The 56093-nt window shown below is 35.5% G+C and overlaps 3 protein-coding genes across 3 annotated transcripts; all 3 read right to left on the bottom strand.

Moving 5' to 3' along the window:
- Positions 1-7968: 7968 nt before the first annotated feature.
- On the bottom strand, positions 7969-12224 carry DEFB114 (defensin beta 114). Its single transcript, XM_036494010.2, has 2 exons — positions 12102-12224; positions 7969-8200 (listed from the first exon to the last, which is right to left on the bottom strand). Exons 1-2 carry the CDS (start codon positions 12157-12159, stop codon positions 8055-8057), a joined length of 204 nt encoding a protein of 67 aa, XP_036349903.2. The 5' UTR covers positions 12160-12224; the 3' UTR covers positions 7969-8054.
- A 7101-nt stretch (positions 12225-19325) lies between these two features.
- DEFB113 (defensin beta 113) lies at positions 19326-20688 on the bottom strand. The gene is made up of 2 exons (XM_036494011.2): positions 20594-20688; positions 19326-19569 (listed from the first exon to the last, which is right to left on the bottom strand). Exons 1-2 carry the CDS (start codon positions 20655-20657, stop codon positions 19388-19390), a joined length of 246 nt encoding a protein of 81 aa, XP_036349904.1. The 5' UTR covers positions 20658-20688; the 3' UTR covers positions 19326-19387.
- Positions 20689-37496: 16808 nt separating this feature from the next.
- On the bottom strand, positions 37497-46880 carry LOC131481771 (beta-defensin 112-like). The gene is made up of 3 exons (XM_058671903.1): positions 46747-46880; positions 45512-45664; positions 37497-37820 (listed from the first exon to the last, which is right to left on the bottom strand). The coding sequence occupies exons 1-3, from the start codon at positions 46802-46804 to the stop codon at positions 37672-37674; spliced, it is 360 nt and encodes a 119-aa protein (XP_058527886.1). The 5' UTR covers positions 46805-46880; the 3' UTR covers positions 37497-37671.
- Positions 46881-56093: the final 9213 nt, after the last annotated feature.

Below are 56093 nucleotides of genomic sequence, written 5' to 3'. Positions count from 1 at the left end.
AAAGTATTCTTTCTTAGTTACTATCTAATTGAAAGCAGAACCAATATCATTGATACATTCAGTGATGCTTTCTTGAGCATTTATGATATGTCAGGCTCTGTTCTGATCACTTCCAGTTGTTAAACCAATTTATTCTTGTGACAAATTCTATAACATAGAAGGATCATGCAGTTACTGATGAACCTGAATGCTAGGTAGCATGTTGGCTCAATTTTCTGTATCCCACCTGCTAGCACCTGCATCCTGTTTGGACATGTGTTCTTTACCATGCTGTTTTACTTTCCATCCAGCTTTCTGCTTGTGGCCAGAAAGCAGCAGAACAAGGCATGATTCTGGGGACTCTTCATTGGTGTGGCAGACCTAGAGAATGCTCCCTGTCTCCTGGCTTCAGATCAGCTCAGCTCTGGCCATTGCAGCCACGTGGGAAGTGAACTAACAGATACAAAATCTTTCTCTCTGTCTCTCCTCTCTGTAAATCTAATTTTATAATAAGAATCTTATCTTTACATAAAAGTTAAAAACAAAAACTGAGAGTTAATCTTTGATCATATGACGGAGTTAATCATCTCAATCACCATTCTCTCCTTACCCAGAGCAGCCTAATGGGTTTCTATTGTATGAAGTAATTATCTATATATATATGAAATAAGTCAGATGTTGCTTCTGGTTGATTAACTCACTGCAATTGGAAACAACTCTATAGCAGAGTGCTTGTACTGTTGCATTAAATGTTATGATTGATAATGTAAGGAGTTATTCCAATAGCCTTCCGTGGACCCGGCGCCATTCCTTCTTCATCACAGCTCATGAAGTTCGCGCCGGTCCAGCCGTCCACCAATCAGATGTAACCTGGCATTCCACCTGAATCCCACCCCAATCTTCCAGCCCCCCCCCCCCCCCCCAGGTGTGGCTCGCTCTCTGATCTCTCTTATCCCTCCCTCTCAGGTCTCTCTGGTCTCTCCTCCTCTCTCTCTCTTCTCTCTCTCTCTTCTCTCCCCTTCTTTCCTGATCTTCACCACCTCTACCCTGTTCCTACCCCGTTGGAATAAATCTCCTAAGATACCTCGTTGCGTCTGGTGTGTTTCAGCTCACGGTAAAGAACCAGGTTGTGGGAATTAGCTGCGTGTAATAATATCGTAATATCCTATGAACTAGAACTCTGTCATCTTTTTAAATAACTAACAGGCCCTTTGCAATTCTTTTCCTTGCACATGCTGCAATTCCATAAGCTTGTTGGTTCATGTCCCTGCTGGTACACTTTTCATCCAGTTCCTTGCCTGTTTCCAAGAAGACAACAGAGAATGGCCATACATCATGGGACTCAGCACCTCTGTGGGAGACCCAGAAGCAATTCCTGGCTCCTGCCTTGGCATCAGATCACTCCAGTCATTGCCACTGCTTGGGTGTAAACCACTGGATAAGAGATTTTACTTTATGTCTCTTATCCACTCTGTAGATCTGGCTTTCCAATAAAAACACATTAAATATTTTAAAGAGCTATTTATTGTCACCCTATAATAGAAATTACTATCTGGGGGATGAGGTGGAAATGCTTTGGACAGCTAGTTTCTGCATCAGAGTCCTTGTATGAATTCTATTATACTTACGATCCAACTCCCTGCTATTGTGCCTGGGAAGACTATAGAATGTAACTCAAGTGGTTGTGTCCTGAGAAACACGTCAGAACCTGGAAGGATCTGATAATTTTTTTGATTCAGGACTGGCCATCTCCAGTGCTGCAGATTCGGGAAATGAACAAAATGTAGGGAGAGTTCTTTCTTCTACTTCTGTCTCTTCTTATTTCTATGTCACTCTGCTTTTCAAATTAATAAATAAACTTAATTTAAGGGACTAATTAACTCCATTCTTTACATTCCACATTATCAATCATGAGATTAAATCATTCGTAGCAGAAAAGCAGCGTATGTAAAGATAAATTACTTTTGATAGAGAAAATAAAATTTGATTAATCTTGGGATCTGAAACAAGAAAATTTAAGTAATGTTTATAAGCCAGTCACTTTAGTGATATATGGTGAAATGGGAACTAAACTAGACCATTGCAGAGTCTTCACTGTAAAACATTAGAATCACACACCAAAAACCTGGGACAGTTCTTGCAATACAAAGGAATCTATCATAATTATCCAAGATAAAAGATGTATTATATCTCACTTGTTCTCATATTTTGTTTTTGCAGCTAAAGAACACATCTAAAAATGTAGTCTTTAGTGGGAAACCACGGCTGAAAGTTTTGTGCTTATGAACACAACAGACAGCTTGTACCTTTGTAGCCCCTTGTTTTTATTTATTTGTTTCTTATTCATTCTAAAAGATGTATTTTCTTGAAAAAAACATGTATTCTTATTTGAAAGGCAGATGTATAGATATGAGACACAGAGATAGTTAGACAGGTAGATGGATAGATGGCTCTGCCATCACCCACCGGTTCACTCCTTAATGGCCTCAACAGCCCGAGCTGAGCTGAGCTGAAGCCAGGAGGCCGGAGCTTTTCCTTCTCCTTCCTTTTCTTTTTCATTTCTTCAGCAACATCAGTTCTTCATTCTCATGTTATTTTACTCTATGGTATTATAAATTTCTGTTTTTTTTTTCTTTTTTGCTATTGTATTTGTTTTGTGGCTTTTCATTTAAGGGGATGTATAGTAACTGTAGTAACTGTGTAATGGAGACTATCGCATCCAGATGTGAGGATACAATGCAGAATGCATCTCTATATCCAGATCAATGATAGACTCTTAATGAAACTGTTACATATATCTTGACAATAGAATGCTTGACTCTGCCATTGTACAAGTCCACAATGATGGACTTAAGACTGCTTATGAAGAACTATTTTATTGTAATAATATAGGGGAAATCAGCTTGTTTCAATTGGGATTTGGATATGGGGATATTGGAAATCCCAGAGTCTATGGAACTGTATCATAAACAATTTTTTTAAAGATTTTATTATTATTGGAAAGCTGGATATACAGAGAGGAGGAGAGACAGAGAGGAAGATCTTCCATCCAATGATTCACTCCCCAAGTGAGCCGCAACGGGCCGGTACGCACCGATCCGATGCTGGGACCAGGAACCTCTTCCGGGTCTCCCACACGGGTGCAGGGTCCCAAAGCTTTGGGCCATCCTCAACTGCTTTCCCAGGCCTCAAGCAGGGAGCTGGATGGGAAGTGGAGCTGCCAGGATTAGAACCAGCGCCCATATGGGATCCCGGGGCTTTCAAGGCGAGAACTTTAGCTGCTAGGCCACGCCGCCGGGCCCCATAAAACAATTTTTAAAAGAATTATTTATTTTAATTGTAAAGGCAAATCTACAGAAAGAAATGGATACTTAAAGAAGATTTTTCCCATCTGGTTGTTCACACCAATGCAGTCACAATGACCTGAGGTGAGCCAATCTGAAGCCAAGAGAAGGAACCTCCTCTGGTCTCCCACAAACGTGCAGGGATCCATGACTTAGGCTATGCTTTGCTGCTTTCCCTGAGCACAAGCAGGGAGCTGGGTGGATAGTGTACCAGCCTGATTGAACCTGCATTCATATGGTATCTCAGTACATGCAAGATAAGGATTTATCCAATGAGCCTCATGCCATATTGTGCTATAAGCTTCTCACAAGTGCCCCACTTAGGTGAAAGGGCTTAAGCCTTTGAACAATTTCTTCTGAATTCCCTGATAATAAGGAAGGGAGTAGATTGGAAGAGTAGCAACAAGGATATAAAGGATGAATGATCCATATAGGAGAGTAATGTATTTGTTTTCTTATGGTCAATGCATTTATTTTAAGATTGAGTGAGTGATACAGAGAGAAAGAGGAGAGAGAGAGAAAGAGAGGTAAGAGAGAGGGATGTTGCATTCATTGGTTCAGTTCTTGAGTGTTTGCAATTACTGGGACATGTCAGGGACAAAGTTAGGAGGAGACCGCTTCATCCAAATCCTTACATGGGTGACAGGGTCCCAAGGCCTTTAATCATTCTCTGCTCCACAGACATTGCCATAGAGCCCAATAGGAAGCACAATCGCTAGTACTCCAATTGGTGTTCCATTGTGGAATGTCAGTATTGTGTTTGGCAGACTTATTTGTTATGCTGTTACACTGCTTGTAACATAAGCTCTTTTCTAATCTTGTATAAATTTTCCATGATATTTCACAAGAAATGAAGGAAATAACTGCATATTATGTATTTTTATTGAGGATAAGTAAAAAAAATTCATGAAAAATTCTGGTGAGACCAGTAGTTCACTGTCATTGAAAAGCAGACATTTGGCTGTAGGGTGGCACCTTGGCACAGTATGCCAAATTTCTACCTGTGGCACTGACATCCCATATGGGCACCTGTTCATGTCCTGACACTGGCAGCCCATATGGGCACCATTTCATGTTCTGGCTGCTCCACTTCCCATTTCAGCTCCCATTTATGGCTTGGGAAATCAGAGGACATTGCTTGAGCTGTGGTGGGAAGAGGAAGGCGGCATAAAGGAGAGAGGCTTTGAGATACACAAATTAATGTATGGTTTGAGAGAATATAAAAGAAGTTGCAGCTAAGTAGAAAAGACATACCTATTTTAATCTATAGACACTTAGTGTGCATATTTAGTAAAATTATTTTACACATGGTTGCTGATATTTCCTAGTATTTGTGCTAAATCATAACGTTGTGATTTGAAGGGAGATATCTTGTAAATGTCAGAGTATGTTTATCACTTTTTGATATTATGTACTGAGTGAGCATTCTCAAGGTAAAATAATATAATGATCATAGCTTACAATTTTAATTTTTAAAATAGTGTATGTTTGAAAATGGAGAATTATTTACTATGATATTTATGTCCTCCTTAAATCTGACTGAATTTTATAGTTAGAATTAAAACTGTCATTAAGCACCTAGTTTATGTATTTTGCTTACAATCCCCCTCTGTGTCAATTTAGCTTTTGTAAAAAGAAGTTATATTCTTATTGAAGGAGAGAGAGCACACTTCTGTTTACTCATTCATCCCCTAAATGTCTGCAATACTTGAAGCTTGTGTATTCACACTGTGAAAACCTATTACCACCTAACAAAACAAAGAAAACAGACACTCTCATTTGAGATTCTCCACTGGATTCCAATGAATAGAATTAAAAAGAAAAGCAGTGAGAATAAATGTTTGAGAATGGCTTTACAAGAAAAGTTACACGTAGAAGCAATGAGAAATAAGACAGAGAAAAGGAGAGTGAAGAGGTAGATTGATTAGTGGAGGCAGTTCTGATGTCTTAGTTAAAAAACAAAAACAAAAAACAAAAGCTTCCTAAAGTCTGTTGTGAATGGGAATCAGTCTTCTTTGGAATATGAATGTTAAAAAGTTCAGGTTTCAATCTAATACTTGTGGATAAAATTGAGGTGATCCGCCTCCTTCAAGTTCCCTGATGGTGCACCAGAGCACGTTCCTCGTTTGTGAAGCACACTGCATGGCAGAGCCAGGGTTCGCTGTCTCAGTAGGCTGTGCTGACAACAATATAAAAGGGGCAGTGTGGCAGTGACTATTGTTGTTTCATCAGTCTTCCCTATCTGCGTTTACTGTGGTTGAACTTGGGAAAAAATGCAGGGATACATGAAGAGCATTTTACAGAGGAGACAGATGTAGGAGGAGAAGCAGTTCTCTTCAGGTATGTTCCCAGCAAAATGGGAACAAAATGCTGAATAAGAGAATGTAATACAGAAATATAACTGTTGGTATTGATAAAGCTGAGTGATTTCCATTCAACACTGTATTTGACGTTATAGATAAAAATAGAGGTTCAAGGATTAGCATTTTTCTTAATCATTTCTTTTTGAATCATTCTTTATTGGTATTATTATTAACATGTTATGATACAGTTCCACTGATCCTGCTATTTTCCTTATCCCACCTGAATGCTCTCTCCCCTCACTGGGTTCCCATATATATTTACTATGGTATAGTTCTTCATAAACAGTCATATGTCCATCATTGCCAGCATGGACAATGCCAGAGAATCCAGCATCATATTGTCAAGATATTGTCAAGAATTTTCTCTTAATCTTTTTTTTTAAAGATTTATTTTATTTTTTTATTACAAAGTCAGATATACTGAGAGGAGGAGAGATAGAGAGGAAGTGGAGCTGCCGGGATTAGAACCAGCGGCCATATGGGATCAAGGCGAGGACCTTAGCCACTAGGCCACGCTGCTGAGCCCATTTTCTCTTAATCTTAAATCCATCTATTACTGCTTGTAATATTTCTTAATCTTAATGTTCCTAGTTCCAACTAAGGCAATATTCTACTGACTTAATCATGTTTTCCATGATGCTAGTTTATTAGCTCTTTATTTGCATCATGCATGGTAACCCAAAAAGAACTACATGGGTCTCCTTTATATAACATCTAAGGAAAATTCCAATTCATGTGTTAAAATTACTTGAAGAAATAAGACAAATGTCAGAAATATGGATTTTCATGGCAGGTGGAGTTTCATAAAATGAAAAACAATGGTATTGTAAGCATGAAGCTCTGCAGAATTCAGGATATATTCATACATTGCCTTCAGCCTGGTTTTCCAGATCTTAGAACTCCATTGAAACTACATGTTACTGAAAAGAATTGTTAATTGTTGACTTCTTTATTATGCTACTTTAAATAGTAAAGAATATTGCATGCCATTATACAAGGTTGGTTAGTTTTCAACAACATTAAGTGAACGATTCCCATGAAGTACATTCTGAATCTCCAGGTTTCATTTAGCAAATGTTATTAATGTGCTGAATGAAGTTGAAATAATAGACATCTCCATTCCATTCAGAAATAGATAAGAAAATGTAGGAATAGTTATTATAAGTTTGTCCTTTAGCATAAGTAAAGAATTTATATAATTCAGTTCCTATAAGATAGAGTTTTGTTACTGTTCCTTTCTAAGTGAGTGTATCCATAGGAAGGAGCAAAGACTATATTCAATCTCCACCATAACCTATGTTCAGCTCTCACTTGGCTTATGTTTGTTTATCATGACTGCAATAAAATGATGATATTCTTTAAACAATTAATACATTCATGAATATTTTCGTCAACGAAATTTCTAATGGTGTGGCCTGCACCATGGCTCAACAGGCTAATCAACCACCACCTTCAAGCCAGGGTAACCCATAAATGCAAGGGTTCAAGTCCCCATTGTTCCACTTTGGACCCTTGCTAATGCAGCGTTAAAGCAGCGGAGGTTTGTACAATGCCTTGGAAGCTGGCACCCACATGGAAGACTTAGAAGAGATTCTTAGCTCCTGCCTGACATTGTATCAGCTCAACTGCAGCGGTTGGGGCCGTTTGGGTAGTGAACCAGTGGATGGGTGATCCTTCTGTCTCTCCTTGTCTGTGTAAAATCTGCATTTCTAATAAAAAAAATCTATAGAAAATGTTCTAATGAAATCATTAATGGGAGGTAGCCTAGCACGCTGTAGACTAGCAGCTAAAGTCTTTGACTTGCATGCACCAGGATGCTATATGGATACTGGTTTGTGCCCCATTAGCCCCGTTTCTCATCCAGCTCCCTGCTAGCGAAGTTGAAAAGAAGTAGATGATGGCCCAAAGCTTTGGGACCCTGCACCTGTGTGGGAGACCTCAAGAGGCTCCAGACTCTTGACTTTGGTTTGGCTCAGCTCCAGCCATTGTGGACACTTGGGGAGTGAATCAATGGACGGAAGATCTTCCATTCCGTCTCTCCTCCTCTATGCATATCTGACTTTATAATACAAAATGCAATAAATCTTTTAAAAATTGTAATTTATTTGAGAAATACATGATTTTGTAAGCTTAAGTTGAACCTTAATCATGTTGGGAATATTTAGTGCAGACATATATCTGAAAAAAAAAGTCAGCTTTAATTCCTACTTTTTTTCACTGTATATGTGACTAAATTGACATCTTTAAAGAAAGATAGCCCTATTGGTTTACATGTTTGCTTGTTTATTTCATAGACTTTTAAAATAATCTCAAAATTTCTGTATAGGTGCACAATTTCTTTATTCAAAAGAATATCTTCTTTTCAATATTAAACCTCAAAAAATGACCTTCCAACACAGCAAATCTTGCTTCGTGTGGGACATATGTCAACATGCTTTTCACTCAAGAGACATTTTCTCCTACACGAACCTTTCCATCTTGTGCAACGATCAGCTTCCACAAAAGAACATGAGGCTACAGTAAAAAAGAACAATTGAAATTACTTATCTTTTATTTGAGCATATATAACTTTTGATAATATATATATATATATATATATATATATATATATATATATATACGTCATACTACATTTAAAAGCTACCGTAAGATATGAACACACCATAAACATTCTAGAATCGGAGGTATTTGTAAGATTGAAACATTTTAAATTAATATTTGATAAAAAGTTGGCAAGACATTTTTCTTTCCAAGAAGATTCAAGATTACTTTTGAGTTACATTGTATTTCCTTGGAATTACATAATTTGTTTATTCTTTCAGATATTTTTGGATAATCAGTTCCTATTCAATATTATATTAGTTTAGATATGACTAATATGAATTGTATTAATACATCTTAATGATGGCTTAAGCATGTTGGATTCTAGGAATGTAACTTATTCTGCCACTGAAAGACCATACAATTTTCACTCAAATAAAATGATTTCATTGTTTCATTGTTATTTTGATTTTTATGTTTTCAGTTACTTATCTTTGATAGCTCTTTCCTCAATTGTTCATAAATTTGTTGATTATTTTGGCGATGCTTTTTGAGTGTTGATAATTGTAATATATTTATATATTATTCCATCTATTATATTTGACACAAACCTTTTTTATAAATTGATGTTTTTGTTAGTCATAGTTTTTAGCCAATAGTAGTTTTATTTAAGACAGATATATATTTAAGTTCCAAAATGTAAAAGTTCTTGTAGTTTAGACATAGAGAAATACACAAGATAGTTTCCAAGTTGTTCAAATTATTCCACATTCACAGTATGATATTCTATCACAAACTCTTTTGCCGTAATCTTTACTGACTAAAATTTTTCTCTGGAAATTAATTGTTATGTTCAGAACATAGCTGACTTCAAGCTTCATTTACCCGGAACAAGTTAATAATTGTCCCACACTACTGAAAATTTGCTCTCATTCTTGGAAATGACTTTATACTATCGAATAATGCTGCTACATCTTGTTTGTACAAATTCTAGATCTTCTTGAGCTCTCTATATTATGTTTTTAAAATACATTTAAATTTTAAAAATAGAACCAGCTTAGATTATACAAATGTATCATAGAAAAAGTATGTGACTTATTGCTTCAACTTCTATTATTTATATACTTAATAAACACAGCAAACAGGTGAAAATTGTTTCCAAGTAAATGTTGAGCCAAGTGTGAAATAAAAACTAAAACACTTATATTTACTCTAGTTAGATAAAGAAATAGAACATGGCCAGCATGGCTTTGACGCTTCATCATGGCGACAATGAAATTCTAATTTCCAAGAATCATCACCAAATCAATTTATAACATTGTGGCTATTTTCTTATAAAACACTTCTAACTTAATTATTTTAGCTCTTTGGAAATCAATATAATTTAAAGGAAAACTTGATTTTTAGCACACATAAGCATAACATGAAATTGTGGGGCAGATATATTGCTGTGCTTCTGTCTTTTGGTTAGATACCCAGTAGCGGGGTTGCTGGATCGTAAGAAGTGCCATTTCCAGCATTTGAAGATATCTCCATATTGTTTTCCAGAGATGGCTTCACTAGTTTAAATCCTCGCAGTGCATAATGGCTTCCATTTCTTTGTATTCTACATTCATTATTTTACAATGTTTTTATAACAAATCTTTACACACGCATAGAGTGATTAAAAATGCTGGGATTTTGGTCTGCATTTCTCTAGTGATTACTGATAATAAGCATTTTTTTTATATTGGTCATTTTTGTTCCCTTCCTATTTCTTCTCCTTCTTCTATTTTTTTTAAATAAACAGTTTTATATTCTTTTCTCAATTTACAGGTAGGACTCTATCAAAATGTTAGCTGTAATGAATTATACAAGGCACTTTGGGTACTGATCTCAAAGGGAAATTTTCAAGTGAATTTTCATTTACTATACTTATTGCAGAATTATTTTTAAACTAATCAGTTTTGTAAGTGCAAGTGCTTCATATCTAAGTGAAATTTGAATTTGAAAAATCACTTTTGTACCAAAGTTTACTGAAACGAGCTTTTGTTATTGACTCATGTTTATGACACTTTTCCTTTTATCTGAAATTCAGAAAATATTCTGAAGCCTTTAGATTTTGATTCTTACTTTTAAGTTTCTTTTTATTACTTTTAAAAGTAAATCTTAAAGTTGCTTTATTTTTAATTAAAAGATAAAGTTATAAAGAGACGGAGAGAGAAAATTAGAGAGAAAAAATGTTTTTCATCTGCTAGTTCTTTCCCCCAAATAGTCACAACAGTCAGAGCTGAACTGATTTAAAGCCAGAAGGTTTTTCTGGATCTCCTACATGTATGTTTGAACCAAACTATTTAGACCATCCTCCACTGCTTCTCAAGATGTAAGATTTAGGTTTAGGATTTAGAAATAGAGTAGCCAGGCCATGAACAGTTGACCATATAGTATGCTAGCACTACATTAGGAAGCACCAACTATACCACAGCACTACATGAGAATCTGGCATTGCAGGTAATAGTTTAATTGGTTATACCACAGTAGTGGTTCCTCTTCAATATTCTTAATTCAGACTCCCATGTACCTTGAAATACATTGTCAAGCTACCAAAGACGTCATGCATTCTGTTTTTTAAGATTCATCACCTGTTCTTTTTTTAAATATATATTTTTCATTTTATTTAAAGAAAAGAGAGGGAACATGTCTTCCGTTTGCTGTTCCACTTCATCCTCATCAACTATCCACTTAGAATGGACTTGTTCATAGCTTTATTTTAACTTTCAGGTTTTAATGATAACCAAAGACACTATTGTACAACTCATATGTAATATTTGGTGGATGGCATTAAAGCAATCCACTCTGATACCTTGTATTTTCCTCTTCATTTCATTGGACTGATGATAGTAACAAAAAAACATTTTTGTTTGAATTCCCCAGTGAATTTGTTGGATAGTAAAAAGACAATGTAAAGCTTGGGACAGTAGAATCAATTATATATCAAATTTAAATTCTAACTTTATTTCTAATTATTGTACTTTCTTCAGTTGCTGTCACATATGCTGTCAAATCTATAAAAACTTTTAAGTAGCAAAGTTCTTCAAAGTATTGTTAGATGAAGAGCTAAATCTTTCCAGTTGATTCCAGCTTCTCTTTTGATAGATGATATACTCGTTAAGCTCCTAACTTTTCTAGAGTTGAGTGGACTGTATATGAACTTAAAACTGTAACTCCTTTACTAAAGTTCAGATTATGTAAGTGCCTTGTATCAAGAAAGATTACAATGACTATCAGGAGCTTCATAGTTAAAAATACTGGAAATACTTTATTATTTCTTTTAAATTAGTTCATGGGTCATAGCTGTATTCTTCTGTGATGCATTAACTAATTTTAAAAATATGTTTGAGATACTACATCTTATGTTTCTATTTAATTTCCAATGAGTTCCTCATGGCTCAACATATTCTAAGGTACATCCAGGATCATTTTATAGATTATATTATTTAAATCCCAAAGGACATATCCTGTTGCTCTTCATTCATTTTCCATGGGTCCTTCTTACTCTAACGCCAAAGTTCTGAGTTTTCAAAATGAATTTAATGCATTACAGTTTTCCTAACTATTTCAATACCTAAACATCAAAGCCAGGATCCAAAGAAGTCAAAGGGTCATGTTTAGTTCTCAAAAATACCTGCAGATTAAATTTGAAAATTATATTTGTAAAAAACTCCAATACTATCACAAATTTGGAAACCAAGATAGTTTAATCCTCATTAAGATACATAAACGTAGGCACTTTAATTGATATGACTTTGTTAAGAACTCAGATCTTCCAAATAATCCAATATTTCTATTTGTAGTTACGGGTTGTATGTTTGGAAAAATACTAAGTATATCTTACCTGGTAGAATAAAGGCCATAAAACTCAAAAAATGAAGCAGATAGTACAACATCTTCATTCTGTAGAAAAGATTAACTGAAAAATATAAAGGAGAATCTAGAACTTTTAAATTAACCTAGGAAGTTTTTGCTATTTATAGTTTTTTCTAGTAAAAAGGACCCACTATTAGCCGGAAATTGTGTTGCTCTGTGTACCTGTCTCTGTCTGCTCCACTGACTACAGCTGTGGGTAGAATTATTAAAATTATTGAAATTTAAACCATCTCAAAATAATTGAGCTTTAGTGGATTCTAGAGAGATTTCATCGTGCTTGGAATGGCAAGATTGGCAGTAATTCAGAACTGTTGAACTACCAAAACAACTTGAGCAGTGCCTTTGGAGCATGCCAAATGTCGCGGGACCCTGGGATGGGTGGGAGGCTGGGTGTGGCTTCTCCTTTGTCTATCCCCGTATTGTAGATACAGAGGAAAAAGAGAGACAGAGACAGGCAGACAGAGAGACAGAGAGATTGTGGGAACAATGATCTTACCTACTTTCCTGTAGCCCTTGACACTTTGTGCCCTAATCAACTATGTAAAGATTGTCAGAATAAAGTTATAATTTAAACAAAAGCATTTTAAAAGTTTACAAGGTTTACTGGTAACAAGGTCTATAGCATGGTTTCCAAATGATGGGACTTCAGTGTAATGTGTATTGCAATCAATTTAGTGGGTCTGACTAGTATCTTTTTTTTCCCTCTCTTCTGAAGAATAAAAATGTATGAGAATGCACAATACCTACCAAAAGAAAAAGAGCTTTTATACAAGAAAAAGAAATGAAAGAAATTCACATTGGAGTACAGAAAGTCAAGCTATCTGTTTGCAGATGACAGGATTCTATACATAGAAGAAACAAAAGATTAAATAAATAGATAGCTAGAGCTTATATCAGAGTGTTGTAAAGTGGCAGGGCACAAAATAAATCAACAGAAATCAAAAGCCTTAGAGTATGAAAATAACTCAAAGGCTGAAAAAGGATAATTAGTATGCTAACTTTCAAAATAACAGAAAAATACCAACCGTATCAGGATACACATAAATAGCAGAATGATGGAGTTATCACCCTATATGGCGGAATATATTATTGTAATACTCTAGGAGTATCGTAAGAAGTGTTAGGAAATTTGGAGAGGGAGTAAGGGAAATCTCAGAGCCTGTAGAATTGTATCATAAAATAATATAAAATCAGAAAAAAACTGTTAAAAAAGAACCCCATTAAATGATCACATACTCCTATAGTCTGCTAATTTTTGACAACAGGAGTGAAATTAGTCCAGGGTGAATGGCTAGTCTCTTCAAGAAATGATGCTTAGAAAATAGAATGTAAACCTACATGAATATGTAACCTTACACCTTGTACAAAATCAACTCAAAATGGATCAAAGATCTGAATCTATGTCCTAATCTATGTTTCCCTCCTTATCAGAAGAATACATTGGAAAAGCACTGCAAGATATAGTTATGGGCAAAGACTTCTTGGAAAAATAAAACAAAATGAGCAACAACAACAACACACAAGCACAAGCAATTAAAGAGAAAATAAACAAATGGGACTATGTCAAGCTTTTGAATTGCAAAGGAAAACACCAGCAAAGTGAAGAGGTTGCCAACAGAATGAGAAAAAATACTTCGAACTGTGCAACTGATAGATGATAATTATCACATTTACAAAAAGCTCAAGTAAGTCAACAGTGGTGAAACAGAAATCCATTTAAGAAATGGGCATAGGATATGAACAGATATGTTTCAAGGGAAGAAATTCAACAGGCCTACAGGTATACAAAAAAAAACCCTCATCTTCACTAGCCATCAGGAAAATTAAAATAAAATTTATTAAAATTTATTAAAATTTATTATATTAAATTTTAACCTCAGATGGCTATCACAGAGAGATAAAAAACAATCAATGCTGGTGAGGATGTTGGAAATAAGGTACCCTAACCTGCTGTTGATGGGAAAGTAAATTATTATGGAATATAGAGATCACTAAGAAATCTGATAATAGATTCACCAAATGACCCAGCCATCCCACTCTTGGTAATTTTCTCACCCGCCCCCACACACGCAAAAAATAAAAATCAGCATATTGGACAGTTTATAACAATGTTTATAACAGCTCAATTCGCTAGAGCTAAAATGCAGAATCATTTGAGGCACTCATCAACTGAGGACTGGATAAGGAAATATATGTATATAACGTATATAAAATATATGCACATATGTATAATATAACATATACCATGCACTACTCAGCCATAAAAAAGTAATAATAATAACAATAACAATAATAAATCTTGTCTTGTGCTATTGAATAGACCCAACTGGGCCCTGTTATTTTTAGTAAACTTTAAGCCAGTTCCAAAAAGAAGAAAAACTGTGTGCTTTTCTCTGGTATGTGGTAACACACAGAGTACAAAACAATGTAATCTGTAGGAGAGAGATTGAGAGATTGACATTCTGAGATTTGATTATTCCTTATACCTTTGATTTTAGTACTGAGGAGTAGTAGGAGATTTTTAATTATTCTTTTTTGTTGGTATTTTCTACTTGCTAAGTGTTGATATCTTTATCTAATAGAATGTTCAAACTGTGATTTGAAAGTGCAGTGAAAGTATGCTATTATTAAAAACAATGATACGAGGAAAGAGGAAATTGGTTGGGGAATACAGGAGGGAGGGAGGGTGTGGTAGAAGTCTCACTGAGCTCCTAAATGTGCATTGAGATAAATGTGAAATGTGTTTATGTTATAGAAATAGAAACAAAGAAGATTGTAGAATCAAAGGAAGTAGAAAAACAAAAATTACAATGAAGAAAATTCACTTTGCTTGTGATTGGAAAGACGGGTTTATTGCAGCACTATTCATAACAACTAAACTGTAGAAGTAACACAAAACTATTAAATAATAAATGGATAAAATATGATAAATACACACTGGGTAGATGCTAAGCTATAATAGTGATAAGGGATAAGATGCCATTATTTGTGAAAACATGTTAAGTAAAATAAGAGAAGCATAACAATCGAAGAACCTTAATTCTATGGTTTCCATTCATAAGCAGAATTTGAAATAACAATATGTCCACACATGTTCAGAGTGGAATGGCCATTACTAGAGCTCAAAACCATTAAAGATATAGTTAGAAGAAAGAAATTCTTATTTTCTGTTTGACAGTAGCATCCTCAAAAATATAAATGGTAACCTATATATATTTAAACCTCAAAAAGTAGTTTGTATCTTTTTATCAATAAGATTTTAAAATTTTGTTATAGATATTTCCCCTAAACTGAAAATTACACTATGTATGTACAATTGAAGACACTGAATGATAAAACATAAACATGAATCTTATGTAAAACTTTTATTTAAGATAAAGCACTTGGATTTATTTCTAAGTCTGATTAATTTGCAGAGATCTTAAACAATTGAGTTGGAAAATTTTATTGCAATATTGAGTTACAACAGGTTTTCAAGAATTTCAAATACAAACATTCTGAAAATATAATTTCTGTAAGAAAAAAAAAATCTCAGTTTTCCAACAACTTTTTTAAGTTTTATATTTCTTTACTAGAAACTTTGAGGTTTTTTTTTTTCTGTTTGTTTGCTTTTGCTTTTATTGCAACATCAGATATACAGAGAGAAGGAGAGACAGAGAAGAAAATCTTCTGTCCGATGACTCAGTCCCCAAGTACTGCAATGGTCAGAGCTGAGCTGATCCAAAGCCAGGAGCCAGGATCCTCTTCCGGGTCTCCCACATGGGTGCAGAGTCCTAAGGCCACAAGCAGGGAGATGGATGGGAAGCTGGGCCAAGATTAGAACTGGTCCCATATGAAATCCTGGTGCATGCAAGGCGAAGACTTTAGCTGCTAGACCACCGTGCCAGGCCTGATATACTTTGAATTAAAAAAAATACATATATATATTTGTATAAAAATACATACATATATTCATACATATATATGCACAAAATACACACATATATATTACATATATATCATATGTATATCTTATTATGTTCAAGGTTGTGTGGAGCAAAAAGCATTACACAAATAATAGGATGGGTTATGTATTTCCTGGTATGTGTGACAGTAACTTTGGGAAATATGAATCTTCAGTTAAATTCCCCTGGTTATCTTCTTTTCATACTATTTGTAGGACTTTTTTTTTAAATTGTTGATATAGTTGATAACAGTTGGATGAATCAAGGGTTACTGAAAAATAGGTGTGATTATTTTTTCCAAATTTTCTATTTCTCCTTCCTGTTTCTTGGGTGGGGTGGGGGAATAAAGGGAGATGTCGTACCCAACCTCCCAACCGTCCTAATACACAGGGATGAGGAATAGCCACCTAATATCAACCTACGGTCCCAATGTGATGTACACTCCGGGTATTCTGCCCTGCTGGTTTCAATAGTTTTAAAATGTTCATCTAACCAATCCAATGATGAAGAACCCTTTCAATTTTCATTGGCTGATATTGTCAACCTCAGACTCTCCATTCGCCGATATTTGCTGTCATCATTTGGCTACAATAGTTGTCCAATTTGTTCTGTACTCCTACCTCTGCTATTGTATCAGATTTAAGTTGCAGGGCTAAGTGAGCTGCTAGATTCTCCATGTGGATCTGGGCTTTCTGCTCACTAATCCATCTTGTCCACTGAGGAGGACCGTTTTTTGCAGGTGGAGCAATGACTTGGCAAGGCGACCCAGACCCCTCTGGAGCACCAAAACCTGGGGCCTCACAGACACAGCACCCACCTTGCAGGTGGGCCAAAGGACCCAGGCCAGGTGACCCAGGCCCCAGAGTGCTAATGTGTCCCTGCTGCAAGGTTCAGGGGTACCCATCACACTGGCTGGCATGGGACCCAGGCCAGAAAACCAGGTTATGCTGGACCCCATGTCGCAGTAAAAGGCATACCTGGCACCCACCTTGCAGGTGAGGCAAGCAATTGTTTTTCTGAAAGTGATGGTTGCTTAGGGTATGTATTTAATTATTCTAAAACTACAAAGGGTTTTCAAAAATTTAATGAATTACAAACATTCTGAAAAATATAACTTTTACACAAAAATCCAATTTTGCATGGGCTTTTTAGTATTTTGTTTCTCTTAAAAAAACTTACTTTGAATTGTGTTGAATTACAAAACACAAAAATATTTCATTATGTTCAAGGATTGTGTTGCAAAAATAAAAAGTCAAGCAAAAATGGTGAAATGGGTTATCTGTTTCCTGGTATGTGTGATGGTTAATTCAGGAAATTTTAATCTTCAGGTAATACTGCTGGTTACCAGGTTCTCAACTTGTTTGTGGCTTTCATTTTTTCCTCATGTACGTTAAATGTGATTCCTTAGGATTTTAGACATTTTCTTCTTTGTCTTTGTGACTTCTTTGGGTATGTTTGTCTCATTGTTTTAGATAATACCTCCACATTGTGCATATTTTTATTTTCTGTACTTCACACAACAATATCAAATCTTAACATGCACAGATGTTACTTTGTAAATCTAAACTTAATACATTTTTCCTGTTAGTGATCACATTGTTAAGTATCAAAAAAATGCCTCATAGACCTTCAATTCACTGAATTTATTTAATTTCTCATAAGCCATAATTCTATTCTAAATTTTTATATTGTCCAGAACAGTATAATACAATGTAAGGAAGAAACATACTTGGTGGCTACATTTAAATATTATGAGTCACACTTTTACTGAGACTTTGTAATGTGTGGAAATGTTTGTTAAGATTAATTCATGATTATGATAAAAGTTGGCATAGAATGTGAAAGTTTGGAAACACAAGTTTACTGAATACAAGGAAAAAGAAAGAAACATTGAATATTGAATTATATAATATTAGACATTAAATAAAATCCTTGAGAATAGATCTTTGGATTCTCACCATGTGTTTACGTACGATTGCTCTGGATGCAAAATTAAAAGACTTTTTTGTTTCTTTGGGTATTTCCAATATTGTATTATTTTAGATTTAAAAAAGAGATGTAGTCTTAAATGTTTTTTACATAATCTTTATTTTGTTTGCACAAAAATATCTTATTATAAAAATAAAAAAATAATATAATCATGAATCCATCACTTTAAAATACTCATTCTTAGTTCCAGTATTGTGGTGTAATGAGTAAAGCCACTGTTGGGCATTTATTCATGTCCTAGTTGTCCCCACTTCTTTTCGTTCGTTCTTATTTTATTGTTATCATTTTCATACTTGTAGATATAAGAATCCATCACTCCTCCCTTCTCCCTTCCCCATTTCTTTTCCCTCCATTTGCCCTCACACTGTCTCTTGTGATCCAGCTCCCTGATGATGGCCTGGAGAAAAGAATTCAAAGACGGCTTCAGCACCTGGTCTCCCATCACCCACATAGGAATCCTGGATGAATTTCCTGGCTTAGATTTCAGCATGACCCAGCTCTGGCAATTGTGGCCACTTGGGAAGCAAACCGGAATGTGGAAAATTTTCTCTTTTTTTCTTTCCTCTCTCTGTAACTCTGCCTTTCAAATAAATGAATACATCATTTTAAAAATTAACAACCATGCCTGAATTTTAGAGTATTTTCTCTTTCTATTTTCTTGTTGTACTTTTACATAGGTGAGATTGTTAATGTCTGTCACTTCTTCAGTTTTGCTTATTGTTTAATGTAACTATTTTAGAACATTGTCTTCTTATGATTAAGATACATATATACATATATGAATATCTGTATACTTTATGTTTACATATGTTCACAAGCTAAACAATTATGTTAAACTATGGAAATATAGCATTAGCTGTGACTGACTATTCATAACCAAAAGAGCTTCTCCACAAGGTGAATAAATAGATCCCAAATGAAGACAAATATAAAGGGTGGTGGCCCTTTCTCACATCAGTGCAGGAACACTGCTGCCATCTTAGAGACTACCATGCTTTCTTCTTTATTTCCCTCACCCTAAATCAATAGTGAATTTACTACTGGTAATACAGATGTATAAGACAGACTCACTCATTTGCAAGCAAATCGATAAAGAGTAAAAAAAATCATTTTTATTGAAGCACCTTTAGTAAAAGAAAGATGAACATTGGTTTTTACAGCCTTCTCAGGGTGATTATGATTCTGAATACTGCCTTCTGAAGTTGCACATATATTTATTTGTGAAAAAGTAACTGGTAAGTATGACGGAAGACTTACAATCCCAAATAGGACAATCATACTGTTAAGTGTTACTAAGTACTGGAATTTAATTTGCATCTTCTTAATTTGTAGTGATTTTATTGAATTGTGGAGGCTTTATATATTCCCGTACCACACAGCAGGGCGTTGATTCACAATAATTAAATACATATTCCCAGTTGTTGCAAACTTTCTTGCACATACCACGAACAAGGTAACATTCTCGCTTTCTGTATATAGCTTCCTTTGTTTCTTTATGTTGGTCTGAGGAAAACAAATTATGATCATAAATCCAACCATATGCTGATGATTGATAAAGCTTTCACTTGACATAATCTAATTCATACAATTGCACCCAGGCTAATATTTTAAGTAACTATGACCTATAAGTTGATCTAATACAGATAATATTTGCTTCGCAGTATTTGATTTGTCACAGCATTTTAAATTTTTAATTGCTTTAAGAAGTAAAATATCCTCAAATATCTCATTTACAATGTTTCTCAAGAATAAATATTATGGGCCCGGCGGCGTGGCCTAGTGGCTAAAGTCCTCGCCTTGAAGGCCCCGGGATCCCATATGGACGCCGGTTCTAATCCCGGCAGCTCCACTTCCCGTCCAGCTCCCTGCTTGTGACCTGGGAAAGCAGTTGAGGACGGCCCAAAGCTTTGGGACCCTGCACCCGCGTGGGAGACCCGGAAGAGGTTCCTGGTTCCTGGCATTGGATCCGTGTGCACCGGTCCGTTGCGGCTCACTTGGGGAGTGAACCATCGGATGGAAGATCTTCCTCTCTGTCTCTCCTCCTCTCTGTATATCCGGCTTTCCAATAATAATAAAATCTTAAAAAAAAAAAAGAATAAATATTATATGGAAGAGTCAGTGTAAATGCTTTGTGCCCTAAATAAATGTTCACCTCCAATTGGTTTCTTTCCAATTCTCCTACTGCTGGGTAAGTTTTGTGAAAGCTTGATTTTGACAACAAGTTTCAATTCAATTTTTCACAACAGCTATCAGCTCACAACATTGTAATTTGAAAGAGAAAGTGATAGGGAACTCATGGCTCACAGCTTAATCAAATCAATGAATGTCTTAAATGCTACATCTTGAGGGGAATAGTTCCACTGTTTTATCAACTGTCAGTTCTTTCCACTTCTTCCATGAGACAGAGAGATGTATCTCATGGGATTTTCCTATCACGTCTCCTTAAAAATGATTAAATTTATTTCAGAATAAAATAGCTACAAAAACATTTTGACCTTAACACAATTCCCATATCGTTAAGTATTACCTGCAGGACCACAAGATACAGTGAAGGTGAAGACGAAGATCATAAAAATGCAAAGTATCTTCATTGTTGGTGGAAATACTGGAACAGAGTTGGAACAAAGCTCTAAATGTCTTCAATAGAAAGCGAACTCTAGTTTTTATAGCCTTTTCAGGGTGATTATGATTCTGCAGAATGCTGCCTTTCCAGATTGAGCACATATTCCTCTTAGGATTGTGAAACAAAAGTATAATAGAAGGACTAGTCACATTGCGGTTTCCATGAGTTATACATGAACTCATTGTCATTTCCAGGAAGAAATGGACTGAAAGTATTCTTAGTTACTATCTAATTGAAAGCACAATCATTGATACATTCAGTGATGCTTTCTTGAGCATTTATGATATGTCAGGCTCTGTTCTGATCACTTCCAGTTGTTAAACCAATTTATTCTTGTGACAAATTCTGTAACATAGAAGGATCATGCAGTTACTGATGAACCTGAATGCTAGGTAGTATGTTGGCTCAATTTTCTGTATCCCACCTGCTAGCACCTGCATCCTGTATGGACATGTGTTCTTTACCATGTGTTCTTTACCATGCTGTTTTACTTTCCATCCAGCTTTCTGCTTGTGGCCAGAAAGCAGCAGAACAAGGCATGATTCTGGGGACTCTTCATTGGTGTGGCAGACCTAGAGAATGCTCCCTGTCTCCTGGCTTCAGATCAGCTCAGCTCTGGCCATTGCAGCCACGTGGGAAGTGAACTAACAGATACAAAATCTTTCTCTCTGTCTCTCCTCTCTGTAACTCTGCCTTTACAATAAAAATAAAACTAAAAAACAAAAGCAAAAGCTGAGAGCGAATCCTTGATAATATGGTGATGGAATTAATCACCATTCTCACCACTCTTCACACCGACAGCTATCTAATGAGTTTCCATTGTTTCAAGTCATTCTCCACACTTAGGAAATAAGTCAGATATTGCCTCTTGTGGTTTAATTTTCTGTAAATAGAAATACTGCATGATAGAGACCTGTATTGTCTCATTATTAATTAGCATTTTGGGGCTGGTACAATAGCTCAATGGCTAAATGCTCTCCTATCAAGTACTGGGAGCCCACTGGGCACTAGTTTGTGTCTTGGCTGGTCCATGTCCCATCCAGCTACCTGACTGTGAACAGGGAAAGTAACGGTGGATGGCTTAAAGCTGGAGGAGGTTCCTGGCTCCTGGCTTCACATCTGCTCACTCAAGTCATTGTCGTTTGTTGGTTGTGAACCATCCATTGGAAGATTTTACTTTATGTCTCTTCTCCACTCTGTAGATATGGCTTTCCAATAAAAATACATAAAACAGTTTTTTAAAATGCTAGCATTTTCACTTTATAATAGAAATTATAATCTGTGGGATGAGGTGGGAATGCTTTGGACACCTAGTTTCTGTGTCAGAGATCCAGTTTGAGTCCTATTATGCTTACGATCCAACTCCCTGCTATTGTGCCTGGGAAGGCTGTAGAATGTCATGCAAGCACTTGTGACCCTGTGAATCACGTCAGAGACCTGGAAGGATCTGATATTTTTTGATTCAGGACTGGCCATCTCCAGTGCTGCAGATTTGGGAAATGAACAAAATGTAGGGAGAGTTCTTTCTTCTACTTCTGTCTTTTCTTACTTCTATGTCACTCTGCTTTTCAAATTAATAAATAAACTGAATTTAAGGGACTAATTAACTCCATTCTTTACATTCCATATTACCAATCATGAGATTAAATCATTCCTAGCAGAAAAGCATCATATGTAAAGACAAATTACTTTTCATAGAGAAAATAAAATTTGATTGATCTTGGGATCTGAAGCAAGAAAATTTAAGTAATGTTTATAAGCCAGTAACTTTAGTGATATACGATGAGATGGGAACTAAACTAGACCATTGCAGAGCCTTCACTGTAAAACACTAGAATTACACACCAAAAATAAATAAATAAATGAATGAATAAATAAATAAGTAAATAAACTGGGACAGTTCTTGCAAAACCCAAATGAATCTCTATGATAAAGAAAACATGGTTTCCCAAATAAATATATATTATAACTCACTTGTTCTCATGTTTTATTTTTGCAGCTAAAGAACACTTTTGAAAATGTGGTTTCCAGCGGGAAACCACAGCTGAGAGTTTTTGTGTTTGTGAACACGACAGACAGCTTGTACCTTTGTAGCCCCATGTTTTTTTTATTCACCTTAAAAGACATAATTTCTTTAAAAAATCATGTAGTCTTATTTGAAAGGCAGATGTATAGATATGAGACACAGAGATAGTTAGACAGGTAGATGGATAGATAGCTCTGCCATCACCCACCAGTTCACTCCTGAATGGCCCCAACAACCTGAGCTGAGCTGAGTTGAAGCCAGAAGGCTGGAGCTTTTCCTGCTCCTTCTTTTTCTTTTTCATTTCTTCAGCAACACATCAGTCCTTCATTAGCATGTTATTTTACTCTATGCCATTGTAAATCGCTATTTTTCTTTGTTATTACTACATTTTTTAAAAAGCATATGAAACAAACATCTTATGCACTGCAAGTGATTATTGGATAAGAATAATGTTGATAAATTTGTCAATTCTAGTAAGATATTATCACTACTGAAGGACAAATTTACCAACATTATTCTTTTTAAAAAATCTATCTATCTAATATATACAACATATAACATAATATATATAATATATAACACATAATATATAATATAATATATAACATAATATAATATAATATAAATGATATAATATAAAACATATAATATAATATAACATATAAATTATTTTATATTATAAGATATAATATATTATATAAATTACTTCATATTATAATATAATATATAATATAAATTATTTTATATTATACTATAATATATATAAGATAATAATATATAATAGATAGATATATTATTTGAAAGGTAGAGTTGTAGACAGAATAAAAGACACACAAAGTGAGGTTTTCTATTAGCTGCTTCATTCTCCGAGTGGCCATAATATTCAATGCTGTGCCAGTTCAAAGCCTAGATCCAGGAACGTTCTCTAGGTCTTCCTCACGAGAACAGGGGCCCAAAGACCTGAGCCATCTTCTGATGTTTTCCCTGGCAATTAACAGGGAGCAGGATTGGCAGTGAAACAGTCATCACACAAAAGAGCAGCCATTTGGATGTGGGCAGGGCAAGCAGTGTTTCTGTGATTTTAAGAAGATCCATGAGTTATACATTTGGGGTGTCAGTGGAGAGCTATGATGGAAAGAGGAAGGCAGCATAATGGAGAGAGGCTTTGAGATACACAAACTAATGTGTTACTTGAGAGAATATAAAAGAAAAAATTAGATAAGTAGGGAAGACACACCTATTTTAACTTGTAGGCCTTTAGCAATGCTTATATAAAGAAAATATTTTACGAATTGTTACTGATATTTCCTAGTATTTGTGCTAAGTCTTAACTTTGTTATTTGAAAGGACATGGTATCTCATAAACATCAGAGTGTGTTTGCCACTTTTTGATGGTATATACTGAGTAAGCCATCCTAAGGTAAATTATTATAATGAGCATCATTTAAAACTTTAATTTTGTAAATAGTGTATAGTTGAAAATAGAATACATTGTCATGACATGTATGTCCTCCTTAAATCTGGTTGAATAAAAGTTTTAGGAAATAATGTTGACAAGAAAATGTACATGAAAAAGCAATAAGAAAGAAGACAGAGAAAAAAGGAGAGTGAGACAAGAGGTAGATTGGAGAGTACAGTTCTGACGTCTCATTTTTAAAAGAAAAGAAGAAGAAAAAGCTTCCTAAAGTCTGTTGTGAATGTGAATTAGTCTTCTTTGGAATACGAATGTTAAAAAGTTCAGGTTTCAATCTAATACTTATGGATAAAATTGAGGTGATCCGCCTCCTTCAAGTTCCCTGATGGTGCACCAGAGCACATTCCTCATTTGTGAAGCGCACTGCACGGCAGTAGGCTGTGCTGACAACAACGTAAAAGGGGCAGTGTGGCAGTGACTATTGTTTCATCAGTCTTCCCTATCTGCGTTTGCTGTGGTTGAACTTGGGAAAAAATGCAGGGATACATGAAGAACATTTTACAGAGGAGATAGACTTAGGAAGAGAAGCAATTCTCTTCAGGTATGTTCCCAGCAAAATGGGAACAAAATGCTGAATAAGAGAATGTAATATAGAAGCATAACTGCTGCTATTGATAAAACTGAGAGACTTCCATTCAACGTTGTAGTTGACTTAATAGATAAAAGATAAAGTTTCAAGGATTAGCATTTTCCCTTAATGGTAAGCCATCAATTATTGCTTAAAATATCGTTTGCTCTTAATGTTCATAGTTCCGAGTAAGGTAATATTCTGCTGACATATTCTCATTTTTCATGATGCCAGTTTACTGGCTCTTTATTTTGTTAAAAAAGACTTACTTTATTTTCATAAAAAAGTGAGATATACAGAGAGGAGGAGAAACAGAGAGGAAGATCTTCCGTCCATTGATTCTATACCTAAGTGACTATAACATTCAGAACTGTGCTGGTTTGAAGCTGGGAGCCAGGAGCTTGTTCAGGTCTGCCATGGGGGTACAGGATCCCAAGGTTTTGGGCTGTCATTGACTGCTTTCCCAGGCCACAAGCAGGGAGCTGGATGGAAAGCACGGTCACTGGGATTAGAAATGATGTCCATATGGGATCCTGGCGCATTCAAGATGAGGACTTTAGCCACAAGGCTACTGCTCCAGATCAGTTCTTTATTCACTTACATTATGCATACCAACCCAAAAGAAACCTTTTTAATTTTTGTGAGATATTTTTTTAATTTTATTTATTATTATTGTTATCATCATCATCATTTTATGACACAATTCATAGGCCCTGAGATTTCTCTTATACCCTTCCAAATTATCCCCCTCAGTGTGTTCCCCATATAATTACTATAGTATTGTTCTTCATAGTCATATGTTCATCATTGTGGGCATGGACAATGGCACAGTCCATTACCGTATTGTCAAGATATAGTAAACAGTTTCATTGGGAGTTCATCTTTGATCTGGAAGTAGAGATGCATACTGCATTGTATCTTCACGCATGGATATGCTAGTCTCCATTACACAGTTACTATATTTTCCCTTAAGTGAAAAGCCACACTATAAAATCAACAAGAAGAAGAAAAATAGAAAGTTACAATGCCATGAAGTTAAAAAACTTGCTGCTAGACATGATACTCTCCATTTCCCAGTTACTATATATCCCCTTAAATGAAAAGCCAGAAAAAAAATCAACAACAGGAAGAAAAAAGTAATTAACAACACCATGAAGTTAAATAACATTGTACTGATTAACTAATGTGTCTCTGAGGAAATGAAAAAGGAAATCAAGAACCTTCTTGAAAGAAAATGATTCTACTGTATGATATATGAATCACTGAAGTATGTAATGAGAAAGTGTTTTGAAAACATGAAACTAACAAAAAATTAAAATCCATGATATAGTTTCCGCTGATTTTGTTGGTGAAATGTGTCTCCTGTAGGTGACAAATAGATTGTTTTTTTTTTAAATCCAGTCTACTAATCTATGACGTTTAATTGAATTACATTCAGAGTTAATATGAAAGTGTGATAACTTGGTCCTATCATTTTAGCAATGTATTATGCATTGATTTAGTCTTCTGTTGTTATTTTACTAGGATGTTCTCCACATTTGCTTTTGGTTTTGGTGGGTGCTATTCCTCTTCTCTGTTAAGAGGACATTTTTAAGTATCATTTGTAGGGCAGGTTTGAAAGAAGCAAATTCTTTTAAATTTTCTTTACTGTGGAAGAATTTTATGTCATTTTCAATGACAAAGGAAAGCTTTGCTGGGTACATTATCTTGGTCCAATCATTTTTTGCTAATAGAATCTGGAATGTATTAGCTCCATTCTTTTCTGGCCTATGGAGTTTCCTGTGAGATCTACTGTGTTGGCATTCCTTTATATGTTAATCGATTTTTTTCATATACACATTTAAGGATCTTTTTCTTATGTTCGGTAGAAGAGAGCTTGATTATCATGTGTCGTGGTGAAAATTAGATTGTGTCAACCCTGTTGGGAGTTCTGTGCCGTTCATGGATGTTGTTTGCCAAATTTTTCTCTAGTTTAGGGAAATTTTCCCTTATTATTTCATTGAACTCACTTTTAATCCCACTTTTTTGCACCTTCTGGGACTCCTTTAACTTTTATAATTGGCCTTTTAATAGTGTCTTTCAAATCTTGAATACTTTTTTAGCTTGAACCAGCTCTGCTTCCTGCTTTTGGTTTGTTTCCTCCTGCTGACAAAAAATACCTTCCAGTTTTGATGTTATTTCTTCTGCCTCCTTCAATCTATTTTGGTGACTCTCCATTGTACTTTTAATTTGCTCCACTGTGTTCTTGATTTATGTACATCAGCTTTCATTTGATTGTTTACTGCTATTTCCTGTGTGACATATTCCTTGAATTCCTTGAACTCCTGTTTTAGGTGCTTGTCGTTGCTAAGAAGTTTTATAATAAGTGTTTTGAATCCTGTATCCCCTGATTTCTTGATGTCTTCCTCAATTAACTCTGAAATTGGCAAAAAGTTTTGTTCCTTGGTAGGGGAATCTTCAGCAATATTCATTGTGCCTTTGTCTCTTTGTTTTTTCTTGGTCATTGTTAGCTTCATCGTTTCTAAACACTTTCTTTCTCATTAAATTCTTCCTATCAGATTCTTCTTCTTGGGGCAGGTTTCTAAGCTCTGTTTTGCCACACATTTACAGTTGAATTTTACTTATTGTAGTTGGTATATGGTTCTTTGTTTGCAGTCACTTATTCCACTGTCTCCAGCGAGTTCCAGTTCTGGGGTCTTATGTTAGATGTTCACCATGGTCTTCATTGCCCCAGCTCCTGGCTCACCAGCCTCCACCTCCTGTGACACTGTGCTGAGGCTGCACCATTTTCTATACAACCTTTTTCCCACTTCTGGTTGGAGTAGGTCCCAGGATTAGGGAGACACCAGGTGTCCTATATAGCTATGTTGTTGGTGGTGCTGATCTTGCTGGAACCTGTTGGCCGTTAGGTTTGAGGGCTACATGGACCTATTTTGACCCATACGATGCTGTAGTAGGTATTATTTTCCTGTGGGACCAATGCAAAACACTGAGCTCAGTGGTTTCCCGCTGAGTTCAGTGCATGTGCAGCTCACTGTTATCCCCTGCAGTCTTAAATTCTTTGCCACACTGTACAAAATGTCACCTGGTGTGCCACTACTAGAGTTATAGATTTGCTGACCATAAGACCTGAGGACTACCCCGACCTGTGTAGGTGGAATCTGTATATTTACTAGTATATCTTGTAATTCTTAGTGTGTCCTGACTACTGAAACATGGTGCCAAGCAAATTTTTACTAACTGTTAAGAGCATTTCTAAGTAACTAATACCTAGCAATTTGGTTCAATAAAACCAAATAGAAGGCAAGTTAAGTAAAGATTATAGGCCACAATACACAATTTTTTCTTCAGTGATTCTGAGCCCTATCAATCAACATGTCTAGCAAATTCTCAAGTAATGCTAAGATTGTTGCTTTAAGGACCTTTTTCTGTATTCTGGAAGCTTTGAGTATATTTTTCTATGTTGAGTTTGACAAATGTTCTCTGTTAAGGACAGTTTCTCAGGCTTTGCTCTCCAAGATGAAAAGCTGAGGATATTCTGTAGCTATTTAAGTAAGAGAGGATGTGAAGCACATTGTGGCACTGTGGGTGAGGTTGCTACTTTGATTGTGTTTCCCATATGGAAGTTTTATATTCAGAAGGCTAACATGCTTTAGCTGTATACACATACACACAAATAGTTCTGTTGTATGTTACCTTTCTAGTTAAGTGAAACTCTCTCTTTCTCTTTCTCTCTCTCTCTTTCTCTCTCTCTCTCTCACCCTTTCCCATTGTATCTATCTCCCATTCTCTAAAGGCAGAAGTCTTATCTGTTCAGAAGCCAGTACTCTTATATTGGTAGGACAAGAATAGCTGCTATTGAGTTTCCTCTGCGAGTTCCTTTAAATCACATATTCCATGTGTCAAACTTCATTTAACTTTTGCTGTGTTGTGAATTTGAATAGTATCTAATTATTTTGTTGGAAAAACATCATTAAAATTATGTCATCTCAATAGGTTCCTGGACTTTTTACTGTTACTATACATTCAAGGCTGTGATAAATTTCAGTCACAGAATGTTGGGTTTATAACTATTGCTAAGGCAATATACCATCATAATAATATCAAGGAAAATGATAGAGGTAAAATGAAAAATGGAAATTTCTTGTATCTATGGAACCTCATCATGAAAATTTATTTTAAAAATCTAAAAATTATATATCTGGAAAAGTGTAATTATCTAAGTCTTTGCCACAATTCAGCAGATAAACCAAGTTTTGGAAGAAAGGACATGAGCATTTTTCTGTAAAGGAAGGTGATTTACAGGGAACAGAATAATTTCTGTGAGGAATCAAAAGCGTGTGAAGATAACTATGATCCTTAAAATAAAACTGGCAATAGAATCATATATAAATATTTAGAGAGGGAACAGAGTATCCTAAATAGCCACAGGAAACACTGGGTGGCTAAAAAATCCCCAGTGAACATAATAGACTAAGTGTCTTTATACATAAGTAGACATATTTATGATTTAACATCGTATTACCATTAAAGCTTATAAGCACTTTGTTTTTATCTAATCTTGAGTAAGATGCACCTCTGTTCCAGGTTTGATGCTCAATATGACTTCCGTATTCCAGAGTTTATACACAGCACTGGTTTCTCCATTTAATGCAGTATCCATAATCATACTCAACATCGTCACAAAATGGTTTGCATATTCCTTTCAATTTTGGCATCTTTCAAATCTGTACTTTGGTGATAAATTATTTCCGGCTGTAATCAAGAGTGATAGCTTAAGTTATTAGTCTATTATCCATCAGGATGCCATTTTCCTAAGAAGAGACAAAATCTATTCTGAATGGGAGATAACTTGCATGCAAACTGGCGAGCCTAGAACATCTGGTTACATTGAAGCACCATTTACTGGCTAAGAAAGTAACAATGCTAAAAAGTCTTTTACAAGCACAAAATATGTTTTTCCAGTAGTTCACATTAAAAGTGCACCTCAGCACGCTTCTGGGTGAGGGCTCTTAACATGCTCTTCTTTATCAATCTAAGGAGGTCAGTCTTATTTTCTCTTTTTATTAAAGAAATGTTTATAGTTCTCTAAAATCCTTCAATGTCATTTTTATTGTTTTTTATTTTTAGACTTCATCTTGCTGCATGTTAAACGTATCCTTTACCAAATGATTCGTTCTCCATTCTAGACTTACTCTTAATCCTTTCTTTCAGTCTGGTAAAACACATAAAGATCTCTTTCACCCAATATGTAACTTTTGATAATTGATTGGTTTAGTTAGGTTTTGGATTCAAAATATAAATCTCTGTATATTTACTAGTATATCTTGTAATTCTTAGTGTGTCCTGACTACTGAAACATGGTGCCAAGCAAATTTTTACTAACGAAGTTTTATATTCAGAAGGCTAACATGCTTTAGCTGTATACACATACACACAAATACTTCTGTTGTATGTTACCTTTCTAGTTAAGTGAAACTCATTATAAATCTTCTAGCATTTTGTGAGTAATCAAAGACTTTGAAAAGATGTTCTGAGGTTCAAAATAACGTTTCTATATTCATTAATAAACCAAAAGTAACTGATAAGAAAGAGTTATTATAGGATTTTATTGTGTCATGATTCAAGTGTGCTTAAGTATACCTTTAGGATAGGAAACAAACATTGAGGTTAGACATTTCTATTTTCCAAATTTGATCAATACATGTAATTTATCTTGGGGACATCATTCCACCTATCCGTCTGACATAACACAAAAAACATAATTATCGAAAGCACTTGAATAGTTAATGATGTAATTGGGTATGCAGAGAAGCTTCACTGAAAATTTTATAATAAATTACAACAAATACGGCTTCAAATCATAATAGGTCTACTGTTAGAATTGCACAGAACAGAATTAATTGATTTTCATAAAGAGTATTTATTTCAGCTTAGAGTGGCAGGCATTTGTGTACAGAATAGTCTCTGAGAGTTAGGTTCAAAATTACATAGAAACTAGAGAAATCTGGCGTTTCAAATTTATAGTATTTAATAAAGTGGATAGTAAAGTGTCTTTTACATGTTTAACTACGGGGCTGCCCTTGTGGCATAGAGGATAAAACTACCTCCCATATTCCACAATCCCAAAACAGAGTCTTGACTCCCTGCAGCAGACTCCAATGAAAATATTGAAAACACCTTTATAGAAGTAGAATAATTTTAACAAAGAAGAAAATATGCTTACAGAAAAATGGCTTGATCAGTGAGCAGTGTGTTCCTGTAGATTATAGTCTTTGTGGCTATTGAAAGGAGACTGTGTACTCCTCGTTTATCTGATATCAGGAACTCTCAGAAGTGGATCTTTCACTGCCCCAAGTGATTTTGTTCTGATTTCCTAACACTGTAATTACCATTGCTGATGTGGGGCCCTTGAATTAATTTCAGCATTAATAATATGTAAGCCAGCAGAATTTTATAAAGCATGTAAGAATAAGAAACAGGTGTCCTTGTCTATAGATCCAGCCCTGTTACTATGTACTATTGAAACAAACAAAAAAACATGTCTTCATCTCTTTTTGTTTAATTTTTCCCAGAAAAAAACTTGGATGGAATAACAGTAAAATCTTTTTTGATCAAAATTCTTCTGACTTTATTGTAGTGGGAAATATGTAATTGATCTCATAGCAGTATTGCTGACAGCCAGTCAATTAGTCAATATGTGGTGTTGGCCAATCTTATCCTTGATATCATTTGGAATTCATGAGTGAAAGTTAGTATGAAGAAATTATTTAGGTCTTAGTCTGTTTTCTATTGCTGTAATGAAATATATGAGCTAGAAGGTTCATAAAGAAAATCTAAAAAAAAAAATGAGGCCCAGAGTGGTAACTCAGTGGCTAAAGTCCTCTCTTTACACGCACTGGAATCCCATGTGGAAACAGGTTTTCATGTCCCAGACGCCCCATTTCTCACCCAGCTCCCTGCTTGTGAACTGGGAAAGGAGTCCAGGACCTCCATAAACGTTGGGGCCCTGCACCTGCTTAGGAGAACCAGAAGAGGCTCTGGACTCCTGGCCTGGGATTGGTCAGCTCCGACCGTTGCAGCCACTTGCAGAGTTAATCAATAGATGGAAAATATTCCTATCTTTTTCTCCTTTTTGTAAATCTGACTTTCCAATAAAAATAAATGAATCTTTAAAAAGGAAAATATTCATTATATTGTTCTGAAGTTTCAAGAGAATAGTACTGGTATCCACCAGGTTCTGAAGAACTCCCCTGAGGATGGCATCACATGGTGAAGTGTATGCAGGGAAGCAAGTGAGCAGATGTATGAGCTCAGAGGTAAAGCACTGAGGGGAGGTTCTGTGTTCATTTAACTCAATTTACTCAATTCAGTCCTCTGAGAGAGAGTGGTACCTCCCTTAACAAGTATTAATTCCTTTTAAAATAAATGTATATTTTAATGTTTTATGATACAGTCCTATAGACTATGGGATTTCCCTTCTCCCTCTTTAAACACCCCCACACAACCACACATTGATTTCTCCTATATTGTTACAATAGTCGAGTCCTTGATAAATAGTCAGACACACATCATTTTTCTATGTAGGTATATCCTTACGTGGTAGGTTTGGACAATGGCAGAGTCCAGCTTCCTGTTGTCAAACTATATTTAACAGTTTTATCGGGAGTCCATCTTTGATTTGTAAATAGAAGTATACTGCACTGAATCTTCACATCTAGATATGTCTTTGTTACAAAGTTACTATACATTTCCTTAAATGAAAAGCTATAAAACAAAATCAGCAACAGGAAGAAAATATAAAAAAGCAACAAAAATATAATATTAAATGAAAGCTACTAAATGACAAATGTCTCATTGAAGAAATGATAAAAGAAAATGAAAAACCTTCTTGAAGCAAACAATGCTACCTTGTGACCTTGAGTCAGTGAGGAAATTAATAAAAGAAAAAATTCTGAATAAATAAAAACAAAAATATTAAAATCCCTGAGATACAGCACAAACAGTATTCTTGAAAATGCTATTGATCTTGAATTTTACATAAAGTTGGCCTAATGTCAGAGAGAACATATAACATTTGAACTTAGGGTATTGACTTATTTCATTGAGCATAATCATCTCTAGCTGGGAATATTTGGTTGCAATGGTAGACTTTCACCCTCTTTTTTTTAAGATTTTATTTATTTTATTACAGAGTCAGATATACAGAGAGGAGGAGAGGCAGAGAGGAAGATCTTCCATCCGATGATTCACTCCCCAAGTGAGCCGCAGCGGCTGGTACACGTCGATCCGAAGACGGGAACCAGGAACTTCCTCCGGGTCTCCCACGTGGGTGCAGGGTCCCAAGGCTTTGGGCCGTCCTCAACTGCTTTCCCAGGCCACAAGCAGGGAGCTGGATGGGAAGTGGAGCTGCCTGGATTAGAACCGGCGCCCATATGGGATCCCGGGACGTTCAAGGCAAGGACTTTAGCTAATAGGCCACGCCACCGGGCCCGACTTTCACCCTTTTAATGGCTGAGTAGTATTGCACAGTTTCGATGTACCACAGTTTCTTTATCCACTCTTCTTTGATGGGCATCTGGGTTGTTTCCGTAACTTTGTTAGTGTAAATTGTGCTGCTATAAATATAGGATTACAGATCCATGTCTCATATGCAAACGTCCTTTCCTTCAGAAATATTCCCAATAGTGGGGTAACTGAATCGTTTGGCAGGTCAGTTTTCAGGGCAAAAAAGGAATATTCTGTAACATAGCCAAAGCAATACATGAAAAAGCCAAGCCAACTGGAGAAAGACTGGAATCTTCTCCACAAAGATCTGGGACTAGCCAAGAATGTACACTTTCACCACTGTTGTTCAACATAATATTAGAATTCCTTGCCGGAGCTGTTCAGCAAGAACAGTACTTCCAGGGAGTTCTTGGAACTCCAAAATGGGAAGGTAGAGCAGAATCACTTGAGATTGTGTGATTAAGAGATGGAAAAGAATGTGTGACTTTTTAGACTATTTGACTTTTATGCATGCAATTCCTGAGTTGTAATCATAATTCCCCACAAAACTGTAAGTGGTAAACTATTTTTCTCTGATTGTGTTTATTCAGAATTGCTCCCATTGCTTTGAACAATGGGAAATGCTTTGTGGGATTCTGCAACCATGCTTATTTGACCTTTTAAATAGGCCAATGTTCAATGCTATTGGATCCTTTCCTTTATTAACTAAAGCATTAACATCAAGTAATAGCTTCATTTGTATTTAGAGCTTACCAACTACGGCCTTTGCCATAATATGAAACTCTTCTCATTTGAAAGGTCATGTGGAGATCCGTGCTTTCTGTTGTAGGAATATGCCCTTGCCCATGTGAGTCACTTAGCCTGAAACTGTGTTACCATCTTTATCACATGGGTTATTTCATTCCATCCTTAAAAATCTAGAATTTTTACAACCTTTGTCACTAGAAAACTTGATTTACTCAGTTCAATTTGTGCCATATCACAAACTTACCTATTTTTCCTACTCCAAATGCACACAGAAAATCTTTTGGAAATAATGTGTTTTTCATCTTGATTTGTTTTAAAGTTGCTTCTTGATTCTAGATATTCAAAAACAAAAATATTAGTGCTATCTTTCTGCTACTACTTAATTATGAACTTTTTTTCTCTCAAGTCATGTTTAGGTAGAGTAAACATAATAGTTTTAACAACTATGAGCAAATAGTATAACTCCAGTAAATGAGTTTTTATATAATTCAGTGCTTTTGAGAATTCAATTCTGTTGAAATCAACAAATAAGCCCTAATTATAGCTTACATTTAGTTTCAGGTTAAAATGACTTTTTAAGGAACACATGTCTTTCTAATATTCTCATTTATTTCTCAGGATGTTGGAGAATTTTCAATTTGTTTTGCTTCCAGGTTTATCTCCACACTGATGGCAATTAAACTGTATGACTAAATGTGATGATTTCAAATTGGATTTTATTAAAATAAGACATAATTTTGAGGTAGTGAGTTGAAAATTTCTATGAAATTCTGCTATAATTTTAAGGGAACTTGAAGCAAGAGCCAGTGGATATTTGTCAGAATTCCTTGTTTCTCACTTATCTCTGAATGGAATAATTTCTGTCTCAAGAAGCCAAGTTAATGTGCATGGATTTTTGCTTTTTGGGAACATGGCTAATTCCTTGTATCTTAATCTTTATTGCATTGCTGTGTTGCTTAAATTTCACTTTTTCTTCTTTGCTGTGTGTATGTCTCAAAAAATGGTAAGTGAATATGCAGTTTGTATCCTATGTAATTCCCCTTGTTTTTTATTTCTCTTGTTTTTATTATTGGTCACTCATGAGACGAAGCTTATTTTTTTTCCTGAAAGGGCCAAACTTCTAGAACATACAATCTTTTATTTTGTAGTTTATTTTTTTTCCTAAAACTAATATAAGCAAGTTTATGTACTGAAGGTCTGAAGTCAAAAAGGTTTACTCACGTAAAATTTTTCAAATACTTGTGGTTTACCATTATCTGTTTGGATCTATTAACTCCATGAAAATAATGGCACAGATTATTAGAACTAGGTTGCCAAAGAATTGCCGCTTTCTGAGGTTGTATATGAAATAATCCATGAGCTGTTCTACTGCAAATGTATCTACTGCAAATGTATACCACACAGATGGTTAATTTTGGTTTGCTTTGGCTTCAACATTAAGTTTTCTTTGTTTTTAGTCATCACTCAGGATGCATGAACAGATGTTCTCACCTCTGTATGATTAATTCAACCCCTTATTTCCATAAATTTCTTTGTTTCATTCTGTTACCATTGATTACAATAACACAAAGTCCCAATGTGAAAATTAAACATTTCTTGTTTATTACAGACACTATTTTTTTGTGATTTATACTAATGACTACATTTCTGTGGCAGCTTTTTTTCTAACTTTATGAGATACAAGGAAAGATTATAAGATATTGATACTGCAGCAATGGCTTATGAAAGATGCCCCAAATGTTGTGGGTTCAGACTAGGGCCTAGGAAATAGATGTACAATAATATCTGATCCACTACGAGGCTTTGCATAACGCCCATGGGTGCTTCTTTTCATAGCAGAGCTGAGTAATTGCAGCAGAGGTAGTAGTTTCCTGCAAAACCTAAAATAGTTACTGACACTTTTTGAAATGCAGCCTCTGGTTTAGGTTTTCATGTTAGATGTACTATAGAGCATTTTAAAGAGAGGAAATTACACCACACCCCAGGATATAGCATTTCTTCTATCCCTTCTGGATACTTTCCTGAATTCCTCTTAAATATTCCTACACCGTTAATTCAGCAATACTTATTAAGAACCCACGAAATCTTCGTTTCAGCTTAGATGGAAGACAGATGGATTGGAAGACTTATTTTCACCCTTTGTGAAATTTCCTAGAACACTGTCACAAACCTAGTTATCTTCCTTTTGCAACCCTAGTTCACTCAGCTGGATTTGATACCATCTACTTTGATTGGGGTTGCAATAAAATAATCTCCCACATTTTAATTGAAAACAATATTTTAATGCGAAAATTACTATACTGTTTGATTATTTTGTTTAAAAATGCATCTGGTTTTATGCTTACCCCTACTCCCCTATACACACATACATACACAGAAATGTAAATATGTCTTCCATCAACTGGTCTCCCCGCCAAAACTCTCAGGATCAAGGACTAGTTTTAGGCCAAATCTGGTAACAGTAACTTCCAAGTTCCTGTCAGGGACCCAACACCAGATTCCCCACAGGGTGCACCTTAACTAAACGTGAGAATCAAACTTGGAGTCGTGGAACTGAAAGTCGTATGCATTTTCATCTTAATGCTGCACTGAATGGCTGCCCATAAAACCAATCACTTTTATGTTTTTGTCATTCATATGTTGTCTTTCAGGTTTAATAATTATGTTGTCCTTACATCGGATGAAAAAGTTTGGACAGTCTTCTCAATCTAATTATATCTTGTCATAATTCAGTTTACCAATGATACACGAAACTGTGATGGATACATAAGTTCTGTAAAATGACAAGGAAAATGAAATAAAATTCCACTTCTAAACAAATCACATAATACAAATATTTCAATTTTGATCAGCATGCATTTATTAATTGCATCCATAAAATATATTGTGCATTTTCCCTCTGGTTTGCTTAATGCCTTTCCAAATTTTCTGGGAGACATAGGTAAGATTATATATTATCTGTGCTATGGGCCCGGCGGCATGGCCTAGCGGCTAAAGTCCTCACCCTGAACACGCGGCATCCCATATGGGCGCTGTTTCTAATCCCGGCAGCTCCACTTCCCATCCAGCTCCCTGCTTGAGGCCTGGGAAAGCAGCTGAGGATGGCCCAAATCCTTGGGACCCTGCACCCACGTGGGAGACCTGGAGGAAGTTCCTGGCTCCTGGCTTCAGATCGGCACAACTCCGGCTGTTGCACTCACTTGGGGAGTGAATCATCGGATGGAAGATCTTCCTCTCTGTCTCTCCTCCTCTCTGTATATCTGACTTTGCAATAAAAATAAATAAATCTTTTTTTAAAAAAGATTAAAAATAACATATTATCTGTGCTAGCTAGCAAGGATTTGACTGAGGCAAAAGGAGAGTAAGAGCTCTTGGAAACCTTGGAAATGCATTGATAAAAAGGGCAATTGCTTATTTTCACAAAAATTTAGAGTGCTTGAGAAATTAACTTCAAAAGGAGCAGGATTCTAGAACAACTGATTAAGCTGGTGCAATGTTCATGAATGATTCAGGCTGGAAAATATTGTGTAGTTTTTTATTCATTATGCACATTCATGTGCAGAAATATCAGGCCATGAATGAAGTAATATGATTATGGGAAGGCTTAACTACAATATGTCTGCTTTTTCCATCTAGGTGTTGAATAATATTTTGCTTGGCTAACATTCTCTTAAACAGCAAGGAACTCCAGGGTGTTCACAGAATGAAAATCCAAATTCTTTATGACCACATCTGTGTCTGCATCGGCCCCCAATATATAAACAAGCTTTCCACCAGTCAATTTTTGTCAGGGGCCATGGCACTGTGACTGAAAGAAAGCAAGAATGATTGAAATTAACACTCAATTTAGGAAATGTGGAGACTTTTTTTTTTTAAGCACAAAGAAGCACAGAAAAAAACGAAAAGCAATTTTCTACAATGGAAGTTATATCTTTTCGTATATAGCAAAGCAAATCAAGGAAATCAGCACATATTTATTTCCGAAGGTAAAAGTTTCACCACAACAGATTGCAATAAATTATATGGTAACTATAGTAACTAACATGGGAAAGCCAAGTAGTTTACTAATACTTTCCTTTGTCTGGTCCACTCAGATCCTAGAACATAAGTGAACTAATCTTCATCCTATCTCTCCTTTCCCATTCGTGCTTAATCTTACTCTGCAGTGAATGTTTCCTCCTCCACAATGTGCTATTACTCATTGCAACTGAACTTCCAAACTTTGAAAGTATTGAAAGCTACCATCTTACTTTTCTTCCATACCTTACCTCCTTTGGGATCAATATCCCACAGACTCTTCTGAGTGAAGTTCTGCTTAAAAACAGATGCTTTGGGAAGAGTAATGTTTTAAAAATATAGTAAGTCATCACAAATGTGGACATAGCACTGCAATTTTTTTTTCATTTTGTAACCTCAACGATCATGAATGAGATAGTGAGCTGGACAAGAGGTGTGTGTGTCACTAACAGATGTTAAAAGTCTTTCCTCTACTCCATGAATTTCCACAGTACAAAAAAAAAAAAGTACAAAAAGTGACACAGATCATCAGAGACCAAAACGTGGATGAAAACTATAAATAATGCTTTAACAATTGAAGCTTTAAAAAAAATATGGACTATGATGCTTTATGAAGTACACAATTTTTATTCTACACAAATCTAAATCCAATTGGATGTATTTTAAAAGTGTTCCCAACAGCAGAGCCATTGCCACAATGCTTAAACTCTATACTGTATCAAATATTTATTCTTCCTTCTTTAAAAAATATTTATTTATTTATTTATTTGTATTTATTTATTTATTTACTGGAAAGTCAGATTTACAGAGTGAAACAGAGGCAGAGAGAAAGTTGTTCTCTCCACTGCAGTCACAAAGTCAGAGATGAGCTGATCCAAAGCCAGGAACAAGGAGATTCTTCCTGGTCTCCCACATTGGTGCAGCGTCCCAAGGTTTTGGGTCATCCACTACAGCTTTTCCAGGCCACAAGTAGGGAAACAGAAAGGAAGTATAGCAGCTGTGATAAGAACCAGTGTCCATATGGGATCCTGGCATATGCAAAGTGAGGACTTCAGCCACTAGCCTATTACTCTGGGTTTGCCATTTCTCTAACAATAAATTTTTTAGAGTATTTAAATTGATATTCATATCATTTTGGATAAAGTCGCAGTAGTACTTACAAAATCTTTCACTTATAAAATGTCCAATAACTTTCAAGTTATTGGGAATTTTGAAAGTATGAATCACTAGATAAACTTTTACCACAGCCTGGGTTTCCAATGATATGAACGCAAATACCTAGGAGCTAACATTTTAGGTAGTTGTTTGCTAGTTGTGTAATAATTATAAATAACAATTGTAATAATTATAATAATACAGGTCCAATATTTCACTGTACATGTAGTAAGTTCATTTCATGGCAAATAACCTTAGAATAACTCATTCAGATAACAACACTGAGAAAAGAAAACATTAGCTGAAGTAATTTATCTTTTCTTTGATATTTTTCTTACATTGTGAAATAAAGTATAAAATACAAATGCATAAACATTTAAATACATATAAATGTGTGTATGTGCATATGTATAATGAGATATGTGTATAAGTATCTTTCAAAATGTATTTATATGTCTATATGCAAATATACATAATACGTATAGTTACATACATAATATGTTATAGGCATAACACATGCCTAAATGGAACACAACATTTGTGTAGTAACACAAAGGAAATTAAAATGGTATTATGCTTGATGACCCTGAAGAAACTCAATGAGATACAAGATATCAAAATGTACACTGTTTAATATGAAAGAGAAGTTCACACCAAGACATCCTAAAAAGAACCAAATAGAATACTAAACAAGAAAAACTCATTAAGTCAAATAAAAATACAGTTACAATCTCAGCAACAGACTCTATAAAATATTTGAAGAAAAATCTTCTGAAATATAGATAAAAAACAAAAGGAATATAAGAATGAATACATCAGAACTATCATTTTTCCATTTTTCTTCTAAAGACTTGTATTTGACTCTTCTTATTTTAATCATTATGATCATGTGCTGAAATATCCTAATTTAATTTGCAAATGAGACAGAGCACTTTAAACAGGCTTCATGTAGTCTAAGTCTTTTCCTAATATTTCTGTTGAAGTCTCTCTATCATTTTATTACTGATTCACTAGAATAGTCTATATAGTATAGATATAAATCTTCACTAGTTACATATTTATACTTTTGGTAGTCTGTCAGTTTGCTAAACTGGCATACAGGAACTGAAGAAGATTTTGCACAATGAGGTTATTGGTTAAGTAGAATTTTGGCCTTAAATGGTTGTGATTCTGAAGACTAAGTTTGGAATGAAAGTGATCTGATTTAGCAGTTCTACATCTTTATACATTAAAGGAATTCTGTAATTAATCAAAAGTTATCAACAATTTAAAAAACAATTAAAATAATTTAATTCAAGTTTATATATAAATAGGAAAACACTAATATCTAAAAAGATATATATATACAATATATTTATTGCATATATTATAGGAGATATTTAATTTATATATTACATGATTGATTTTGTTTCAAAATCATACAACTGTAGATTTCAAACCAAAACCAATTTTCTATTAAGTCTTACATAAAAGCTGTGATGAGAAAATGTGAATTTTTCAACTGTTTTGCACCATATCTACAGACTTTTCCATTGCTAACAACATCTCATAGCCAGAAAACAGATGTTAATAGTGCTTATTTTATTTAAATTACTCGAAACAAAACCTTTTATTAAATATATTAACTCTTACAAATTATGTAACTTCTTTGATGTTGACATTCTTCTTTTCATAGCTGAAAAACCTTAATATAATCACAAAAGAATATTTTTCCCTCTCTATTGCAGACACTCAGTGTTGCCTGCCAATGTGAGTGAATTCTTGATGCATCCTGAAATTGAATCAAATTTTCATATTAGGATAATAAATCTGAGCAGAGTCATGTGTGTCTGAAAGCATTGCGCCCTCAGGGACTCTTCCTCAACATTTGACTTTATGGAGCAACCAATCAGTCATATTTTACATACTTCAGTCCTTATCTCTTATTCTCAACATATATTTGTCCTTATTTCCATTTAATAATTTTATCTTCTACTTACTCGAGAGACTGATGTGGATGATGAGCACCCTGATAAACTGTTGCACTCCCCCAAATGCCCACAATACCCAGGCCTGGGGGAGGCTGCAGTCAGAGCCTAGAGCCCATTCTAGGTCCCCCAGGCAGTCTGCTGCATCACAGAGGCGCCTTCTCAGTAAGCCAGATGGGACGCACAGCTAGGACATGAGCCCAAAGACTCTGAAATGGAATGTGGTACACCAAATATACAAACATCATCCACTTCCTACTTTTTCTTATTTTTCTTCATTTAACATCTTCCTCTTTTTAAATCGCAACCATAGTCCATTTATATTCAACAATTATTTATGTTTAATAACTTATTATAATCAGTTCTCTATTTGCACTCCCTAATTTACAGATTTAGTCAGCTATGAATTAAAAATATTCAAGGGAGTATGCAGCCAGTGGTTGATACAAAATTTTTCCCACAGAGCCCGGCAAGATAGCCTAGCAGCTAAAGTCCCCCATTTGCACGCCCCAGGATTTTATATGGGCTCCGGTTCTAATCCCAGCAGCCCCGCTTCCCATCCAGCTCCCTACTTGTGGCCTGGGAAAGCAGTCGAGGACAGCCCAAAGCCTTGGGACCCTACACTCACAAGACAGATGTGGAAGTTCCTGACCCCTGGCTTCTGGCTTCAGATCAGCACTTCTGGCCATTGCAGTCACTTGGGGAGTGAATCATCACATGGAAGATCTTCCTCTCTGTCCTCCTCTCTGTCTATCTGACCTTCCAATAAAAATGAATAAATCTTTAAAAATGGTTATTTTCACAATGGGGTACCTCTTTTGCTCCTTTATTACCTGCTGTGCTTCCTCACTCCAGTTCTTGACTCTGTTTTCTTGTTGCTGTAGAGCCTGGAAGGCAGCAGTATCACAACTAACTGAATTCCTGACAGCCATAGAGATTGTGTTCTGACTTTGGCCCTATCTGGTCCCAGTTGTTGCATGCATTTGGGAAATAAAACAAGTAGGTTCTTTTTTTCCTTTTCTCTCAAATGCATAGAACATTAAAAAAAAAAATGTTTAAGAGCAGGATGTTTTCTGCATCTAAACTGAACAAATATAGGCTTTTTTCTTGCTGTTATTCCATAAGCAATTGTATTTACACTTTAAGTATTATAAGAGAATATTTAAAATATACATTGAATTTAACAGGTTTTCTGCAAATATTATTTTATAGGGAAAGTATGCATTTGGAATTCCAGTATTACCAATCTGATGACAGAATTAGTAAATATTGAGAGAATATTATACCATATCATATCAAGAGATGATTGTACTGTACCTCTGGTCATTATTTTGTCATTTTTTCTGATCTTTTGTTTTCCTTAGATTGTTCTTCTATGCTAACATTTCATAATTTAATGTCCTACTTTTTATCTCTAAAACTACTATTATTTTGTGCTCTGTGATTACCAAGACTGTTACATAAACATGATAGACAATTTCAATCTGACAACAACTTAACTTTGGTGAGGAAAAAGACTAAACTTTTACCTAACCTTGCACTTTATATTTTTGATGTAATGTTTTCCATCTTTTTTTTTACAATATACCTCTTCACAGATTATTTTAGCTGCTATTATTTGTAATAGTTTTGTCACTTGTGTCAACCTTTGTACTAACAATAGAAGTGATTTAAACATCATTATTTTGTTATTATGACATTTTAATAGTTTGAATAGAATATGTACTTTCTATGCTGGTGAGCTCTAACCTTTTATGTGTTTCTTAATACTGATTAGCATCCTTGTTTCAGCTTTAAAAACTCTAGCTGACTATGTTAGCCAATTACCTTTTGTTTCATAAAATTTCTGCTGAGAATTCTTCTGCCAAATCTATTGTAGTCCATTTACATGTAATTATGATTGTGATTTTGTTCTTTTCTCTTACTGCTTCCATAATCCCGTTTTTGGTTTTGTTTTGTTAAATTTATTTCTTTTCCTTGGAAAGGCTGATTTATTGAGAGAAGAATTGATAGTAATATCTTCCATCCATTGATACATTCCTCAAATGGTAGCAATGGCCAGAGCTGAGCCAATCTGAAGCTAGGGTCTCTGGCCAAAGCTTCTTCTGGGTCTCCCATGTGGGTACAGGGTCCCAAGGTTTGGGATCACCCTCCACTGCTTTCCTAAGATACAAGCATGGAGCTGGATGGGAAATGGAGCAGCCTGGACAAAAATTGGCACTCATATGGGATCTCTACACTTGGAGGTGGAGGATTAGTCAGTTCAGCAGTGCCAGCATCCCATGATCCTGTTTTTGGGTAGTTTTATTCTGCTTAGTGTAACCTTGCAATGATTCAATCCGATTTGAAACTTCTGACTTTGGTATATCTGGACACTTACATATTTAACAAGATTTAGAGAGTTTACTATTTGACAAGAAAAGAACATATTTGTAAGCAAATCTTCTATCTTGTCTCCCTGTCTCCTCTTCAACTCCTATAATTCAGAAAAATTTAATATTGTTTTCCTTAGTTCTTTTTATTCTTTCTCTTCTGATTGTGCACTTTAAAATAACCTACATCTGATGTCACAGATTCACTGTGTTGCTGAATTAAATCTGCTGTAAATGTATTCTACAGAGAGAGAGCGAGAGAGAGAGAGAGAGAGAGAAAGAGTTGTCTATTGCTGCATTTCATTTTACTGTGTTTTCAACTCCAGGGATTTTATAAATTGTTTCTTTGTGTTTTGTTGAAATGACTGTGTTGAGAGTTCATTCTAGGGGAGTTTGCAGAGCTCTATTTCTTTAAACTTATTCACTAGTGCTTCCTTTTGTTTGGTTGTGGGATACTTCTCTCATTGTTTTTGATCCAACTCTGTGTCATCGCCTGTGCAGTTGAAGATGTAGAGCATAATTCTGGTCTCTGGAGACTAGTGTTTTCTGGGAAATTCTTGCATCTATTTGTCCCCCCAGAGGCTTAAGGCTGGTTTCTTGCCATGGAGTGCAGCTGATCATGTTTTGGAGTACTTAGACTAGTCTCGTACCTTTGTCAGTAGATGTGCACATCTGGTACTAAATCAACTTTGCTGTGTCTGGAGCCTGGCCCTGCCAAAATAGAGCATGACAAGGTCTGCAGATGTTCATGTGAAGCTCATATCCACTTCAAGCCTAAAGCCTGTAGAAGCAGAAGGTTGGCAGAAGCCCCCGTCCACAGGGTTGAATTTGTGGGTAGTGGGTTTTGAGCCTTAATGTACAGGAGCCACTCAGCTGCTGGAATGGATCTAGTTAGGATGTGGTTAACAGAAAAGAATCCTGCCTGTTGAGGCTAGCCTGCCACCAGATTGCTGTTGTAATCCTGGATGCTGTGCCTGCAGAAACAAATCCAGAATTTAACTCCACTAATGCTTTGGGCCATTGTGGCTAGCTTGAGCCTTGGCATTCTTTATGTCAACCTGATACAGAATTCACAGGACCTGGCTTGTAGAGTTGACTATGAGCTCCAAGCTGTAATTTAAGCCCACAGAGATTGTCTGGAACTTAAATCACCAAACGCCAGACAGGACTGATGTCTACTGGAGTGGGCCTGGATCCTAGGTTTCCTGTGCAGGGTATGACCCTAGGAACCTGTAGGACATTAGAAAAGCTGAGCCTTTGTCTGTGATTGCTAGCCTGATTCCTTTACTTGAGGTGAATCTATCTCCACATTGTTAACACCTGGGGCTGGAAGGGGCTAAAGCTAGTAACCTACAGATACCCTTCCTACCCATTGCAATGTCTTTTTAAAATTTCTGGGACCAGCGTTATGGAGCAGCCCATTAAACTACCACCTGCAATGCTGGCACTTCATATAATTACTGGTTCAATTGGCATGTTCCACTTCCGATCCACTTGCCTGTTAATATGCTTGGGAAAGCAGCTTAGGATGGCCTATTTTTGTGCCTCAGCGCCCATGGATGCAACTTTTTGTTCCTAGCTTCAACCTGGCTCAGTTCTTTGAGGCTACTTGGGGAGTGAATAGTGAGATAAAACATTTCACACCACCACCCCTGCCCCACCATCTCTCTCCCTCTCTCTTACTTTTTCAAATACATAAATCTAAAAAAAAAAATCTGAAAATAAAAACAAAAATCACCTTTGCACTAAACAGAAGTCGTAGTATCGCTTGGTTACCATAGCTATTATGAGTGTATTTTCATACTTGCTAGTCTTTCATGCTAATACTTTTGTAACAGGGAGGAACATTTGAAAGTGTTGTTCTTTTGTCTTGCTGGTGACAAAAGCAGTTAAATAGATGAGGATTGTGATGTAGACCACACTTAGAAAGCATAATTCATTTTATCTATCAGACATCGACTGTGCAAGGCAACATTTGTATATTTCACCTGTGTTGAAAATTCCTCCCCCTAATTTCCTTTCTTTAGGTGTTGGAGCAGATTCTGATGTCTTTACGAATAACGCTGGAAGATTTGGTCTACATATTGTTGTCAATCCTGCGGGAGTGCTGCCAAGAAGCTTTAAAGGAATCCTAGAATCCACTGGAAGAGAAATAAGACCCAGTGTCAAAATAGAAAAAAAAATGTCTTTATTAGTGAGGACTAATAATTAATAATTTGTTCTTATTTTATGGCCCTACATATTGTAAGACTTTTTTTTAAATGACAAATATAATTATAGTGCATGTGTCTAAAATGTAGTTGAATAAATAAATGAGTGGCGTGACTATTATTACAAGGCCTATGTGTAGTTCTCATGGCATAAAAGTTAATGCAGCTAAAATTCTGAACAATTGTTAGTTGTTGAATTCATTATGAAGAAGAAAATACCTCACTGCCCAGTGAGATTTATAAAATTTTACATATTTCAAATACTTTGAAAACTGGAGAATTTTCATGAGCATCGTCTAATAATTTTTATAAAGATGTAGGAGAAAACTTTCCCTACTAAAATTATTTTCTTATTTAATTTAGTTCTCCCCCTTTGGATTACACTATTTATGCAAGTTTATTCATTTGTTCTATTGTGGTGCAAAATCATCAGTTTAAGAAATTATTTACTAGTGAAAGAATGGAATGCTGGGTTTATTTGGAGGACTCCTTTGGCCAACCTGACAACAAATGCCCAGTTGACACAGAGAAAAATCACAAGATATGGAAGGAGACTTTACCTGGAAATGAGTTAGCAAAGAATTCTATTTGATTTAGCTGCTACTATTAATAATATTAATGTAGGGTCAAATTGTTTGCACCCATATTTTCTCATTCTCAAAATTTCATGCTTATTAATATATTCAATTCAGTTAAATTTGAAATGTGTATAATACATATTTAATGGATTAACCATATCAATAAATTGACGAAGTCAACACAATATTTTCACTCCGCAACGGTCACAAACACATACATATAATTTATATGAAATCAAGGTGAACCCAGTCTTTCAGAGTATTTTATGCTTAAAAAGTTATTCACATATTTTCTCCATCTGGGAACTGTAATTAATATAATGTGCCATAGTAAAAGTACTAATGCAATTATTGTATATCTATGCTATTCACCTAAAAACTTCTGCCCCCTCCCCACCTTTAACTTGCCTCCCCAGGCAATAGTGTTCACATTACCTGGTGGAATGAAGACACCAAAAAAGAGAAAAATGGAGGAAAAGAGAAACATCTTCATTGATTTCTGTTTGAGAAATCTCTACAGATCTGCATAAATGAAGGTGTGGACACAAAAAGGAACAGAGAAACCTTTTATTTACTAACTGCATGGCCTTGATTAATGAGGCTTATTTATTGAGAACATTTCTATTCTTGGTTGAATAATTTCTGAATCAGAGACATGGTAGCTGGAAGAAGTTGGCTCATTTTCACACAGAAAAACCATTTAATGATTTTCCTTGTAGTCGTTTTTTTTTAGGAACTAAACAATTGTTTAGAATACAAATATGAGAGCAAATTTATGAGTGACCAATATTAGCAATAATGTTGCAGTAATTTACTTAATATTCCAGAAAACATGTATTTTTTCAAATATGTTATTTTAGAGACCCCAGTGTTAAAAAATACATTTTAGTGTAATGAGAAATTCAGCATGTAATTTTTACAGCAATTATTATCGAGATTATGTAATTTTGCAAAGATGGTTACTGAGGTCCAATTTGGTTGGATAATTTAAAAATTCACATCTTTATTTTAAAACGTGCATGGATAATGCTGTGATATATGTGGTTGTAATACTTCCTAATTTTTTAAAGATTGATTTTAAAGATTGATCCAAAGCCAGGAGCCAGGTTCTCTTCCTGGTCTCCCACACCAGTGCCGGATCCCAAGGCTTTGGGCTGTCCCTGACTGCTTTCCCAGGCCACAAGCAGAGAGCTGGATGGAGTGGGGAGGCTGGGATTAGAACCGGCGACCATATGGGATCCTGGCGCATGCAAGGGGTGAGGACTTTAACCACTACGCTATCTCGCCAAGCCCCAGAATTTATTTTCTGTATGTTTTTCTATGTAGTCTGCATTTGTTTCTGAGTTAATTTTTAAGTTCCGTAAAACATTCTATGATGGATTCTGAGATGCAGAAATTGTTACCCAGATCCCATAATTAGCGAAGAATCATTTGTTCTGTTGTTATGCACAAGAACAGCATTATGGGACCCTTGGGATGACAATTATGTGCCAATTGAACATTTTAGGATTATCTCCTCTCATTCACTTTGACTAAACAACTCTAAACACAGTCTTCCTCAACATCAGGTGTATTGACAATCTCCAGGAAACTGACCTGATGTCTTTGCAAAAAGGCATCAACGGGGCAGGACATTTTTCAGTGTTAACATTCCATGAGTTATAGAATGCTTCTGTCAAACTTGAGGGGTCAGGTGCTAAGCTTGTGTCAGTCCCAGCCCTGTTTTTTTTTTCTCTTTTAATTTTGAGTGCTTCTTGGGTAGATCCTATTTAAGTTTGTTCATTTGTTTTGTTTTGTTTTGACTGATCATCATTGATCAATCTACTGAGTCTTTGAAGATAAATATATTCAGATTTTCTGAATTTGTTCTATGTAATTCTTTCTCTCAGGTACTGTCTTATGTACCCTGGCTACCATAATCACTAAAATCAATTCATTCTGTTCAATTGTGGGTGCGTATGAGGCTCTACTTAATCTGAAGTCAGAATGCTTCCCAAGACATTATGTTGAATAAACATAGGTCTCAAGTGAATTTCTTACTCTGTCTCTATGTAATGCTCTTGTCCATTGACTGATGGTAGAAGTCTTACTATGTATATACATTTCAACTTTGCATTCATTTCAAGCAGTAATAAACAATTTAGCTTTGATCAAAAACATAATTATTTTCATTCAATATTGATAAAAACCAATTCAGATTTCTTCTCTACCAATTGCAATGTTTGAATGATTTGTGAGTCTTATTCCATATCTTGGTCATAATTAGTTTTGCTCTTTGTGTTGTAATTTTTAAATAGTGTGATGAACACTATGTGCCAAATGTTTTAAAAGATTTATTTATTTGAAAAGCTGATTTTACAGAGAGGAGAGAGAGATAAGGAGAGAGAGTGTGAGAGAGAAACAGAGAAATGTCTTCCATCTTGCTAGTTCACTCCCTTAATGGTCACAATACCCAAAGCTGACCTGAACTGAAGCTGAGAGCCAGGAATTTTCTGTAGGTGTCCCTCATGGGGGCTGAGACCCGAGGATTTGGGCCATTCTTCAGTGTTTTCCAGGCCATAAACAGAACTGTATCAGAAGTGGAACAGCTCAGGTATAATAAACCAGGGCCCACATGGTATGCTGCCGCCACAGGACAAGGAATTAGCCTATCACACCACCCTGCCAGCCTGCGTTACAATTTTTATAAAGTTTTACCTTATTTCTCCTTCTTAACAGAGCAGAACAGGGTAGCAAACTGTACTCTTTTCAAAGATTAAATGAGTCAAATTCAGTTTGACAAAGTTGTGAAACTCAGTATTACTAGACTTAATTATCTGAGAATATTTTTTGTTAATTTTTCACATCAAGGAGACACTATTATGATTTCTAAAGTCGTACTTCAAGTTTTCTATTTCTCCACTATTCAGTAAGTATGCCTTGAAAAAATTAATGTTGTCTTGGGCTGTTCTAAAACTTGAATCATTTGTACCAGCATATCAAAATGCCCTAATTCGTCTTTGCTTCTTCCGTCCATCCCCTTTATGTGTGGCTCTTATCCCTAGTGAAAACAAGACAAATACACCCAGGTTAGAAAATTGCTGAAAATCTTAGCTCACTTAGAAAAGTCATTAATGGATGTTTGCTGGTATAGTTTGTTTGTGTTAACGTCTTTCACTTTTCTTAAATATCTTTCCCCATAACCAAAGACAGATGAGTACCTGGGTAAAAGAGAAATGGGCCCTACTCAGAAAAAGCATTATTCTCGGAGCTGGCACGATGCCTTGATTAGCTACAAATGCCAGCATCCCAGACAGGCTTCCATTCGTGTCCCAGATGCTCCACTTTTGATCTAGCTCCCTGCTTATGGTTTGGAAAAGCAGCGGGAAGATGGCTCAAGTCCTTGAGTTTTTCTATTTACATGGGAAATCTGCAAGAAACTCCCGGCTCTTGGAATCAGATCAGCTCAGCTACAACTGTTGTGGTCGTTTGAAGAGTGAACCAACGGATGGAAGATCTCTGTGTCTCAACTTCTCTCTGGAAATCTACCTTATAATAATAATAATAATAATAATAATAATAATAATAATAATAATAATAAAAGAGATTCTAAGAAAGCCTTAGTCTTTTCTTCGGATTTGTGAGAGATGATCTGTAGATCTTTAGCAGTTTGTGTGAGAATGCTTTTGAGTCTCTGAGCAGTTCTGCAGCAGACATTCCAGGCAGTGGATTATGAGGGAGGCTTGGGGCCATTCCAGGCTTACCCTACATCCTAGTTGAGGTGGTTAGAGAGCAAATGACTTTTTTTCTTTTTAAGATGCATTTACTTTTATTAGAAAGGTAGATTTAAAGAGAGAAATGACAGAAAGATCTTCTATCCACTGATTCAAGTGATGCATTCGCCAAGTGACCTCAAAGGCCAGAGCTGAGCAGATTAGAAGCCAGGAGCCAGGATCTTCTTCTGAGTATCTTATGTGGGTGCAGGATCCCAAGGCTTTGGGCCACAAACAGGGAGCTGGAAGGGAAGTAGGGCAGGCAGGACACAAATCCATACACATATGGGATTCTGGCACATGAAAGGCAAGGACATTGGAAACTAGACTACTGCGTCTGGGACAGCCTGTTTGCAATACCAGCTACATCTAGTGAGACTAAGAGAGTGAAAAACAGCCATGTTGGCTATTACTCATTAGGCATCAGTAAAAACTAAGGACTATGAGATCTGTGTGAGGCTTCCTGTTTGTCAATATTTTGCATATTGTAATATGCTCGTATCAGGAGTGTAACCGAGTTCATAACACCCAATGGAGAGAAAAACTAGAAACTAGTTTTTGAGGTCTGCCCTCTGTAACTTTCGCTTTACTGATTTTAATTTGTATTCCTTTCTTGTAATAAGCCATTAATTTCATTATATTATGTGAGTTTTAGTGAGTTGTCTATCTGGAGAAAATTTTACAAACAGAAATAAGAAAGAACTCATTTTATCTGATAATCTCTACAAACTTTGAATGTTATTTTAAAAATCACATGTGATGATAATATGTTGAAAATTGTGTCTCTTAGATTGGAAAAAGCTAGAATTCCAACCATTGTCACATTAATTTGTGTTTCATTAGAATTTCTCCCTATGGAAATAAAGTATGGAAAATTTGTATTATCTAAGAATATGGGATTCTGGCAAATACAAGGCAAGCACTTTAGCTGCTGGACTGCCACTTTGGGCCAGCTTTTAATATTGTATTATACTCAAGCTAACACTTAATGAAAGCACTTTAGAGATTCTGTATCTAACATTTAAATAACTAATATCTTTTACTTGCATGCTGTTACTAAAAAAATGGTTACTTAAACATAAACACTAACATCATAACAATCTTTCTGATGATAGAGACAGCAATCAAGCAGCTGATATGCAAGTAAAATGTATAGTTATTCATAATTTGAACTAGGAGAGGATTCACATTTCAGTTGTAAGGAACAAGACAATGTGAGATTTCATCACACTCCTGAAAATAGCATGAAATTAAAACTTGGGAATTGCTGGCTTCTGGAATTTCTCATGTAATGTTTTTAGATTGTAGTTTACTGCGTGTGACTGCAGATAGCAACACTACGGATCATAATGTCTCAGGACAGTCAGTTCTTGGTCAAAGTCAAGTCATTTCACGTGAAAGCAGGCAGACACACAGGAACAAAGAAAGCATGATCGTTCAGACTTGTATGAGTTAAAAAAAAACTGATGTGAACATTAAAAATACTAAAACCTAGGAGAGGCAAAAGAAGAGGAGGATAGAGAAAGGTCGGGAAAGGGTTACCACAGCGCAGAGAGAAATGAAAAGTTTTGATGTTTCATAGCACTAGCTGGCAAGTGTAGTCCACAAAAATCTAATACAATAAGCAAAAGTGTTGGATGCTGCTCGTAGGCTCATAATAAAGAGCACATTGGGAAAATAAGGGGCACATTAACTGATCTGATCAGTTACATTGTATATGTGTGTTGAAATATTGTACTGTGCTCCATAAAATGCATAAATATGGAATAGTAACTAAATTTTTGGAAAATGAAATTATGCACAAAGGGACCTCAGAATGTCTATGAAAATTAAATTGAAATGTAAATGAATTTTGAAATCTGCTTTTGAAAATTCACGTATTTGAGGTATCTTCCAAAGGTTCATTAAATTGTGTTATGAAAAATGAAGCATAGGCTCCATGTTTAGGCACCAAAATAATATTGTACTTGTATTACTCTCCATCAGCTTTAGGAATTATTCTCTGGCACTACCTTGGCTTACAAAAATCAAACTGAATGAGGATAACTGTGGCAGATATTCCAAATTTCTCTTTACTTTCCATATTCTGAAAATAGCTTTCCCACAAAATTATCTTCTAGAAAAACTAATTTTGAAACCTACTGTACTTTGTTTTGGAGACTTACCCATATCTCTTTCTTATGTTTCTTCCACATCTCCACTTTTTCTCCTTTGAAATCTAGTTTTGCATATACATACACGTATACAGATACATATATTTGTGAAATAGTGAAATTTTTCATAATTAAAAATGGTCAATTTGTGTTTGTTGGCTTTTGCCAAGTACAAATGACAAGAAAATACTGACGACTTCTAGTTCACTGAAACTGAAACAGAGAGGGGGGAAAATTGCTGGAATAGACTACTGGTGCTTGCTATGACCTGACAGAAGTGGCAAGGGTGGCCCAGGTGTTGGGCATCTGCCATCCATGTGAGAGAGCAGGATGAATCTCTTGGCTCCTGGCTTTGACCTGGCCATCTGGTGAGCGAGTCTATGTCCTTCTTTTTCTGTAACTCTGACTTTCAAATAAATTAATGAATACATTTTTAAAAAGGGATTTAGCAATAGTGAGATTAATACAGGGAAAAAATAATCTAAGTTCAAGATAAAGGAAATTGACCAGAATTAATAACAGGAAAAGATACAATTCAGATGGCATCGAGTCATAATTCTTTCTTGTTATTTGCAAATTGAAACATAGTACAGGATAAAATTGTTAAGGTTGGGTTTGGTGTGATGGATCAATTGGTTATTCCTCCCCACTGCAAGTGCTACGAGATCCCATATGATGCTAGTTCATGTCCCAATACTCTATTTCTGATCCAGCGCCCTGCTTATGTCCTGGGAAAGCAACAGAGGATGTCTCGAGTTCTTAGGCTCCTGCTCTCATGTGGGAGACACAGAGGGCACTCTGGCTCCTAGTTTTGGTTCAGCTCAGCTACGGCCACTGTGGATATTTGGGAAGTAAAGAGTGGATGAAAGATCTTTCTGTTTCTCCTTACTGTAAATCTGCCTTTCTAATAAAAATAAGTTAATCATTAAAAACACAGAGAGAGAGAGAGAGGACAAAGAGAAATTGTTAAGGTTGAAGGCCTAAAAACATTATGTAAGACCAAGAACAGAGAGCAAAATTAATTCAAAGTGGAACACCATGTAACTTTTCAAGCCAAGCATCTGGTGATTTCAGAGTAAATTATTCATTTAAATGCTGCATTCCACTTGATTCAAATGTATAAATCATTGATAATCTAAATAATGTTAGTCATTAGACAAGCAGTAAGATTTTATTACACAGTGAGCATAACTAAAGCTAAGCACTTTCTTGAAAAGAATAAGAAAAAGTAAAAGTCCAAACAAGCAGTTTACAAAGCTCCAGAGGAAGGCAGAAATACTACATTTTCATGTGATTAGTATTCCATAGTGTACATATATCACTTTAAAAAAACAGTTGTCAGTTCATGGATATCTGGTTGATATTGTGAGATGAATTAAATATGGAAATAGAGACACAGCTTTCATGTGCTGATTTAATTTAATTTGGGTAAATTTCTGAGAGTGGGCTGGCTGGCTGATATGGTAGATTAATTTTCAAGTTTCTTATGAGTCTCCGTGCTTTCGTGATGTTCACTCTTCACATTCCCACCAACAGAGGATTAGGATACTTTTATCCCCACATAGTCTCAAGTATTTATTATTATTGTTGTTGTTATTATTTTTACTAGTATTGTGTTTCAGATGATAGTGATTATAATTAGGGTGACATGGAAGCTCATTGTGGTTTCCCTTTCTATCTCCCTTGTGACTAGCGATGCTGAGTATTGTTTCATGTGTCTGTTGAAAGAATTCCATTCTTTGAAAATGTCTTGTTCCTGTCTTTGCTCATTTCTTGATTAGTTTTTTTATCTTGCTGTTGAGTGTTTTGATTGCTTTGTAGATCTGGGATATTATTTCGTTACCAATTGCCTGGTTTGTGAACATTTTCTCCTGTTCTGCCAGTTTCCTCTTGTTGAGTATTTAGTTTGCAAGACAGAAGCCTCTCACATGGATGAAATCCCCTCTTAAACTTCTGTCTTGTGGACTGTGCTTCTGTGGTCTTATATAAGAACTCATTTTCTATGGCAATGTCTTGCAGAGTTTCCCAGTAATTTCTTCTGGTGATTTAATAATGTCAGATTATGGATCCTGTCCTGCAGAGTTTCCCCGAGGTTTTCCTCTGCTAATTTGACTACGAACCAGGTTGTGCATTTAGATCCTGGATCTGTTTGAAGTGATTTCTTTTTGTAAGATATAATATGGGAGTCTTGTTTAATAGTCTAGCATGTGGAGATCCAATTTCCTCTGCATTACGTTTTGAAGAAACTTTCTTTAATGAGTGATTTTAGCTTGTTGGTCAATGAGTGGTTGGTTGTTGCTATGCAGATTAACCTATGGGGTTTTTAATTCTCTTCCATTGGCCAACATGTCCATTTTGGAGGGTAGTACTATGCTGTTTTCATTGTTATGGCCCTTGAGTACGTCTTGAAATCTGGTGTTGTGATGCCTCCAGCCCTCTAAAGAAAATGTGTTACTACATACGGTAGAATACTGCTCGGCCTTAAAAACAAGTTAAATCCTATCTTTGCAGCAAAATGGATGAAGCTGGAAATTAATAAGCACAATGAAATAAGCAAGTGTCAAAAAGACAAATATATTTTCTCTGCTGTGCTGCTGTTAATGTAGAATACAAAAATGCACGAGAATAAAGTAGACACCTTTTGCTTTTATTGTTTTTATCCTTCCCGTCCCCCCGTGGAAACGTGGTTTTCCTACTTTTTACTTGTCATATGGTGTACTTAGTGGTGAATTAAACCTGTTATTACAGAATGCATTAAAGTTATATTTTTGTAACAATAAAGAAACAAAGGGAGGAACTACAGTGAGGGTGATAGAAAAGGGGTAAAAATTATGGTCATCTTTCTAAAAATAGGTATGTGAAACACCTGAAGCATGTAGTGTTTATAGTATCAATACAAAGTTTAGTTGAAATTCCCACTTATGAAATGTTTTCATCTTACAGATACATTCACGTGTAGCTCAGGAGTGAAGAGGATTTGGCTCTACAGTAATGTAGGCAGCAAAGCCTGGATGACTGAGGAGTGCAGCTGATGTTTATCTGAAAATTTCCTGGTTCTCAGTTACTCCTGCAAATTCACGCAGTTCGTGATGAAAAAAGAGAATTGTGCACCTGTGCAAGACTATACAATATTTAGTGTGGAAGAACCATAACAAGGATCAACTGTCTTTATGTCTCTTCAGCCACATCATGAAGGTTAGAGAAGCTGTAACCCAAGTCTTTAGCACAGCGTTATATCCATACAAACAGAACAGATTCAGTGTACTTTACAATTTCAATAACAGAAAAATACTTCTCTGTTCCTCTATTTCCGTCTCTCTCCCTTCCTCATTCTTCCTTCCTTCCTTGTTCCCTTTCAGCAAATCTAAACAAACCCTTTGGAAACAATAAGATTGAAATGGTGACTGACAGTGTCCCATCAAGGAAAATTGCAGATCTATTGATTGTACTACTGAATTTAAAAATAACAACAATAATAACATAATAAATAAAAACCAAAAGAGGAACTAACTCTAACAAAAACAAAAACAAAGAAGAAACTAACTCCAATGCTTTTTGAACTGCTCTAAAGTATTGAACAGGATGGAGCTCAGCCAAGCTCTTTTTTAAAATTTATTCATTAATTACGTTGTATTATGTGACACAGTTTCATAGGTACTGGGATTCTCCCCACCCCTCCATGGCCAATCTCTTTTTATGAGGTCATATCACCCTGGTGCCAGCGAAATGGATGAAAACCAGTGATAGTAAAACCTCTAAAAAGAACATACTTTTCAACTAGATTTCTGTGAACCTATATAACACTATAACTTGTGGTTTCATGGCAATCTTTGATGTTTAAAAATAACTTATAAATTGATTATTGATTATTTCATAT

Source organism: Ochotona princeps, chromosome 1 (genome assembly GCF_030435755.1).
Source record: "Ochotona princeps isolate mOchPri1 chromosome 1, mOchPri1.hap1, whole genome shotgun sequence".
In the NCBI taxonomy this organism is placed as follows: Eukaryota; Metazoa; Chordata; class Mammalia; order Lagomorpha; family Ochotonidae; genus Ochotona; species Ochotona princeps.
Note: the sequence above shows the minus strand (reverse complement) of the source record. Positions and strands in the feature narration are given on the sequence as shown.

Bases quoted from the DNA above. Each gene is read 5' to 3' on its own strand.
- DEFB114 (XM_036494010.2), bottom strand. From the start codon at position 12,159: ATGAAGATGTTGTACTATCTGCTTCATTTTTTGAGTTTTATGGCCTTT. The intron at 8,201-12,101 runs GTAAGATATACT...TTTTTACTGTAG, and splicing joins TATGGCCTTTATTCTACCAG to CCTCATGTTCTTTTGTGGAA.
- LOC131481771 (XM_058671903.1), bottom strand. From the start codon at position 46,804: ATGAAGATGTTTCTCTTTTCCTCCATTTTTCTCTTTTTTGGTGTCTTC. The intron at 45,665-46,746 runs GTAATGTGAACA...TTTCTCTTCCAG, and splicing joins TGGTGTCTTCATTCCACCAG to TGGATTCTAGGATTCCTTTA. The intron at 37,821-45,511 runs GTGAAATATACA...GCTTTCTTTCAG, and splicing joins GGGAGGAATTTTCAACACAG to TCACAGTGCCATGGCCCCTG.
- DEFB113 (XM_036494011.2), bottom strand. From the start codon at position 20,657: ATGAAGATACTTTGCATTTTTATGATCTTCGTCTTCACCTTCACTGTA. The intron at 19,570-20,593 runs GTAATACTTAAC...TGTTTTCCTCAG, and splicing joins TGTATCTTGTGGTCCTGCAG to ACCAACATAAAGAAACAAAG.